The sequence below is a fragment of the Cucurbita pepo genome, chromosome 1 (assembly GCF_057944985.1).
Source record: "Cucurbita pepo subsp. pepo isolate OVF chromosome 1, ASM5794498v1, whole genome shotgun sequence".
NCBI lineage: Eukaryota > Viridiplantae > Streptophyta > Magnoliopsida > Cucurbitales > Cucurbitaceae > Cucurbita > Cucurbita pepo.
The window spans coordinates 16400820-16467711 of record NC_141798.1 but is presented as its reverse complement, the minus strand read 5'-3'; the positions used below and the strand labels follow the sequence as shown (position 1 = coordinate 16467711).

Genomic DNA, 66892 nt, shown 5'->3' with positions numbered 1-66892 from the left:
CGGAAAACCAGATGTTGCTGTGTTTCTCTAGAAATCAACAAAAGACGGCGAGCAATCTCGCCTTCTTGCTCATCAAATGCGTCTAAAAAATGCAAATACATCATCAAAACAACATGGCACAGCATAGGATCAAAGGAATATATCATTCCAAAGAATTGCACCTTCAACATTGACGCCTGCAACTCCAAAGCTAAAGCTACGGGCATTATCATTGTCATAAATTCAACCATAGCAGGCGGAGTAAGAATTTGTGGCGATTCAAGCAAGAACGCTATCGCCCTCCTCAATTCTTTAGAATTCAATCCAGGAGAAACCTCCCTATTCACGCTCGAATCTGGGGCAAGAACAGATGGCGGAACATTGAAAGGAACCAAAGGAACGGACGTGCTGAGAATCGAGACGCTCGATCTTTGAGCAACAATATTACTGATGACGGTTGTGAATAGCAAAATATAGCTCTGGGATGCGTGCGTGCGCTCGCTTTGGCACAAGCTCCATAGATGTCCCACAACAAGTGACAGTAAACAAGGGTAAGCCTTCTCCAATTCCCTCAAGCACTCGGACGCAATTGCGCGGGTCTGTCTATCAATCCCATGATTTGGGCGATTAACAACGGTAAGCAGCAATTCAATCAAGCTCTCCAGCAATCGAACATCGAAATTCCTCAAGGCATCGAGGGAAATGAAAATGGATGTGGTGGAGACCATAATTTGCTCCTTGAGAGAGAAGGTAAAATGAAGGCCATCGGAGTTCGGAGATTGGACAACCACGCGAAGGGTATCAACCAAACGCTCTAATATGGATTCAGATACAGCAGAGTCAGGGGAATCGGACAAGGAAACGAACTCGTCGATGAAATGGAGGAGCTGAAGCTTGAGATTGAGAGGGAAATCCCGCTTGGGGATGGAGGAGAGAACCAAGTCGATAAGAGAAGAAGGTGTGATGGAAAATTGAGAAGTCCATCGGTGAAGACGAGGTCCACCGCTGTGGAAGTCTTCAAAGAAGGATTCCCAATCTTGTAAGGAAAGGGACTTCAATGGCGGCTTGGTATTATCGGAAGTTTGATCGGACATACTCTAATTGGCTGCAGAGTTCAATTTGGTCGATTATCAATTAGAGAAGAAGAGCGAAAGCCTCACCGGAGTAAACATAGGAACTATCCCAAAGGAGAGAAGATGAAACTGCTGCGAAATTCGACGGCGAAGGAAATCTGAGGGGAGAGGAACGGTGCCATTGTTGAAGATGTCAATCCCAAATCGGATTATGCCACTGTTTATTGGACGGACGGCGGGTTTCTACCGCCAGGCTCGCGGTGGCGATTCAGTTAAGAAATGGCGAGGGAGGATAGGAGAATCGTAGGCCTGCCAGTTTCAAGGCCGGCCCAAAGAGGAGGGATTTGGGCCACTTGAGCCCTAAGCCCAAAATAAAATTTTAAATCCCAAAATTTATACTGAATTATTTTACCCTATTTATGTACATTTTATTTTCTAAATTACATTTAATTATTATTTGTATGATAAACATTGTTTTAAAATTTTAATTTTTCACACGAATTTTTTTTAATAATTCGGATATTCTAACCCTTTTATCGCGTGTCTATATGATTTGAATATTTGATTTTGATCGGGTTGATATTTTTAAAAATAAAAAATTCAATTTAATTTGCGAGTTATATTTTTATTTTGTTCGTCTAATCAATAAGACGAATACTTTTTAAAATATTAAGAATATTTTACTTTTTGTAATTAATATTCTCAGTATATTTTATATTTGATATTTGAAATTTATAAGATTTTAATTAATAATATAATATTTATTAAGCATAAGTAGAATTTTCTTAATAATTAAAAAAAAAAAATCAAAGAACAACCAGACAACCCTATTGAACTTTCTCCACGTTTCTTCAATTTAAATTGCCTAACTTTCTGTAACGGTCCAGATCCACCGCTAGCTAGATATTGTCCTCTTTAGACTTTTCCTTTCGGGATTCCCCTCAAGACTTTAGAATGGGTATGAAAAAGGTTTTCATACCCTTATAAATGGTGGTTTGTTCTCCTCCCCAACCAATATGGGACATCACAATTTCAGTTTTGTTTAATTGTAGACAAAACCGAAGTCGACTGCAATATTTCTATTATGTGAATGAAATGTAAATCAAGATTTGAAATTCAAATTCGACACTTAACAGCTCTGACACCCTAGGAACATGTGAATAAGAATAGAATACTCTTAAAAAGAACATGGGTATCGATTTTTTAGGATAGTATTCACTCTTATAAACAACTTAAGACAACTAAGTAGCATTGTCATATCATAGGAGGAATGTCAAGGCCATGAGTCGCGGAATTCAAGGTACAAATCTTGTTCGAATCCTAGAAATAAAACGTCACAAATGATATCAAAGTGAAACTTGTCCTAGTAAAAGAATAAATAAGTTATCTTGACAAATTTTAAAAAAGAAATTAAAACAATAAATTATAATATTTTGATAGTTTTAATCCATAGGATTGATTCTATAATAAGGAACCTCAAATTTAGACCTCAATTACTAATTGTAATTAAGTTATAAAAATAAAAGATTTAATAAATGAAAATAATAATAATAATAATAATGAAAATGGAGCATGCCCAAAGCCCTGGCGCTTTCCCTTGGCCACGTGTAGTAGAGAGTGCTTTTTCTTTATTTATTTATTTATTTATTTATTTATTTATTATTATTATTATTGTTATTATTTGTAGCGGAGAAGCGGCGCCCAATTAGTCGCCAAATTGCGATTAATTAATAAAAATGTGTTGATTCCTTGTAATGGTCCCTTCAACTGCAAACACCCACGGCATTGTGTCACGGGAATTAATATTTCTTATTTTAATATTCCAAAATCACCAATAAACCAACCAATTTTGTTCTTTCTTTCTACCATCCAATTTTTTTAAATCTTTTAAATATGCTTTCAAATTTAAATTGCCTATAAAATTTTTTAAAATATTTAGTTTTGGAGAAATAAAATACTTTTTTAAAAAACTTCAATATATTTTTTTTTTAAATTCAAATATATATTTATTGTTTCATGAATTCAAAAGTAACTTCAAAATATTTATATATATTTTATGATATGATGCGTCAATAAATTGTTTTCATCCGTATATTGTGATGGTAATAATTCTGCTGAACTTTTTATTTTATTTGTTATAAAAACAATAATAGTAACTAGTCAGGTTGGTTGAAGATCATAGAGTGAGTCCCATCTTCCTTAATTTAGCTGAAGATTATGAGTTTATAAAAATACTATATTCATTGGAAGGAGCCCAGAGCAAAGCCATGACAGCTTATGCTCAAAGGGAAAGCCCAAAGCAAAGCCACGAGAGCTTAAGCTCAAAGTCGACAATATCATATCATTGTGGAGAGTCATGATTCCTAATAATAACAAGGTTATTTTTTAACTTTTTAAAATAAATTCAGATATTAATGAAACTCTTAAAATTTAAGAATATTATCGAAACTTTTATAATTTATGGGTATTTTTAAAATAAAATTTTGGGTATTCCTTATGATAATTTAGGTTTTGTGTATTTTAATTTGTAGACTTTTGAATTTATTTTAGGATAAAAATTATTTTATATTCCTAATCTTTCGTATAAATAAAAATTTTAAACTCTTATAAATAAATCAATTTGGACTATATATATATATATATGAGAATGGTTTCTCTCTCAATTCTCTAAGTACGTTGTTTACGAAATCTAGACCGTTCATCCATTTGAAATGGAGGGTGCAAAATGGATGATTATAAATTTGCATAATGTAAATTAACGTTTGAAAACCTAATCCGATCTATGTTTAATAGATAGTTATTTTGGGAATTGAGGGACAATGATTAAATAAACATAGGAGACTGAAATGGCAAGCTCATGTGTGCAAGTACACGTGTCTGCATCCAATTGGTTGTCCATAGCTGAAGCTGCTAAATCAGCTCGGTTTTGGCCACTGGTTTTCTTCACCAGACAAATCTGATTCCATTTCTTACCATTTTCTGTCTCTTTTTGACTTCTTTCTTCTCTTCCTCACCAAGATGCTTCAACTTCCCATTATTTTACTCTCACTAAGATTCTCACTCTAAATTTAAAACTCCTCTCAACTTGCATTTTCTTTTTCGATCTCAAACTTCGCTCGTGGGTCGATGAGTTTCATGTTCGTATGAAGCAATCACATGATGGATTTATACATACAGATACAATAGGTATGTGACATTACTTGGCTACATAGGTGTGTGTACATGTTGTTCGACCAAAAAGTTAATGATGGTGTGTAAGAAGATACTTACGAGATGAGTCGATTTAGTTTAACATAGTCTAGGCAAGGCTCTGTGGTAAGTAGGTGGTGAAGTGATGGCAGTTTGTCTAACCAAAGTGGACATGTTACTCTTCATTTCCCTACAAACTTTCTCCAATTCTATCACTCTCCATTGCATCCTTTGCAGGTTTAGTTTCATGTCTTGGTTGTTGTTGTTGTTGGTGTCTTGGCCTGTGCTGCTGCTACACCCTTCTGACTCAAAGCTGCTACTTGATAAAACCCTTTGACATTCGCTGCTGTAATACTCAGTACTGCTCCGATCATCCTCCTCCCCTGCTGCTGCTACCATTGCCATCGCCGACGCGGTCGCCGTCGTTTCCTCTTTGCTTGAACGACCACCTCCCATTGCCTGACACTTCAGTGCCTCCACTGCTATCCTTGGCGGCACTCTTGGATTCTTTGCCAAGGCCTTGCATGTCTCTAGGCTCAGCTTCTCATGATTTAGACATCTACATAGCCTCGACCTCTCTTCCATTGAAAGATTTGGATGAGACTGGAACACAATACACACAATAAACAATCCTTTTCAGATTAATTGCCACTCATTCTACCTCTGATTTTCAATACAAAAATGGAACGATAAAGAGGTTTATGAGCTTGAATTCTTGTTCTACTCACCTCTAGATAGATGTCAATTGCTCTGTAAACTCCATCGAAGCAATCTCTAGCACAGTCCGGCAAGCTCTCGGCAACTCCCAAGAATTTGGATATTTTGAGGTTTTGATCGGGAGAAATTTCCCCCAAATACTTGTCAACCAGTTTCCCCACTTTTTTCAGCTTGTGCACAGACAAAGCTCCATCGTTGTTCACAAATACTCTGATTAATCTTATCACCAGATTCACATCGTAAGTGCATTTGTGGTGGCCGGAGATCAGCAAATCATCCAGTTTGGCCTGATCCAGCATCCCGCCGATCATCCTCTCCAACCCACTCCGGCAATCTTTGCTCAGACCAAAACCAGACACCACTCTCAACACCCAGAACAGCCCCCGGCAAGAAAACATACTTTTCCCCACCATTACCACCCCGTGCACTGCGGTGTCCGCTAGCCCGCCGTACTCTCCCCTCGGCCGCCCACTCCCATACCTGTTAAACATATGAATCAAACCTTCAATATACTGCAGTTTAATATGTTAACCAGAGACCTTCAATCAATAGTTGCTCATTCCTAAAGAGAAGGCTCAAGTTCATTAGTCCAATCATAAGGATATGTATGTGATCATTGATACCTATTTCTTAAGCTTACGAGTTTAATCTGTTATCGAAACATAAGATTATGTGATTAATATTCATAGTTGAAGCTTTTGGATTCAATGTTAGTGTAACACGTACCCAACAGTGCTCTGAGCAGCGGTTTTGAGGTAATGGAGGAGAAATCTGGTGAGAATCAAACTGTTATTGCTGCTCCCGTAGCTCCCCATCCCCTGTACGACTTTTTCAATGATCCGAGCAGGCAATAACGACATGTCGTCGAACCACCACAATTTGGTAGATAATCTTGAATTACCAGACGCATTATCAGGCGAGGAGGAAGAAGAAGAGGAAGAAGGAGTGACGAGGCTCGCATTGGAATTCTGTGCAATCTTGGCCAATAAAGCACAAACGAGCTTCTGCAAAAGCCCTGACGAATCTGCAAAAGCGAAAAAGGATTCGCAACTCCGAAGGCACAACAATAAATCACTCCACGACCAGTAAAAGATTCCGTCGAGGAAATTCTCAGTCTGGAGGATGAGGTTCCCAGCGGCGACCTCCTCCGTCATTCCAAGGAACACGGCGCAGCAATGGAGTAATGCAACATTAGAGACAGTGATGTCGATTTGAGCGCGGTTGTAGCAGAATCTTGAGATGAGTTCGAATCCATTCACTCCTCCAGGAAAATCATCGATCTCAATAGCGGAATTAGAGAAATCATCGCTGGAACTAGCACCAAAGGCAGTTGTTGTGGTTGTTCGCCTTCTCGCTCGCCTATGCTGCTTGCTAATCCGCCGGAATCTTGAGGAATAAGCCGAAATAACCTTCTGCAAAACAAAATGTAAAGAAAACAAGATGAGAAAAAGGAAGAAATGGAAAAAGAAAACGAAGCCAAAAACACCTCGCTGAGAAAGAAAGTATGCTGGGCGGCGATGTGGACTTGGAGATAGGTGGATTGCGGAGTCATGGCTGTGGAGGAAAGTTGCAGAGCAACAATGGCGGAAGAGAGAGAAAGAGAGAGAGAAAGAGGAGTGAAAGAGGGGGAAGGGAAAGAGAAGCATATTTGTGGGGGCAATGGAGAAGGATTCGTTTGGAGCGATGGCGATGGGCGATGTCGTGTAAGCTTTTATTTTATTAATATTTTTCCACGCTTCCTGTGACCATTATTATTTGCAATTATAATTTTAAAAATTATTTAAAATTCTCGTGAATAATTCAACCAACTTGCCTTCAAATTGTTTAACTTGGGAGCCTCCTAAAAAAATTAATTTAAAACATTATGTTACAATTTTTTAATTATTTAAAAAATTATATTTATCCATGTCATCACTAACATAGTCATCACGAGCATCAGTTACAAATGTCAAATATTCTATCATTAACCTCAATTACAAATGTCAAATATTGTTCATATTGCTGGAGTTGACTTAACATAGTCAACATCGACCAAAATATTTGATTTAAAAAAAATTTAACCGCGTACGCTCTGGTTGAACAAGATTGAACCTTTTTTTCTTCAACCGATGTATGTAAAGGAGTTCCCACGAGGGAATGGGCTTTCTCGGGACCGCCTTGTCTATGTACTCGGGTCCTCTCTTGAAGATGTGCGCGCGATATGAGAAAAAAGAGTAGGTTGGGAGGAACCAATGAAAAGCCAGGGTAGAGCCTCGGAGCCGGCCCAAGCGAAGATCGGCACTCGAAGGCTTGAGGAGTAGCACGCAAAAGGGAAAGTTGCGGAGACAGCAGACTCGCCAGTCAGGCACACCGTGAGGCTGACTACAGCAGACCGGGAGGTTACAATTCCTCTTTTCTCTTTCAATTTCCGGGAGTAAAGACAGAAAGGTGATTTAACCCCTCATAATTACTTAATTCAAATATTTTATAATTAATTTTTTAGTTTTTATTTAAAATTCATTTTTTTTTAAATTTTAGAATTAATTATTACATTAAAAATTACATTTTTTTATTTTTTTTTATTTTTTACAATTATTGGGAGTGTAATGCATGAAGATTTTGCCAAAATTTATATTTGGCTTGCTTGTTCTTTAGAGGAAAAATAAAAAATAAAAAATAAAAAAGACAAAAATGAGAAGAATTGAGCAAAACAAATGGAGAATAAAATTAATTTTTTGTAAATATTTTAAAAAGAAAATATATAAGCTTATGTGTTTTTGTCGATTGGGAAAAAAACATGGGACTCAGAGTTGACACGTGAAGTGCGGGCCCCACCACCCATTTCCTTCCTCCACTCACGGATAAGAACATCTGCCACGTCATCCACTACTCTAGCTTTCCCTATCTGGGCTTATCCATCAGGCCCATTTCTATTGTTGGGCCCATTTCCCCAGCCTCGAAATTCCCGTTTTAAGCGGGGCCGATGTATGATTTTAATTATATATTTTTTAACTTTTAAAAAATAAATACTAACTTAAAAAAATTTAAAATATTTTTACCATAGTAATGTACTTAAAAAATACACATTAAATTTTATAAGTAACATTAATACGCTCTACCTTTATAAAAAAAAATTATTATCATTAATGTATGAACGAAAACTGTCTATCGACACCTCATAAATTATCTCCCAACGTTACTTTTTAGTTCAATTCCTGAAATTGGGCGACTTCAAATCTCGAACCTCTTAGTTAAAGACGTTAACCAATTGAACTACGGCCGATATTAACCGATAAAGTAATGTGATTGGGAGGGTCCATGGGAGTAATATTATTGAGTTTTGTGGTTGGAAATTGCCAAAACTTTCCAATTTGATTTGATGTGTTTATAATTAATAGAACAACACAACATTAGGGGACGATCTTTGCCTTACTTTCCACCACCACTCACGCTCACCTTCCAATCGACTTTTCCTCGAACACCACTTTTTTCGAAATTAACGCTCGTGTGGAACGTATGCTTTAACGGGTTAAAATATATACTTCAAATCAAAAGACTAGAGGTTCGAATTATCCCGCTCTATATGTTGATGAACTAAAAAAAAACATAGCATGATCAGTTCATTCTTCGAATTAAAAAATTAAACTGTGTCTCAAAATTATAATGTAATATATATAAGGATTGGGTTGGGTTGGGTTGGGTTGGGTTGGGTTGTAAGCGGTTGCTCGGGTCATCAACTCAATCCATCTAAAATTTTGAATTAGACGGAAAGATTTTTCAGGTACAACTTTACTAGCGTTCAGCGTCACTGTCACATCTCGACCCTAAACCCGAATTCTATTTATTATAATTATATATCACCTAATTTTAACCCAAAGTTTGGTTCTAACATTTTCTCATTCCAACTTATACTTATTTTAATTATTAATGTGTATTCCACGTCAACTCTTCCATGCTATGACCCTGTTTCATTCAATTTTTAAATACTTTTTAGAAAAAGTCAAACTTACGTGTAATTAACCCAAGTTACAATTAAAATGGATAATTAAATCAATTACAAATATAGTAATCATTCAAACATCAATTTTCACACGTGTATGACTTTATGACTTGTAAGCTTGTCTGTCCTTTTAATCTCTAAGAGGCATCAGTCCCCCTGACAAACGTTCTCTTGTTCTGTGTACTCCTTACTCGTTTATCTCGTTGAGCACTCAACTGGATTTTTGCTTAATTATGTAAAGATTCATACCCATGATTCGAATCCTTGACATCGGATGACTCCGACATTTTTCTGTATCCTTTGTGACATGATCATGTCACATACTCCCCGTTTTTTAAGAGTGAAGACTATCCCCGCAGACCAACACGAGTCATTCTAATATGTTTTGTTCTGACTCACCTGCATCACAAGCAAATCCATACGAGGTCATCCAACATAGAATTGCTCCAAATAAGCACTCTTAACCATGAAGTTCCATAATTAAGTCACATCTAAGTGATTTAAGTCGTAACTTTCATTTTCCGTAAGTCATTTTCAGTCATTCTATTTTCAAGAAAGCTTTCATTCGAATATGATCTTAGTTCATTTATGTATCAATTCTTTATTCAAGGTGACACAAATTATTACAATTATAAATCTTTATGAAAATTACATGTTTAAATCAACATCATCCAATACGTATCAATCTCGAATATTTATATTTAAAATTTAAATGCATAAAGCCATCGAACCATCTTATTCCTATTATTTTTTTAAAAATATTTTAAAACGTGATTACAAACAAGTGGAACATGTTCAACAATACTGAGACGTAATTCAAAACTCGAGAAAATTATAAGAATAATTCAAAAGCTTATTAAATTAAATAAAGAATTGGTCCAAAATATACATATATATAATTTTTTTATATAGTTTGAAAGTTGAGTTTATGTAATACGATGAACCAAAAGCTTATCCATTTATGTTGAATTCATGGGAATAACTTCCCCCTTTTTTGAACAAGTAAAACCCTTTAAAATAATAATAATAATAATATTATTATTTTTTCCTCCAATTTTCTTATTTATTTAACTGCCCATTATCCATTCCACTCGAATAAAATAAATGATTTATTTTAGTCAAATTAGGATTCAATTTCAATTAAAATAAATAAATAAAATGTTTAAGAATTTATATATAAAAATACAAGATATTTAAAACTAAAATAGATAGAAACTAAGTTGAGAAAATAAAAGACAAAAATTATTAAATAAACTTTATTTATTTATTTATTTTAATTTAAAAAAGGTTTAAATTCGTGGAGTGACGTGGCGAGGGAGCGGCATAAGATACAATAACAAGCGTCGTCGTCTTCGGTTTTGACGCCGAACAAACTAAAATAGATATCCATTTCTTATTTGGACTAAGAGATTGCCACGTGGAATTACGCAATTTTTTTATTAAAAAAAAAAGTCATCACATGCCTTCTCCCCTCACGTCACGTGACCTTTGTGGGCCCCGGTCACTCCCCCGTCTCCTCCTCTAACCGTCTCTAAAATTATTTTTTCATTTTTGGTTAATTGTAAAAAATTGTGGTCTCTGTGGGTCCCATTTGACTTCTTCTTCCTTCTTCCTCCCTTTAAAACGTTAAACCCCTTCCCCTCCTTTCTCCTCCATTTTCTTCTTACAACGAATTCCTCTGTTCTAATGGTGGTTGACGTTCATTCCTCTGTTTCTAGACTTCCATTTATGGATGATTCTGATCATTCCAAGCTCTCCGGGAACCTTTCCGTTGCCGATGAGAACCAATCGAAGCTCTCTGATAGTGAATCCCCTTGTTCTGTTTCTTCCTCTGTTTCGTCGTTTGATTCCGAGAAAACAGAGGATCTGATTCACCATGATTCGAAACGTAGTAGTGGCGAACTACGCGTATTGGAGCCTCATTCTCAGCTTCCTAAACCCGAGCCCCCACCTGGGATTGCTATTTCCTCTGCTGGTGAACCGCCGTACAAACTGTCGCAGAGCTTGGCAGAGAATATCTCCGTCGATATGCCGTCGATTGGGAAGTTTATAAGGGAGAGAAGCAGTAGTTTATCGGTAGCGATTTTCAAACGGATTTCGTCACTTAGAGATGAGAACGTCGACACCGACGACGACGGGAAGTCCCAAACCGGCGTTACGGAAATCAAACTCTCCGGCCTGAAAGTCGTCGTGAAGATGAAGAGCGATGAGGATAAAAACAGAGAACTGAAGGGAAGAATCAGCTTCTTCTCGAGGTCAAATTGTAGGGATTGTAAAGCGGTGAGGAGTTTTTTGAATGAAAAGGGATTGAGATTTGTTGAGATAAACGTCGACGTTTTTCCTCAGAGAGAGAAGGAGCTGATGAAGCGGACGGGGAGTTCATCGGTGCCGCAAATTTTCTTCAACGAGAAGCTTTTTGGCGGTCTGGTGGCGCTGAACTCACTGAGAAACAGCGGTGAATTTGACCGGAGAATCAAAGATATGTTAAGCAATAAATGCCCCGACGAAGCACCTGCTACGCCGGTGTACGGTTTCGACGATCCAGAGGAGGAATCGCCGGACGGATTACTGGAGATCGTGAAATTTCTAAGATCGAGATTGCCGATTCAGGACCGTCTGATCAAGATGAAGATCGTGAAGAACTGCTTCTCCGGCGGCGATATGGTGGAGGCGCTTATTCAGCGCCTTGATTGTGGGCGTACTAAGGTATGATTCTATAATATCCTTAGTTAAATCCTCTGTTTTCCTCCATAGTCATTTAAGTTCTCTGCTCTGTTTTCTGGCCGTTGGATGGACGTCTTTTGAACCTTCTTTTGAAATCCTACGGTCTTCTTAACTTACCATCTCATTACATCATGGTCCGCGAAGCACCTGATTGCTTTTCAATTCAAAAAATCCCATCCCATATGGACTCCCTCAAACAATATGGAAATTTAAATAACGTTCTATACTACCATCTTGCTGGAGAGTATATGAATGAAAGGAGCTTATACTCGTTTAAAATTGCTGACATTAGTACAGCGTTAACCGCCTTAGTTCAACTGACACATACGGTGTAATTTGGACCAAAAAGTTACATAGCGTCTTGAGCAAGAATAGTGATATTACGAGAATGCCCTTGAGTGAGTGGAGGGTGGGAAGAGGGACATGGTGAAGGGTGTGTCCGTGTGGGGCGGGGGACATTAATGATGGGGAGCAACTAACAAGCGGGTGAAATGATAGGTGGATAGGGAATCATAAATTGGAAGAGGGTATTGTAAATTGTGCGAGTAATTAGTTAGGTGGACTCGCTTCCCAAAAATGGATCTTATAGTTATGGGAATTGACCAAAAATTTCAATTGGGTCTTAAAAAAGATATGTTTTCGACAAATTTTCTATGTTTATATTGTTCCGTGATGAATTTGAATTTGATATATGTGTAGGCTGTGGAAATTGGAAAGCAGATGGCTCAAAAGCTCTTTATTCATCATGTTTTTGGGTAAATCTTTATCTCGATCGTCATTGCATCTGAGCAATAGTGTTCATTTTTTTGGAAGTTTTAGACACAAAATTTAAAGTTTAGAGAGATTCAATTTTCTGTCTATGTGATCCGCTAATGAGCATAGGTATGTTGTTTTTCTAGGGAGAATGAATTCGAAGATGGGTACCATTTCTATCGTTTCCTCGAGCATGGGTCATGCATATCTCGGTGCTTCAACTTCAGAGGCTCGGTTAACGACAACGAGCCCATGCCTGCTGCCATGGTTGCCCAAAGACTAGCCAAGATCATGTCCGCCATATTAGAATCCTACGCCTCTAACGACCTTCAACATGTCGATTATCTCGCGGTTAGCAACAGTGAAGAATTTCGAAGGTACCCATTTGGTAAAAGTTTTAAAATATTCATGAACGTTTGAAAATAACATTAACTAATACCCTTTGGCAGGTACATAAATCTAACACAAGAGCTCCACCGCGTGAACCTCAAGGCACTGTCCCACAACGAAAAGCTAGCATTCTTCTTAAACATGTACAACGCGATGGTGATCCATGGGTTGATTAGATTTGGACGGGTGGAGGGCGTAATAGACAGAAAATCCTTCTTCTCTGACTTCCAATACTTGGTCGGTGGGCAGCCATACTCGCTCATTGCCATAAAGAATGGGATTCTAAGAGGCAATAGGCGGCCACCCTATTCCTTTGCCAAGCCCTTCAGCAGCGGTGACAAGCGAGCGGAGGTAAATTTATGAGTTTATGATACTTAGTTTAGGTTAGTTTTTGTTGAAAGAGTACTGAATGTAATAAGCCCTTCTTCAGCTTGCGTTTGGGGAAGTGAATCCTTTGATTCACTTTGGACTGTGCAGTGGCACGAAGTCAAGCCCAAGAGTGCGATTCTTTAGCCCTCAAGGCGTCGAAGCTGAGCTAAGATGCGCTGCAAGGGAGTTCTTCCAAGCTGGTGGAGTGGAGGTTGACTTGGATAAAAGAACTGTCCTTCTCACTGGCATTATCAAGTGGTTTGTCATCATTCCTTTCTCATTTCTTTACTAACTCCTACTTTAACGAACAGTCCTACCTTGCTTCAATTGGTTAAGATAGAGGTATGAGTCCGGATGATTTATTTGAGAGGTCTGAGTCCTACTTTACTTCAACGGGTTAAGAAAGAAAGGTCTGAGTCCTACTTTACTTCAACGGGTTAAGAAAGAAAGGTCTGAGTCCTACCTTACTTCAACGGGTTAAGAAAGAAAGGTCTGAGTCCTACCTTACTTCAACGGGTTAAGAAAGAAAGGTCTGAGTCCTACCTTACTTCAACGGGTTAAGAAAGAAAGGTATGAGTCCTACCTGACTTCAACTGGTTAAGATAGAAAGGTCTGAGTCCTACCTGACTTCAACTGGTTAAGATAGAAAGGTATGAGTCCTACCTGACTTCAACTGGTTAAGATAGAAAGGTATGAGTCCTACCGTACTTCAACTGGTTAAGATAGAAAGGTCTGAGTCCTACCTGACTTCAACTGGTTAAGATAGAAAGGTATGAGTCCTACCGTACTTCAAATGGTTAAGACAGAAAGGTCTGAGTCCTACCGTACTTCAACTAGTTAAGATAGAGGTCTGATTCCTGATGATTTATTTGAGAGGTCTGAGTTTTACCTTACTTCAACGAATTAAGATAGAGGTTTGAGTCCAGTTGATTTATTTGAGAGGTCTTAATCCTAACTTGGGTCGTGGTTACTTGGGGGGGGCAAAATTGAAAGTATGTATAAGTATAGGGATATCTGGGATGATTGATATGAGTTTTGAAGTTGAGTCGTAACGTGGATGCTTAGTAAGAAGGAGGTTTTAATGGGTTGCAGGTTCGGGGTGGACTTTGGGAATGAGAAAGAGATATTGAGGTGGATAATGAAGTTCTTGGATGGGAATAAAGCAGGGCTTTTGACACACCTTTTAGGAGATGGAGGTCCAGTCAACATAGCCTATCAGAACTATAATTGGAGCATGAATTCTTGTTGATGATCATCACTTTTCTTTTCCTTCTTTCCTCCATTGCAACGGACAAAAATCCTCAAGGATTTTGTTTGTGTGCTTTTTCATCGAACCCATTATTGTTGTTGTAGATAATCACAATTTAGTTTCTTATACTTTCAATTTTGTGTAATTTAGCCATTCAATTTTGGTGGTTAATCATTTCATTTCAAAATTTTTATACATAATTAATTCACGTCCCCCATATCAATTCAAATAATTGAATTGAGGGACCTTTTTAATTTTTTTTTTTAATATGATAGTTTCAACTTTTATATATTAACTCATATCTTTTTCGGTCATTTCAACTATCATTACAATTCATTTGATAGATAACCTTATTAGTCCTAGAATCGTAGGATTCCATGCTTGGTCAGAAAAGGGCACGATTTAACTACTTTTTTTTCTCCCACTGCCTTTTTTATGATTTTCAAATTTCTTAATCTTTTTATTTCTTAACAAAATTAAAAAAAAAAAAAAAATCCTAAAAATTATTATTATTATTTATTAAGATCAATTGTCTGAAGATATTACAAGACAGTCTAGTATTTAGGGATTCAAAACCTTAATAGGGTATTTATAAAAATCTTAGAAGTACAGGGGTATTTATCTTAAAAACTAAGATAATTTATTTATAAAAAACTAAATTAGTTTTTAAAAATATTCCGGCATCTTTATTCATTTTTTAAAATATCTAAATTATTTAAAAAATATATAGACAATATGTTCGTATAATTATTAAGCTGACCTCTATTAGTGGTGATATTTTATCAATTTAATTTCATTTGTATAAATTGCTATAAATTATATTTTTAAATTACGAATTTGGTTATAATGAGTTGTCATGGATTTATGAAATATGTGGACTGAAATTGGATTAATTTCCTTTCATTTTATTTTATCTTTGTAATTATTTCTCTCTTTTTTACGGTAAGTTTATGGATAATATGAATTATTTATCATATTATATAATATGATATCTAAATGGTTAATTAGTGTTATTCCCTCGCAAAAAAAAAAAAAAAAAAAAAAAAAAAAAAAAAAAAACATCTTATTGTTATTATTGTTAATTAAAAAACTAACTAGAGGAATCAGTTCTTAACTGAATATTTTTTTATTTAATTTTTAATTTTTTTAAATTTGGAATTTATTATCGATAATTCCTAGAGAGGGACCATACGAAATAATAATAATAAAATGAATTATAAACTAAAATTTCGATAAATAAAAATAGCCTTTTTAATGTTTAAAGTTGAGTTTCGAGTTTATTTAATTTTTAATTTTTTTTTCTTTAATTGGTATGTTTTCTATTATAAATTTACCTTTTTCTAATAAAACATTAAGATTTTTAGTTAAATTTCAAAAATGAAAATAAAATTATTTAAAAACTATTTTTTTATTTTTAAAATTTGGGTTGTTATCTCCAACTCTTCAGGGTGGAACCCACTAATTTATTAACTCAAACTCTCCGTTGTGGGCCCCACACCGTGCCTAATCTCACTTCCTGCACGTGTCATCAATTTATTTTTTTAAAAAATAAAGCTAAAAATACTAATAAAAAAACAATCTTTTCATTTTTTTTTAATCTTTTTTATTATTAAATAACTAAAATAAAAAATAAAAAGAATTAAATGGTTAATGTATTAAAATAAAAATATTTATTTTTCAAACTAATAGTATGATAAATTTCTATAAAATTGTGGACTAATTTGAAATAAGACAAAATCTTGTAAATCTTTGCAATCCAAACTTTTTATATGATCGGTCAATCTAATCAATTTGGACTACTAAACTCAAACCATAAAGATTAAATTTTGTTAGATTTTTTTTCGGTTACATTGAATTTTTGAAAAATAAAAAGTTTGTATGATTCACGGGTTGACATTTTTTGGTCAAATGAGCCTGACCAATCTGAAAATAGAGTCACAAACCAATCTATTAGTACCATACTTTTAAGATTATTATAGAAATTAAGAATATTTGACGTTTGTCTTAGTTTTGCATTGTGACATATGAATATTTGATATTTGAGATTATTGAAAAATTTAATTAAAAATAATGTTCGGCTGAGTTGTGGACTCATTAGAGTTGTCAAAGTCACTAATTCAACGAACCCGAAATTTGGAGTTGATACAAATTATTTTGTATAATTAAAAATGCTTCTAGGGAAAGCAGTAAATGGAGAATTACATAATTATTTTCACAATTATAAATTATATTTATATTTATAAAAGAGGGTGAGAAATATTGTGAAAATGGTGAAAAATGAATAATTGGATGAAGGTAAATAATAAAATAAAATAAAATAAAATAAAAATTAAGAGACGAAAATGATGGCGTGAGACAACAGCTACTTAGTTTTATGAGAAATGCCTTCACTGTATATAATCCACCACTCCACTCATAATAATACCCAATTTGTTCATATTTATACTCTTTATAGCAAAATTCATTTCTAACTTTTTTTTTTTTTTTTTTTTATTTAAATTTTTAAAAAAGCAAAGGTGGAGAGTCCACAATAATTGGCATCAAATGCTTATGGGGATTCGCACTGTTCCTGAATTCCAAGATCTGCAGCAACGTATCCATTGTTTATTTGAAATTAAACAAACCCTCTCTTCTTCTCTCTCTTTCTTTTCCTTTTTTTTCTTTCTTTTAAATTTTATAATTTTGTGCTTTTTCTCCGAGTTTTTCATTGGTGGAGCCGTGGGAGGATTGAAATTGAGTGACCCAAATGACCCATTTCAAAATCACTGGGCGTAGGGCTTTGTGGGTTCGGTGGTGGCTCAGTGAGGCCTCCAATTCTTCAGTATTTGAATCTGTTTTTGGAGCTGTGGCTTAGAATTCAAGGGTTCTTCTCTCTCTCTCTCTCTCTCTCTCTCTCTCTCTCTCTCTCTCTCTCTCTCTACATTTATGAATGGATTTCATAAAGGAATATTAAAGCCAATCAGAGCTTCGTCGGAAAGTTGCACCCATAAAGGTTATCCCCACCCCCTTCCCTTAATTTCTCTCTCTCTTTCTCTCTTGTTTTCTCTGCAACTCCTTTTCATTTGGTGCTTTTAGGGCTTCGATCGTTACCCAGATGAATTCAACGTGAGTAATTTCTCTTTCGCTTCCCCCTTTTGGGGTTTTTTTTTTCATCTGGGTTCTTGTAATTTTGCTGTTTCATGGGGTTTATCTCTTGATTTGAGGAGTTTGAAGCTTTAGGAATGCTTTGTGTTGAGTTTGTTGCTTGCTAATTGTGGGGTCTTGTTGATTCAAATTTGCATTTCCTCTGATTCTGTTGCCCGATTGTGTTGGAATTGTGGGATTTTAGTGCGAATTATGGACGTATAATCTTTGATACTGCTCTTATTTCCCTTTTCTTTTCGAGTAATTTGTGCCTTCTTGGGGTTTTATGAATCTGAATTTATAGGTTGGATATGGTTCAGCTGAGATTTCTGTGAGAGTTATTGTAAATAGGAGGATTAGTAACCATGGCAGCAGAATCCAACACGGGGTTTCACCGTGACGAAACGTTGCGTTCCGCTTTGAATCGGCATGCCATATCTTTTCAATCTACAGCAACAACCAGCAGCTCGGAGATGATGACAATGGGGAATTATTTTGGGGTTAACAACACACCCGCCATAATGTTTTCGGGGAATTCGAGTGTTGTCAACAACAACAACAACCACAACCACAACCATCCTGTTATCAGCCAAGCTGCCAATTCATCTGGCTCTCTGCTTCTTGATACTGTTCCAGGGCTCAAGCATGATGCTGGGTTAGCAGTTGAATGGTCTGTGGAAGAACAATTCAAATTGGAGGAAGGTCTTGTCAGGTAAGTTCTTTTTCTTAAAATCTCCTAACTTATGTTCCTGTCGGATTTCCTTCCTCAATTGCTTATAAATGAAAGCTCTTCTCATGGCTAGTCCATTTTTCTTTCTTGTTCTATGAATAAAACCATACAGATATCAATGGCTATACTTTCTTTCTTAACTGTAGATATCAACTTTCCTTTGACAATATACTCTATATTGTTCTTGCTTGCCATTTGATAGGTTTGCTGATGAACCAAGCATTTTGAGGTATATCAAGATCGCTGCCATGATACGCGATAAAACCGTCCGGGATGTTGCTTTAAGGTGTAGGTGGATGACTGTAAGTATGAGTTATTTAGTGTGTGTAAAACACCACTAGGCTTCCTTCTTTAAGTTCTTATAGAAGATTAATAAACTTCATTACAGAGAAAACGAAGGAAGCCTGAAGAACATATTGGAAAGAAAGTGAACAATCGAAAGGTACCTGTATGGAACTTTTATGTATATGTGTTTGCTATCATTTATTTTCCTATTTTGGGGAAGAACAGAAAGGCATACTAGGATGTTCATATGGCTTTAATGTTAGGCTGGATCAGATTCTTGAAAATCTTGTCAAATCCTGTGTTCTTCACATTCAAAGTTTGATTATGAGAGCATGTAAGAGTGACTTGGATTCCATGAATTTGTAAGATCATTGGTTAATCTTCTGGATATTTCCCTGTTTTTGGTTCATGTTGATGCCCAGAGTCTAAAAATTTTCTGAATCAAACATAATCCTATGAGCTTTCTGGGATGCAGTGCCACTTTCCCCCCCCCTTTTTGAATGATAAGACCAAACCTTTCGTTTCAAGAGAGAAAGAATGCAAGGTGCATACAAAATGAAAGCTCACATAGAAAAGAATCAAACTGAAATCGAAAGGCATATAGTTACGAAATATATGTAACAGCCCAAGCTCACTGCTAATAGATATTGTCCTCTTTGGGCCTTCCCTTTTGGGTTTCCCCTCAAAGTTTTTAAAACGTGTCTGCTAGGGAGATGTTTCCGCACCCTTATAAAGAATGTTTCGTTCTCCTCCCCAACTGATGTGGAATCTCACAATTCACCCCCCTTTGGGGCCTAGCATCCTCGCTGGCACTCATTCCCTTCTCCAATTGATGTGGGACCCCATTGTGAGATCCCACATCGGTTGGGAAAGAGAACAAAACATTCTTTATAAGGGTGTAGAAATCTCTCCCTAGCATACACGTTTTAAAAACCTTGAGGGGAAGCCTAAAAGGGAAAGCCAGCCCACATAGGACAATATCTGTTAGCAGTGGGCTTGGGCCGTTACAATTATAGGACACTAAGTTGAACCGAGAATGTTTTTGAAGATATAGTAGTGGTAGTTGTCACATGTTCCCTCTAATATCTTTATGATCTGATATTGGTTTGAAGAACCAATTTCTTATGGATGTTCAGGATAAGCTGGTGGAGTCATCTTTAAAAATAAACACACCTTCAGCCCCTGGACCCAGCATGGCTGCATATTCTCATATGATGCATAATATAAACAGAAACGTAAATTCGCCTTCTGAAGGTTAGCGTCTTGAAATTCTTTTCCTCTATACTTCTTCATAGTAGCACGTACCACCACGAGTTATTCAAGTTTTTATCGACACGTTTCGTTTCATTAGTCTCAGAGATTAGCAGTGCAGCTGCTCATCTTCTGGAACAGAATGCTCAAGCTTTCAGTCAAATTACTGCCAACCTTTCCATGTACAAGGTGAGTATCTAATAGCAAATTATCTTGCCTTAATATTGAAGTATTATGTCACATTTCATCTGTCTAGATTACTTATTTACTGATGAGTATCAAATTCCCATGAGTTTAGTACCAACATCTGATTATTGTGAGATTCACTCTCAAAATTGGATGCTCTTAAAACAGATGAAAGCCCATCTGTTTTTTCTTCTTTTTCCTTATGAAATCACTTGAAGGATCTGTCTAGTAGCTTATAAATGTTGCTTGGAGAATAAGGATGTGGGAATGAAATGATAGAGAGGACTTCTTGGATAATTTTGCAGGGTTCTTAAAACCTCGAATGCATAATGTCAACACTATACTCCTGAAGGAATGCACTTTTCTGTCACTTTCCGAGACACGTAACTAATACCTCGGTATAAACTGAACGTTTCCTAAATGAAGCTTACGAACATCTTATGATAGTTCATTTATGTTGGTTGTGCCTTATCTAAGAGTTCGTTCGTAGTAGACAAATCTATCCTAAAGAGCGTGCCCAAAATAATATTCCAATGCTTTCTTCACACTTGCTTCGTTTTATTTTCATTCGTATCATCCAGCTCGGCTGCTCGTTTTGCTACCATTAGTCATTTTACTGCATTGTGATGTGTATTATCTTTTCAAGCAGTTGCAGGATAACATAGACCTGTTCTGTCGGACAAGGAATAACATTATTGCTATCTTAAATGAGTAAGTGGAGGTTTCATTTTATTATCTTTAAATGGGTTCCTTCCAAACTCAGTTCTTGGGCAGAATGATCATATATTAATGGAGATTTTGAATTGTAACATATGCAGCATGAGAGAAACACCAGGCATACTGAGCAAAATGCTACCACTTCCTGTATCAATAAATGAAGATCTTGCAAATAGAATTTTACCTAGCACAACCTGGTAAGATCTCTAACAAAAACATGCTGGGCAGGTGCGAGGAACACAGAAAAGTTTCTGATTTTTGGATTGTATTCTCTCATTGAGCTCTGTAACATAAAAGATAACCCCAAGTCAAAGTTTTAATGTAAGCTACAAGAACAGAGGAAGGTTTAGCCAAAAAAAAAAAAAAAAGGGAAAAAAGAGAAGAAAATGAAGAATGGGAGTGATTTCTGATGTGTTCTTGTGTTTTGAATTGGTTGGTCAGAATTGGATCTTTGGCCCTTGGTTGTGTTTTATGCCAGCACCAGGGCCATTGCAATGAAATATGAACACGGAGAAGAAGACGATGACGACAATGACGACGATGTAGAGGTGATTGGTCGGGGTAACCGTTGTCTCGCTGCTGCCCAATCAAACGGAATCGAGTTGATGGCTGAGAAAAGAGTGTTTGATATTGATGTATGTCATGTCTGTGAGCTCCTTCAACACAGAGAGTATTAACAGTGAAGTAAGTGTCAGCTGCAGATATATTGGTCGGGAGATTTGAGTAATGGGGGAAGAGAGAGAGCAGGAGAGAGAGAGAGAGAGAGAGAGAGAGAGAGAGGAAAAATAACATTATTGTGGAGAAATATTTGATATGAAAGTATAATTGGAGGAGCTGAAATGATTCTGTTACCAATAATTGGATTCCTGTGGTGTTCTCTGTGTTGGAGGCTACTTTGATCAATTGGGTTGAATGGAAAATAGACCTTCACACTCTTCAATTATTTCATGCTTCGCACACTTATTCACTAACATTTCATATGCTTCTTAACTTTCTATGGCATATAATATTAGCTCAAACTTATTGCTAGCGGATATTCTCCGCTTTGACCCGTTACGTATTGTCGTCAGCCTTATGTTTTTAAAACGCGTCTACTAGGAAGAGGTTTCCACATCCTTCTTATAAGTAATATTTCGTCTCCCTTTCCAATCGATATGGGATCTCATAATCCAACCCTCTTGAGGGCCCAACATCCTTGCTAGAATACCGTCCAGTATCTGGCTCTAATACCATTTGTAATAGCCTAAACTCACTGCACTGCTAACAAATGTCTGGCTTTGATACTATTTATAACACTAACAAATATTGTCCGATTTGTAACAACCTAAGCTTTGATACCATTTGAAGAGAACTTGAGTGCCATTGGGTGTCGGAGTTGCCGTCCGATTCGTTTCGACTGCTTTTTGCTTCTCCTTCTTTATTTTCCGATTTGTAACAGCCTAAGCTTTGATACCATTTGAAGAGAACTCGAGTGCCATTGGGTGTCGGAGTTGCCATCCGATTCGTTTCGACTGCTTTTTGCTTCTCCTTCTTTATTTTCCAATTACTCTTTAAAACAAAATTTTTAGTCATTTAAAACTTAAAATATATATGAAACCTTAAGGATGAGTTGAGTTCATTATTAAATAAAGATTGATTGAATTAAAAAAATTAGTAATACAAACAATTCAATTTGAGTTTAAAAAATGTTCAAACTCAATTCAATCCAACCTAATTTTTCTATATGCTAAATTAAAAGTGATGTCCTACAAGTATATAATTTGAGCGTAACTTTTTTAGTTTAATAAGTTCATTGTTCCTCGGATGGTTGAAAGGGTTTACTTGATTGAATGCATTTAATTTAATAACACAACAAGATAGCAAATCAAATCATCGACCTTTGATCTTTGAATATGCATAGCTAAGTTCATTGTTCTCAGGGATTGTTGTAACAGTTTAATTGATTGAATGCATTATTGTGCTTGATTTCATTCATACGTTTATTTGCCTAGCGTTTTCTATCTAGTCGAGTTGTCCTAGACCGAATGTTAGAGGCTACTAGATCGACTCAAGAGTTTAGCTATGGTTACTACAATCCTCAAGAGAAAGGGTTGATGAAAAGCAAGTAAGCCCACTAGACATAGTAAGTAGTAATTGACCAAGATTATGAACTAACTAAGCCATAAGCCACAGGCACACTGAATGCAAATATTAAGCTTATCATCGTCACTTCTATATATATATATCAAAAGATCAAAGAGAAGGGATGAGGTTTCTATCTTCTGGGTCCTTAAAACACTTCAAATTGTAGTGCCCAAATCCACAAACAGTACACTTTGGAAGGCTATGACAGATGATCTCCACATTTTTAAGATATAAACAACTATGCACAGTTCTTTCTCAACCAGAACATGGTATATATCAATTCAATAGAATATGATATAGCACACAGTGGATGAACACAGGCTCTCCTGTAAGAAACATACAACTTCAACGAAAGAATCGAAGTTAAAATCACCCAAGATCCATCATCATTTCACATCTTCAAAACTAAAAGCTAAAACCCGGTCTCGGGATATCTATTTTGAATTTTGGTTTTCGGTTCTTGAACATACGTTTCTCTACAATAACTCTAGTCATCGTCGCTGTATCCTTTTACCAATGATCACTTTCATTGATCCTATCCAAAACAAAGATTGGATTGCTAATGCAATCTTCTTTTTCAAATCATCAAGACTTGTCCCTGATAATCAATTAAGATAAGTGCATGCAAAGGAGGAGAAGGTGGGAGTGATCATATTAGTGCAAGAAGCATATAATTTGACTTTCATTTCCTCAATCTCACATGTTGTCACACAGATCTCAAGGAAAGACACTAAATCAGACCTAAACTATGAGATTCCACATTGGTTGGGGTGGAGAACGAAGCATCTCTTATAAGGGGTGGAAACCTCTCCCTAGCAGACACATTTTAAAAACCTCGAGGGGAAGCCCAAAAGAGAAAGCCCAAAGAAACAAACTCTGCTAGCGATAGACTTGGGCCGTTACATAAACATTTTAAGTATACTCCTCTCAACTCTTCCATTACAACTATCACTTAAAATTAGGCAGAAAAATCTATGAGAAACTCTACAAATAAGGATGATTAAGTTGGATGTTCTTTCATTTATTCATTTGAAGATCAGACATTCCCTCAAGATATGAACTATTCTTTCCTTTCTCTCTTGCTTTTCATGATGAAGGAAGCAATCATTTCTATACATCCTAAGGAAGTAAAAGAACAATGCAGACAGTCCCTTCGGGGACATTCGATAAAATTGGAACGATATAGAGAAGATTAGCATGACCCATGCGTAAGGATGACATACACAAATCGAGAATGGTCCAAATTTTTAAAAAAGAACAATGCAGACATACAAACTGGCAACATGTTAAACTACTAAGCGCTTTTCTGCATTTATTCAACTAATTTGATAGGTCTAATACAGTATCATCAAACAAAACTGCATATATTAGTGAAGTTTATGCTTAAAGAAAGGAAAAAACCTGTCCTCATTAGATTCAATTTGCTCCTATTTCATCCTGCAATTGAACTACAAGCAGTTGGCAGATAAAACTATGAGTAAGATGAGCTAAATAACAAAAATCAGCATACAAAAAAAAGTATCACCTTATTCGCTTACTCATTTTCTAAGAGCCCTCCTTTAGTTCTCATCTGATCCGAAGATTTTCATCCTTGACAATGGAGTCCGTAGGTACCCATCAACCTCAAATTTCTTTGGTGAGAGCTCCCTGTACTTGCTGAATTGCTGTCTGGCTTCCTCGTTCTTGTCAAGCAAGCTGTAGATCATTCCTTGACAGAAGTATGGCCTAAAGTCGCTAGGATCCTCCTTGATCAATTCTTTGTAACTCGTCAAGGCCCCCTCTACATTCTTCTGCAAGAACTGTATTTGAGCCATTATCAACCTCACATCCCTGGCCTCCTTCGCTTTCTTTTCGTTTTCAGCAATTCTCAAAGCCTGTTCTAAGCGCAAGAGCACTGCCTCCCCTTCCCCACAACGATCCATTAATAATGCGTTTTCAAACAATGCTTCGAATGACAATGGATTCTCAGCCAAAATCTCTTCGAAAACTTCTCGTGCATTTTCCGTTTTGCCCATTTCGCCGAGCAATCTGGCCTTGAGAAATTTCCACTCGGTCACCGACGACTGAGCAGATACCAATTGATTCAAGATTTTCAGCGCTTCTTCATCCTCGCTATTTTCAAGTTTCTGCTGCAGGAGCGATTTAAGAGCCTCAACAGCTTCAGAATTCGATTCGAGAAAATCATTCAACGGTGAGGATTGCTGCCCGTCTTGGTCCGAGTCCTCAACAATCCGCTGTTCTTCCTCCATTCTCGAAGCTTCCTCCTCTACAGCCACCGGCGACTCCGCTCTGGCAGGCAAATGCGAAAATTTCCCAACCATGGTAGCGGCAGCACCAATGAGAATCGCAGCTCTGGCGTAGTTCTTGAAGCATTGAACAACAGGGTGGTTCCTGGAAACGGAAACAGACGAAGCCCTAACCCTAAAACGATGCAAAGAAACAGAAGTGCGAGAAAGGGGAGCGGCAAAGCGGAGATTCGGGGGTGTAACTGGTTTCGATTTAGAAGAAATAAAGATAGATGAAAGAGAAGAAGAAGAGGGTGAAGACATGGAAGCAAATGTGAAGCTCATGGCTATGGCGGCGAACGGAGAAAGAGAGAAAAGGGTTGAAGGGTGGCCGGAGGATTTTGGCGATTCGAGTTTGGTAGACGGCGATTTCGAGGACAAGGGAAACTGCACAGTTTTGGAATGTGATAGAGAGGAACTTTCGGAGCCTGTTTCTGCAAGTTATCCCCACCTACCGCCGCCGCCGTCCCCGTTGGAATTCCGACTACTAAAACTACGTCGTTTAGTTTAGCTACTTAACTTGCCTAAAGAGCGTTCAAGAAAGGATTTTAAATATTCGTTTCTCTTCAGATTTGTGTTATTTGGTTTTTAGTGAATTTTGGAGATTTTTAAAATTTACCAATTTATTACACATAATATTAAAAGTGGTTGACTTTTATTTTAAATAAAATTTTAATTTATATTTAATCTACCTATTAATTAAATTTTAAAATTTATCTAATATTTATTAAACATTTATTTATTTATTTTAGAGATGACCATAAAATTATAATTTAACCTATATATAAATATTAAATATTATTTTAGTCAAGTATTTTGAAATTTATTTTTTTCTCTATATTTTTAAATGTCTATTATTTTATCTCTATTAAATTCTTTATATTTTTTAAAAAATATATTCACATTTATATTTTGTTTGAAAATTATTATTAAATTAAATTCAAATAACTAACTTTTTTGTTTAATAAAAATAAATAAACTAAATTTAGATCATTGAAATTATAATAAATTCAAACTATTAAATTATACTTTAATATAAATAAATACATAAATAATAGAAGGAAAAAAAGGCAATAGTATAAATTTTCACTTTAATTTTTCTTGAACTTTGGGCTCAGTATTAGATTCTAAATCAATTTTTATTTTGAAATTTCATAACGGTCTTTTCAATTCATTGATAAAAATTTAAAATACTTTCAATAAAATTTAAAATAAGTTTTTACTTTTTAAAAGTTAATTTTAAATCAAAATTACTTTAAAATATAATAATTTTTATGCTAAAAAACGTATTTAAAAATTGAATTATAGAGGAATTAATAGCTGTTAACGGGCCAATATTAAGCTCTCTCGACAAGTAAATTTGAATATTTAAAATTAAAAATAAAATTAAAATAGAATGAAATTCCAATAAATTTGATTCTATTTTAAAAGGTAAATAATAGAATTTTGTGTGTATATATATATATATATATATATATTAATTTTTATATCATTCTTTTCTTATTCTTTTTCATTAATCTCTTACATTTATTTTATTATATTATGAATAATAAAATAAATGGATATCATTTATTATTTTTTATTGTTTAATTAATAACTTATCATAATTATATAAAAATGATAAGATAATTTATTTTAAATAATTTATTCTACCACGATATTTAATTTTTGAAATGTAACATGATTTATTCATCAGAAAACTAATTATCTACAATTAAAAGTTTATATTATTTTATTAAAATTGTTTAGAGCATAATTATTAAACTTTAAATGCTAAATAAACTAGCATATTATTCCTAATATACTAAATATATGACTTTCATATGTATCGATATTCCTTTTAATGCGAGCTAGTCTCTTACTTACTAGACGTCTATATATATATATAGGCTTGGATGAAGCTAAGTGGAGGTCCAAACCGATTGATATTAAAGAATCAATGGATAAGTTGTAGTTAAGGATGAAATGTCACTCGAGGAGAAAGGGGGCTCAAGCGGGAAGAGGATTATAACATGAGAGAACCAAGGAGGTCAACCTCTTTCAAATATACATCATGAATTCTAAGAATGCAATGTAGTTGGACTCTCAAGTCGATCCGAATGAATCATCATTTCGACGAAGGTAAATCTTTCATATATATATATATATATATACCATTCTAAAAAATCTAATATGTTATTCATACAATTAAAGCCCAAGAACAATCCTTTTAGTAATTTGATACTATCAACATATAAGAAGAAAATTAAGAAACGAAACGAAACGAAACAGTGCAATATGGCGGGTAAGAGTGATTTTATATTATCTACTTCCAAAAGCATCACATTGTATTGTTTTTATGTATACTTGGGAGATCTAAATTTATGTACAGAGACTGCAGAAAACTTGATATACACACTGACTTGATGAGAACTAAATACAACATTAAGCTCTTTAGGACTAATAATGATATATCATTATACAACACACATCAAATTCCTAACCTCTTCACACCGCATTCTGAGCAGAACTTAGAGCTTTCTCTTAAATATGGAGCTCCACATTCGTCACAGAACTTGGCAGGACTGGATGGCTGCAAATAAATCAGTAAATCAGAAATACACACAAAATGGATACGAATTATCAAAATAGAATTAGAACATCATCAAGTAAAATATTTTATAGCATTCAGATTTCAGGATCCTTCATTGAAAATAAGCAGGGGAATCCGGAGCATTTGAAATGGTGCTGAAAATTAAGATTCTCGAATCACTCTTCTGGCAGAAGAGATTGCCCAAGCATTACATAAAGCATTGTAAGACAGCTTAAAGATTAACTTTCAGACGATAAGAGGACCAGTTGTTCCTATTAACATGTTTTTCAGAATGCTTATTACTATAAAGTTTATCCCACATACTAATTTAAACACAATAATTAAACACAACCACGAAAAATTCGGATGGGGTATTCTTAGTTGTGGGAGGGGGGATTTGGAATTACCAGCCCATGATGCAAGCGCCCACCGACATGAACAACTGAAAGAGGTTGTAAGCAAGCTATGTGTTGTGACATTGTTGGAGAATGATGAGTATGAGAAATGTCCGGTAACTGTGAAGGTTGACCACACTGATGATTATGAGCAAAGTGGGGAGTATGTTGACTTTGGTGCATGGACTGATGAACAGACTGAAATTGAGGCTGATGAGGCATTTGTTGGATATGATGTTTGCAGGGTGTCTGTTGCTGATTTAAAGGTCGTCGACAAGAAAGAAAAGTCAGTTTTTTAGTTTTTAGGATCAAACAAGACATCTGGCATAATATAAATCACTTTGCCATGTTGACACTCCCACCATTTCCTAGAATAAATGTTCTTGAAGCAAAGACTGACTGACTCTAGAGAACTCAAAACTCTAGTTTTTGCCAATCAGTAAGTAATGGTGGATTCTGTTAGAGGGGCATAATGATCAAGATTAAACAGATAGACTAATCACCAAAGAGAAAAGGTGCTGTTCATTCTTACTTCGCTTAGAGAGCGGAATGCTTGACCACTAGTCAGAGTAGACGAATTGTCACCGCTCGAAAATGTCTGAAAATAATACATCAAACATTATTTCTCCAACAATTCTGTAAGGCATGAGTCTAACATCTGTACTTCAGTTCTACAATATAATTATATGCAGGTTTATCGACAATTTATCAATTATTATAACGAACAAAATGAAGGAAAATCGATACAGCGTGGCTGACACCATTTCGATAATACCAAAGCTACAGCCATGATATATTATGGAAAATTACCGGCAAAATACATTCATGGAAAATGTTTCCGGAGATATAAAAATGGATCACATATATTGGAAAATTACTATGCTTACATTCAAACTGGAAATGCTGGACACAGAATTTGCTGCAACTCGCCTATATTTGTGCCTAGGTGAATAGAATTTGTAGTCCTGAGAAGACACAGCCACCTCACTGCGACCTGTTAATCGTCTAAACCTACACAGTGGAGTCATTAATCAGCGATATATTGACCTATATTCGCAACTAAATCTACGAAACTTGAATGAATTTGCAGATCAGATTCAAGTGAAAAAAAAATTATTTGCAAAGTCATAGATTCCTGTCATACGATCTAGAAGTTAAATTTCTTTGCAATGGGCTAAGTCTTCATCATCAGTATCATTCAAATTGAAGAAATAGGGTATCACTAAGATCTTGAGTTACATTCATCCTGAGGATAGAAATGATATAGTACAACAAAAGAAAAAATGTATACAATCTATTGCATCAAACAAATTCAGGGAAAACAAACTGATGGAAATGAAACAATGATATTTGGGAACCTTTACACGAAATGAGAGATTATGTAAAATTATATGTTCTAACTTACCATTCAGCATCTTCAATAGGCATTCCATTGGGTTTTTCAACAATGTCTAAACCGTTAACAACCACAAAACGGACCCGCTTTTCTTCTTGAATTACTAGTTCTGGAAACCTAGTTCTTGTTTCAAGAGAAGTTGCAAGTTCTCTTCTCTTATATGTGCAAGGGCCTGTTAGCGATATGATGTCATTAAGATAGAAGAAGTAACATAATTAAAAGGAAAAAAAAAAAAAAAAAAAAACTTTTGCTAAACAATTTCAAAGTATCAAGAAAATCTAGTTTCATCTGGCTGCCACAAAATAAAAGAAGCCAATTTCTATGTATTGCACTCTTCACAATGAACCATATGATACAAAAAGGAAGGTGCTAGATGGCTTCATTTGTTCAAGAAAAATAGGTTTTAAAAAACAGACATCTAAATACATCTTCGTTCATCTTTTATTCTAACAAATATAATTTTTTTTTTAAGAGTAGTTCCCATACAAACAATATTTTTCCAGAAATACTACCATACTATTTTTCCCAGGAATTTCCACTATAAAACAATCATTGGAGAGAAAAATGGTAACCCTTGGGAGTTAAGAGCGTCATATTGCCCCTTGGAGCACAGCTAAAGAGTAATATTTTGTACCTTTTTTGGGGAATTTCTGAGCCAGCTTCCTGTACAAACCTCCAGCTGCTTCAAGGGCTACCCCAATAGTTTTATCACGGATGCCACTCAAGGAAGAAAGCCTAATATTTGCATCATTAACAAGCGTTTCATACATATTTGCTACATACATCAAGGGTAAGACAAATTTTGGATCCCCTTCATACTGGACCTCCTTTGTCTTCCTCTTTGTCAATTTATCCTGCCCAGACTGAGAGATATAATCATTGTCAGTCTCAGTCACTTCAAGTACATGATCATCAATAAAATGATCCACAACGATCTGGAGAAATCTTGCTCGTGCTGCTTCAATAGGTGAAATATCTGAACCAAAACTCAGTTTATATCAATCGATAAACGATCTAAACAAAAGTCCAAGAAGGCTTAGCAGAGATGGAAGTCCAGAATTCCTTTTAATTGATAAGTTTCAGATATGTGGACATTACCCTCTACTGTTAAAGAATTGTAAGACAACCTGGAAGACCCACTATTATCAAGACTTGAGCGATCTTCTTCCACTCCCACAGAGTGAAGGGGTAGAGGACTTCTGTAGGATTCGTGCATGAAGTCCTATAGAAAAATTGAAGAACACATGAACAGCAGTGAGAAAAGGAGCCGCAACTAAGCAAGAAGCCTTCAGTTATTTAACAGCTGAAAACGCGCAATTCAGCTCTCTAAGTTGAAACAGTGACCTCGGATTATGATTTTTCCATGTTCACTAGGCTAGGAAATGGAAACAAGGACAATCAACCTCATGGCTACAAGTATTCAGTCGTCTAGCAGCAACAATTATCCGACAAATACTGAAGAAAAGGTAAAGAGACACATAAAGGGAAAGAAGAACACTCACAACAGCACTGGAATCTTGGTCGTCGTCCAAACGATCTTCCGTGACGGCATCGCGATCAACGTCGCTGATGGCTTCAATATCAGAAGGGCTTCCATCTACAGTATTGAGATCGTGAAGAGCACTGCCGATGAAGGAATTCGCCGTTCTCAGATCGTAGTGCTGCACTGGAACTCTTGTAGTCATATCTTCCAAGCAAGTAAGAGCATCAACCAAAGAAAACACTGTCTTCTTCTGCGTTCAAACCAAAACCGTAGCGCGTAAAGTTCATTGCCTGTGATAGAGAAGAGATGAAGATGAGAGGAAGACATTGATGGGGAGGGATTGAAGTGAATTTGAAGAAGGGATTTGAAAAATGTGAAGAAAAGGATTTCAACGGCTATGGGGAGAGAAGGAAACGAAAGCGTACCCGAGGCTGACCGTAGCTGAGCTTCAGAGATGAGCAAAGGCAGTTCCGAAACCTAAGTCTGACATCCACACCTCCTCCCAAAGCAAAAGCAAGAGGGTCTTTCTTTGTTTTTAAAAATGGCCCATTTAAGTTTTGAGTTTGGACAATTAGCCTACTTTTAAAAACTTCGTACTTTTAGCCTTAAGCATGAAGTGAATTTACGTTTATGCCCACATGTCACTGAATATATCCGATTTTTTTCACCAAATTAATGTGTTGTTCACCAAGTTTTCTTCACATTTTTTCTCCTTTAATATATATATATATATATATATATATATATATATATATATATATATATTCTTTGCTTAAATCCATTAAGTTTGGTATTATTCAACCTATTGTATAGGATTTGAAACGAGACAACTTATTTTTCGATCACAATTCAGATCGAGATTGGACCGAAAAAGTAGAAGCCCACAAATAGAAGTCACTACTTTCATCGGATAATAAGCCTATGGCTCTTGCTACCGCCCTTTAGACTAGTGTTATTTTTTTATGTTGTACTGGTCTAGGAACTTGAGATTGAGAATAGAGATGTCAATTTTACTCATGGAGACCTGCCTTGAATGGGAGGAGGAGGGAATTTCTTGTTTAGACGGAGAACAGAGAATCGGGAGAGAGTAGGCAACATTTTTTTAAGACTAAAATTAGTTAATTTTAAGATTAACTATGATATTTAAAATAAAAAACTATGTTGCATATTTTTTTAATGGTTAAATACGTTATAATATTAAATTAAGATTATATTGAAAAATAAAAACTTTAAAATAGTTATTATATTTAAAATAATAATAAACAAAAAAAAAAAAAAAAACTCGTTGAAACTAAATTCTCACAAAAATAAATGAAAATTTACGAGAATGAGGAATGAAATAGGTGGCAACAATAAAAACAAAGAAAGTTTTCCGGTTGACATCTAATAAGGTCACTCACTAATTTTTAAGAAAGTGTGGCATGGTTACTACATAGCCTGTGCTAGCTCAGAGTCATACAACAAACAGACGTCTACATGTTACACAATACAATCTTTTGGGTAAGGGTCAGCCAAGTGCCACAATCTCCTCTATCTTTGTTGGGGTACATTCTTTCTTTTGGTGCAACTTCCATTCCTAACGTGGAAGTATGAGTCTTTCCTCCATGATGCCACACTTCACCAACCAAGAAAGGAAGTCGAAATGTTCCGCTCGTCAGTTTTAAGATCAACGCACAACAAATTTCAATCGTTCTTGCTAAGGCTAAAGTGCATATACATGGCTTCAATATACGTCGGGTATAGTAACGACAACAAGTAATTGAGTTTAGTAGTTCTTCATATAAAATTATTGACTCTAGAAATATAGTAGCATGGAGAAGACTCAATTATTTCAAGCACCACAGACCCAAAAACGTCCCTTATTTCAAAGAGAGGAGCGTCCTTATTTCAAAGAGAGGAGAACGGGTTATTCACATTTCATTTGATGGTCAGAGGCAAATTGAAAGCTAAACCGTAGTAATTCTAATGATTTCTGAGAGGAAAATAGAGATGTCTCCTACATTACTTGTAATATGTGAAGTATCAACGTAATTTTATAGAGTCATTCGATTTGAATGCTACATGAATAACATAAGCTAGATGAACGGAAAGACCTAGAATGTAGAAGATCATAACATGAGTGATTCGACAAATTTGAATATGCACCCATAACACAGTCTATGATGGTATTGTACTTACTCTAGTCGTAGTCATTGAAGGAGTGCATTTTATCAATTTTGAACTATGTTCAGTTCGATATGGTTAGTAACACCAGAGTACGCATAACTCAACCGTAAATGGCAAGTACGAGATGAAATGTTTATGAAGATTTTTTAACATAACGAATTCGTACATTACATAACCTCTCACCTTTCTGGGCTCCATTCTGCAAGGCTACAACAAATTATTGTGCAGCTTCCTCCTTCCAAAGCTTTTGAGATTTGAAACTTGCATTTACACATTAGGAGCCAGACAAGTCACAATCATAGCACGCGAAACTCTCAAAGCAGGCGTATGGCAACCCCATAAACATGGGTGGCTTCTATAATTGATGTGCCAAAATAAGCCTCCTCTTGAACCAAGCATCTGAGAATTTCAAACAAACATATCTTAAAATCATTTCATCATGTGGCTTCCAATGGAAAAACAAATATGTAATATATGCCATAAATAAATCCGACAAATTTTCAAACAATCAGAACGACGACACAAACTTCTCTGTGAAACTAAGCTCTGATCTAAGGCATCCGGTCTAAGGTTTGTTGCCTACACTATGACTCCTGAAGATCGATAACGAACAGTTATGGGAACGAGTCATCATTAACTCAAGTTCTACTATGCTAATGTGACACATCTTAGTTGTTGCTTCTGCTCAACTTAAATGAATGGATGTGCCAAAATCAACGTCCAGAAGTGAAGATTGTACTGATAATCAGTTCACTCAGTCAACCCCTGCTAAGTGATAAGCAATGTAGCTTTTCAACATCATCATAATTCTGTAGCAAACTATGTCTAACAATAGAAATAAAAACAACCTCTATGATAGATAATTAAAACACACTACCTAAGAACTTGGATCTTCATTTTTAAAATACTCATATTCTTTCAAAATGTGCAATATTACCCTTCACCTTTTGTAACCGTTTCAAAACTATCATGTCAGTAGAAATGCAATAGAATATTAGACAGAAAACCGACATGGTGGTAGTCTAGAATAACATGACAATAACTAGAACACTTGGATTGAATCAGAAAGACTTTTCTTCCAACATTTTAATTGTTTTTCTATTCTAAGAGTAGTTTGGAATCGTTTATGAAAGGTCAAAGGTAATATAACAATTTTTGAAGGATATAGGTATTTTTTAATCAAAAGACAAAGTTCAACGTAATTTTTATAATTTAAAATAAAAACACCATAGACGTGGCTCCTTATTCACAAAGGAAACTATCTTTGGAGGAGAGAAAAAGGTCACTGAGTTATACTCCAGGAAAGAACATTTTGAAAGGGAGAGAAATATACGACAACTCTCAAGCCCCCAATCAACTTGAAATTACATAAAAGTTGTCCAGTTGCTAGCAATAGTAGTAGTAGAATGGCTATAAAAACGCATTCTAAATGAACTGAAACTCCAATAGAATAAAAGAACATTACTGTAGCCAAAAGGGGGCTGGAATCCCTGTATAAAGAACATGAAAGACCCTCGTATTTTGACCACTTACGTTTCCAGTGAAAAGATACACAATATTCCCAACCACCGGAGAACAAGCCTACAAACCAAAGGGGGGGCACCACAGGCTTTCAGAACTCAGAAAGAGACGGATAGGCATGTCCATGAAAACCAAAACTGATTGAATCAGGTCAGTTTGGTCAATTAGGTACTGGTATTGGTCTATTCTATTCTGTATAGTTTCAAAATTGCAAATACAGATGGGTTTATTGGTTCGTTGACTTGATCTGTTTGGATTTCTTATAAAATCTTGATGTCAGTATGGAATTGTAAGCCAAAAACCAACGCAATTGCACTCATACTCTCAGGCAAACCTACAGGGGCAAAAGAGAGATCGAGAAAACATGCATTTGTAAGCAAACAGACAATGAATGAAAAGATGATTGATGTCCATGGCAATCACCATAAATTTGAGGAGGAAGGTAAGTTAGCATGACTTGGCGTATTCATAGAATTGAGAGAAGGAGATCAGAGGGATGTTCAGAGTTTCATAGGAATTTTGCCACCCAAATCCTCCTGGCAAGATTTGTTGGCCAAATACTATGACCAATCATGGAAAATGAAAATAAGGAGATGCTCATAAACAACTGGAAAGAATCAAGAATTCATTTCAAAGAGTCTCTCTTGGGTTAGGTTGAAAGCTTTGAATAATCTCCATAAGAACCTTCCACTCTTCCTCAATGGAGGAAAGAACAGCAGAAAAAGATTGGTTCCTGTGAGAACCTCCAGTCCCAGGAGAAGAGAGCAGCTTTTCTAACCACTTTATCCATTACAAAAGTGACCATATGCTTACAAAGCTGAATACTGAAATTCAAGTATAAACAAGCATGAAGAATGAGGTTATCACCTTGCTCATTATAAGAAGTGCTGACCTTCAACTTGAATGAATAGGTTTCCATCTGTAATAATAACCGACCAGAATGATTCCATGGGAATCAATATCTCGTGCCACAGGATGAAGGAACCTCTCTGGACCTGCAAACCGACATGCAAAATTAGTTGATAAGCAAGAGGGAAGCATCATGCAAAATTAGTTGATAAGCAAGAGGGAAGCATCATGCAAAATCATTGAAGAAAAAGTTATCACTTATAATCTCATATAAATGCAAAAAATAGCATGCTAGTAACCTATATCTAGATAAAGATCTTCTTTCAGGAAAAAGGAGGAAGAGGATGAGAAAGACTGTCACTCACATTCATAGAAGATTGATGATCAAAGAACGCATAACATGATGGGATTTTTCTGCAAAATGTCATTTAAAAACTAGAAGTATCGAATCGAATCTTATCAGATGGAAAATTTTGCACCAGTACTTCCAAAACCAACATAATCATCAAGCAGGGCCTGCAAATTCTTCCGATAAAACAAGAAACCCATTGAAATGGCGAGTTTCTTCAGTCATCATATAACTCTGAATTCCAACTAAATACCACATGGGCTTGCAATTGAAATACAAACTCTGCTTCCATATACCAAAGACGATTGGATTGGACTCCTCAAGTTTTTAGACTGGGAACTTCATGGCTGCACTTTTCAGTAATTAAACCCCTCCTTTGCATTTCGTTCTTCAATTCGATGGCTTCATCCAAATGTCCAAGCTTGTTATACTCCCTCAATAGACATATGCATAAAATTTCGTCGGGAAGTATGCCCTTCTCAATCATCTCATTAAAGAACTTCCTCGCTTGGTGCAGCTCACCACATTGAGAAAATCCTGAAACCAAGGTCGTATAAGCATGCAAATCAAACTCAATAACTAATTCTGTCATTTTGCTAATCAAATTCAAAGCTTCCTGAAGATTTCCAAGCTTCAAGTTGCCATCAATTAGAGCAGTGAAAGCTGTTTTATCCGGAGTCATACCCCTACATTGCATTTCATCAAACAACTTTTTGGCAGATTCAATGCAATTAATTTTACAAAGACCATCAATGAGGGCCGTATAAACTGCAACATTAGGCTGTACACCAAAATCAGACATTCTACCAAAATAATCAACTGCCACTTCCACCATACCTGTTTTGCACAAGCCATCAATTAATACACAGTAGGTTACAACGGTTGCCTCAACACCTACTTCCTGCATCTCCTGAAGAAGATCCAATGCATCTGAGCCTTTTCCAGCCTTAAAATAAGCATCTATAATTGTTGTATATATAACAGGATTTGCACGGATACCCCGACTTTTCATTTCTTTAATAATAAGCTTAGTTTCTTCAAGTTTGTTTTGATTACAGAGACCCCAAATAATGGTGCCATAGAGTACTAAATCTGGTTTGATGCCACATTCGGTCATTTGCTTCAATATTTCCAAAGCATCTTCCATTTTCTCCGCCTTAATATAGCCATGAACCAAAGCAGTGTAAACCTGCTGGTTGGGAGATATTCCATCTTTCAGCATTGCCCTAAACACTTCTTCTGCTTCCATCATTCTTCCATCCTCACAAAGGCCATCCATTAGAGCTGTATAGGTGACTATGTTTAAATTAACTCCTGCTTGCAACATATCATTGGACAACTTCCATGCTTCGGTTAAGTTACCTGCCTTACAATTGGCATCAATCAGAGAAGTGTATGTGAATTCATTAGGTAAAAGCCCAACTCTTCTCATATCAACAAAAAGTTTAATGGCACCTTGCATCATTCCCTCCTTGCAAAAAGCATCAATCAATGTGCTATAGGTTACAACATTTGGTTTTAACCCATTGTTCTTCATCTCAGAGAGATACTCAAAAGCTTGAGGCATCTTCTCAAACTTGCAGAAACAATTGATCAAAGCATTATAGGTAATTACATCAGGAACACAACCTACATCCTTCATTTCATTAAATAAATACACAGATTCTTTTAATAAACCAACCTTGCCATAGCCATCAATCAAAGAATTATATGTGACAACATCTGGAGAAAAGCCCATCGTCCTCATTTGCACAAACAAACTTCTAGCATTTTCCAAATCCCCTTCTTTGCACAAGTGATCTATCATTACATTGTAGGTAAAAACTGAAGGTGCAATACCAGCCCCAACCATGTCATGGAAAAATTTCCTCACCAACTGTCCATTCCCTGCCTTCGATAATCTATGCAAGAGAAAATTGCAAGAACGTGCTTTGGGAAGAGTCCTAAACTTCCTCATTTTTGAGAAACATTCATTAGCTTCCTCAAGCAGACCCAACTCTACCAAAACACTAAACAAAACGTCAAAGACTCCTGTTCCTGACACACAAAAGTTCCTAGTCGACCATAAAATATCAAATACATTACAAACGGGTAAAATCAAGTCACTACGGCTCTTCAAAACCAATTCTTTCATAATATCATGGGCATTTGTGTACATTCTCGCGCGAAACAGCATGTGAACTATAATGCAGTAAGACTCTGTGGTATGGCGGAAACCAATATGGGTTCCAGCCCATTTGAAGAACTTAAGGGCTAAATTTGGATCTTCTTTCAATTCAACTAAAATCTTAGAAACCCAAATGGGCGCTAGTGATGAATCAAATAAAACAACAATCTTAGGATCATTCCAGAGGTCCTGTTGTATAATTTTACGAAGGGAACCAATGTCTAAAAGTTCAAAAGAATCATTTGTAATCGAGTAACTAACAAAAGGGAGCCGAAATATACAAAGAAAGCTAGTGAACCAGAAAAAGGGGCAAGAAATGTGATAGCCATTTATTGACGTTAGCGATGATGGGCCATTAAATACATCGAAAGAAAGGCAACCCGGATGCGAGGAATTTAAAGATAGAGAGATTACTCGGTAAGAGGCTCTGCGACTAACGTGGAAAAGACTGCGAAAGAAAAGTAACATCGCTGAGAAGAGTGAAGCAAATGCAAGAACTTCAACGGAAAGCTTCATCTTCTTTAAAGCAATGGATGCTCATATTAGAGTAATGGGTGGTAAAATCCTGAGCTGTAAGGTTTTAGGGTTTATGGGCATAGACCAACCGCGCCACTGCGAATCGAACTGCTTGCGGGACTGAAATTCAAAAGCGAAGGGATTCTGAAAATGACCAGACCGAATCGGGACTGAACCTGAAGCAGCACCGAATTGAGAAATGAAAAGAACGAAACCCAATTAGGGTTTAACCCAGATTTGCTTGGCCCATGGCGTCCACCAGTTCGCAAGCTTAGGGCCTATTTGGTTTTGATGAACTTTCGAATTTTCATAAATGCCCCTATAGAAATTTAAATTAACAATAGCACCCCAATCATCTAATTATTTTCTTGGGTACCCCTCACCTTTACTTTCTTATATAAAATTAAAATTTTCTATTTAATTTTTGAAATATTAAATTATGTAATATTTTCATTTTTAATTTTTTTTATTTTAATTAGTTATTATTTACAATATAAATTTGAGAATTCATTATAATTTATTCATGGCCGTATTACATTATGCTGACGTGGAAAATCCCTCAAGGCCTATGTGTCCAGAAACTTCCCACGTGGCACAAATTCAGTGGATGACTTAACCATCGTCGTTACGGAAAAGGTACATACGCATAGCATTCTGATCCTCCTCCCCTGCCTTCGGACTTTTATCTCCGATGGCCATTACCGGCTCTACTGACTGGTCACCGCCTCCTTTGAGCTCTTTCAGGTAATCCTATCATCTCAGCCACTAATCTCGCTCTCTTTTTCTCGATCTTCGATCTCTTCATCTAAATTCCTCCGGTAGCCTTTCCCCGATCCCCGAACAATCCCCCATTGCCCTAACCGAGATCGGTTTGGACTCTTCTTCAAGCTTTTGAACTCCCTGAAGGATTAGATCTACGAGTATTACGTGAAATCGGCATTGAGGCATCTAATCAGGTACTTAGTGCGATTGAAGAAATGGGATTTTATTTTGTTAGTTTCTTGAGATTTTGATGATTATGGTGTTTGCACTGATATTGATACTTGTTCTAGATTGGTTAGTAGTTGAGAGTAAGATTGTGAATTTTACGCCCTTTTCGGCAAAAATTGATGGGATTCTTTGCGAATCATTAGTGAAATTAGGGCGAGTGTTCGAGTCGCTTGAGTTCTTAGAGATACGAGGAAGAAAGGGATTGAAGAGGATTTGATATGCAGTTTTGCAAGCATTTAGGAAGTTCAACTGGCTGAAGATCTTTACAATGAGGCAAAAGCCAAGAAGTTTTTGAGAGATCCTGCAATGTTTCTAAAGCTCATATTGATGTATATTCAACAAGGGTCATTAGAGAAGGCACTTGAGATTGTGGAACTGATGAAGGGCTTTAAAATTGGAGTGTCTGACTGCATTTTCTGTGGAATTGTCAATGGCTTCGCCCTGAGAAGGGGTTAGGGTTTACGAGAAGCTGATCGGGTGGGAGGTCGGACAACTGAAAGCCCAAAGAGAACAATATTTGCTAACGGTGAACTTGTATGGTATAAATGGTAGAGCTAGATACCGAGTGGTATGGCAATGAGGACGTTGGGTTCCCAAGGGGCAAATGGGTGGATTGTGAGATTCCATTTGGTTGAAAAGGAGAACGAAACATTTCTTATAAGGATGTGGAAACATTTTTTAGGAGACATGTTAAAACAAGGGAAACTCAAAAGGGAAAGTCCAGAAGGGACAATATCTGCTAGCGGGGTTTGAGCTATTACAATGAGTATTAAAAGCAGACAACAGGTGGTGTGCCAGAGAGAACGTTGACTACCATGGAAATGGATCGCGGTAGGCTTAGCTGTTACACCTCAGCGATCAACGCCTACTGCCATGTCGGGCTGTACTCGAAAGCAGAAATGGAGAAGAAGGGGTTTGACAAAAGTGTAGTTTGCATACTCTAGCTTGATATCAATGTATGGGAAGACAGGAGGTTAAAACATACAATGAAGCTGAGAGTGTCAAAGAATAGCTCAAGTGAGCCAAAACGAAGCATGAAAGACACCATTATATGAATAACATTACATTAATCCAAATCATAACCAAAGCAAATGAAACAAAGCCCTTACACAACGCAACAATACCCAAAAGATGGCCACTTTTATTCTATAATATCACGCCCATAAAGGTCTCATCAGTGTCCACTTCCAACTGATAGACAACTGATTTGAAACAACAAAGACCACTCAAACGCAGTGCTTTGTGCAGAAGCAGCGGCGGCGGAAGCCTCTGCAATGCCCACCATGGAAGCCCTCTGTTTTGCAGACATGGCCGCAGTTGTTCTTACTGAAGCACAACCCCTTGAAGTGGCGGCTCGGAGACTCGCATGTCCTTGCCTCTGTACCCATTGGCGCCATCCCTGGACCAAATCAACCATTTTAATCATCTAACCGAGCTCAAAGAAGACAACAAAACAAAAAGATCAAAGAACAGAACAACAAACAAACCAGTGCCGAGAAGCAGCAGGAGCAGCAGAATTGCAGCTGAAAAGAACTTCATATTCACAGAGAGAAACAGAGGATTTTGTGTTGAGTGAGTGAATGTGGAAAGCGGTTTATATAAAGATTGGGAGACCACTTTGGCGCTTAAATTGGCATAAGAATGATCCAGAAAAGGAGATTGAAAGTGAAGATTGAGTGAGTCATAGAGCACTAAGTGTTGTGGAAGCTTTAGATCTCCAGTCATCCATGATCCATATGATTTGGGTTTTTTGAGCTGTCTTTCAATTCCCTTAGTCCCCACCATATTCTCATCTACACCCTTTTTCACATACAGGGTGTAATCATTGTTACACAAACAGCCTAAAAAACAAAACTTTAATGCTTTTAAGAAAGTGAAACTTTATTATGTTCATATCTGCTTTAAGCTAAAGGTTTAATCTCAATTACTCTAGTTTGTTTCGATAGAATTAAGAATAAATGAGGATGGTTGAACTTCGATCCGATACGAATGTGTGGAAGCTAAATATAAATATAAGAAGACACGGGTTCATGATAAAACTAGTAACGTTTCCTCGTCGTGAAAAAATTATTTTGAAAGGATGTCTCTAGTTGATGTTAGATATTTATATGTATAACAAAAATGTATCGTAAAATTGAGGGACCTTGAACCTTTTCAAACTAAATATTGCACATAGGTGAGTAGACACCATGAGTTACAATCACAAAAGTGGTGACATAATTCTCATCGACACAAATGAGTTGTAACAACATAAGCCCACCGCTATCAGATATTGTCTGCTTTAGTCTGTTAAGTATTGTCGTCAGTCTCATGATGTTTAAAATGCGTTTGCTAGGAAGAGACCTCACACCCTTATAAGGAATGTTCCGTTCCCCTCTCCAACCGATGTGGGATCTCACAATCCACCCCCTAGGGGCCTAGCGTCCTCACTAGCACATCGCCCCGATGTCTGGCTCTGATACCATTTATAACAGCTCAAGCCTACCGCTACATATGGTTGTCAGCCTTAAGGTTTTTAAACCGCGTTTGTTATGAAGAGATTTTCACACCCTTATAAAGAATGTTTCGTTCCCATCTCCATCTGATGTGTGATCTCACAATCCACCTCCTTGGGGCCTAGCGTTCTCACTGGCACATTGCCCGATGTCTGACTCTGATACCATTTGTAACATCCCAAGCCCACCACTCGCAGATATTATTTTCTTTAGGCTTGCCGTTCAAGGGCTTCTCCTTAAGATTTTTAAAACTCGTTTAACAAGAAGAGGTTTCCACACTCCTCCAACCCATGTGAGATCTCACATATGTGAGTAATTGCCACAAGTTCATACACAAAGCTTCAACGCAATTTCTATGTATACAGGTGAATAATCGTTACAAGTTTATATCACATAGCTCATATCGTTCCATGCAAGCAAAAGATCTCATAAAATGTTGCATGGTTGATCCATATATGTATCTTCATTGACAAGACACAAACACTAGGTCACTCCTCTTATGTTTATGATGATACTATGACGGAGAGTGTCACCAACTACTTCCAGTAGCAAGAAGTCATTTATGGCTAGCTCACGTATGTAACTTGGTTTGACAAGGTTCTAGCCAATTACACACTAATACGTGTCAAGTAACAAGAACCCACAAATTTTTTATGTTATACCCACTCGAACTATTTTTCTTTTTTTAAATGGTGTCTGAGTTTTTATGGCTCAGGACGAGGGCATTTAAAACCGGTAAAACTACTAAAAAAAAAAAAAAAAAAAGTTGTACCTAAATCATATATGACGTTCTAGTAATCTCGTTTTGAATATTTAACGTAAATCTTATGATGGGACTCCAAAATCTTTGATTACTATAATACATGCATGAGTTTAGAAACGTAAAAGGGTTGGATTTCTTGATTTTCATCCTAAAGAGATAGAAATGTTCATAAAATCATGTATCACGTTCAATCAATGGACCTAATTTTCAAAGTGTTGTCTTGTTTTTAATGGAGCAGCCGACATCGCAGGTTGTCCTTTTGGACATCGAAATTACATTTGGAAAGGAAGTGTCTTGTTTTTTTTAAATAATTAACCATGATCAAGTAGCCCACTTGTGTTTGAAATTAATTAAGAATAATCGATGTTTAATTTATCTTAAAGGTAGTAAACCCACTTTTGCCTAACATTTTTAATCATGAATTCTATATTATTATTATTATTTTTAAGTCCTATAGTGTAATACTCCGGTAAAAAAAGAAAGAGATAGGAATGACCGGAGACCGAATCTAAATAAGAGTGTTTTCGAGTATATGAAATTTAACAAAAGTTAAGAGAATTTTACCTTAACATACTAACTACAAGATTAAACCGTAACTTTCTCAAAATTGGACGCACAAAATTATGATTTAATAATCTCAATTATCCAACCCTAATTATAAGGTTGAGTTGGGTTAACCTGACCAACCCGAAAATAGAGTTACAATCCAATCAAACTCTACTTTTTAAAAAAAAGTAACGGTCCAAGTCCACCACTAGTAACATTGTCCGTTTTAGCCCGTTACGTATCGCTGTCAACCTCACAGTTTAAAAACGTGTTAGAATTATAAAACACGTTTAAAATCGTGAGGCTGATGACGATATGTAACGGGCTAAAGCAGACAATATCTATTAGTGATGAGTTTGTATTGTTACAAATAGTATTAGATGCAGGCATCAGACGGTGTGCCAGGGAGGACACTGAGGGTGGATTGTGAGATCCCACATTGATTGAATAGGAGAACGAAACATTCCTTGTAATGAGGTGGAAAATTCTCACTAGTAGACGCGTTTTAAAATCGTGAGGCCGACAACAATACATAATAGTATAAGATAATATTTGTTAGAGGTGGGCTTAAGTTATTACAAAAAAAAATTAAAATATTTATTTATAACTAATGTTAGTGATGAGGTGTGATCGGTGAATGTTTAATATTTGAACAAGATTTTTTAAACAATTAGAAAAAATCCAACTACCCTAAAAATAGAGGGTTAAGCAAGTTATTCTGGTCACCGATTCAACTAATAAAAAATTTTGTATTGGTCAATAGATTTTTTCGGAACCCAACTCAATCTAACTGAATTCATGTGCGAAAACAAGAGGTAATTAAAGTGGGTTTGTGAGTATAAAGGCAAGATTTTAGGTTTAACTTTAAGAATCCCCATGACTCAGTTATTATGATTTAGTCTAAAACCAGTTGCTATCTAATTGATTAAAGAGTGAAATTTGGTGGGAGACAAAGGGATATTGAATCAGACAACTGAGTTAAACCAAACCAAGTGCTCATTATATGCCTTTTGTGTATCATCATCATCATTTTAATACCTCTCTTAACCCTTATATAAACCCTACTTGGGTATCAACTTTCATCCAACATAACTCAAGAACACAACTTGAACATGAAGTTCTTTTCAGCTGCAATCTTCTTGCTGCTCCTCATTTTTGGCACAGGTTTGCTTTCTGTGTTTGTTGAATGAATCTTTGTGCTTGTTTGGAGGCATTGCTTTTTAAGTTTTGGGTCATTGAAAGTGTTTATGGTATGCTGGTTGAAAATTGTCTCCTCACCTTCAAAATCATCATGCTTGCTTTTGACTTTTGTTCAAAGCATTTGTCCAAAGTTGTTCATGAAAATATATGTTTGATTAGAAATATGAGTATTTTTTTTTTTTTTTAAATTTATAAGAATTATGAAAATATGTTTATTGGGCGGGAATGGAAACGGCGAATGTAATCTCCGTCCTTAGTCTCGTTTATCTAATGAAATATCTTTTAGTTCGTCTCTCATCCTTGGTTTGAGGTGGTTTACTGAGTTAAATAAACATCTTTACCTATAACAGGCCCACCGCTCGCAAATATTATCTGTTTTGTGCTTTCCATTTTGGGTTTTCATACAAGATTTTTAAAATGCCTTTCTAGTAAGAGGTTTCTACACCCTTATAAATAATATTTAGTTCCCCTCCCAACTAAAATGTGGGGTCTCACAATCCACCCCTGAGTGGTCGAGCGTTCTTTTCGTTATCCTCTCCAACCAATGTGGTCGAGCGTTCTTTTCGTTATCCTCTCCAACCAATGTGGTCGAGCGTTCTTTTCGTTATCCTCTCCAACCAATGTGGTCGAGCGTTCTTTTCGTTATCCTCTCCAACCAATGTGGTCGAGCGTTCTTTTCGTTATCCTCTCCAACCAATGTGGTCGAGCGTTCTTTTCGTTATCCTCTCCAACCAATGTGGTCGAGCGTTCTTTTCGTTATCCTCTCCAACCAATGTGGTCGAGCTCTTTTCGTTATCCTCTCCAACCAATGTGGTCGAGCTCTTTTCGTTATCCTCTCCAACCAATGTGGTCGAGCTCTTTTCGTTATCCTCTCCAACCAATGTGGTCGAGCATTCTTTTCGTTATCCTCTCCAACCAATGTGGGGTTTTACAATCCACGCCAGTGTCAGTGCTAGTGTCAGTGAAGACACTGACCCCTAAATAGAGGTGGATTGTGAGAACCCACCCACATCGATTGGAGAGGGGAACGAGTATCGGCGAGGACTCTAAGCTCCAAAATGAAGTGGATTGTGAGATCTCATATTAGTTGGAGCACGAAACTAAACATTTTTATAAGGATATCGAAAAAAAATAAGAAATTTTTATAAGGATATCGAAAAAAAATAAGAAAAAGACAATATGTGCTATATTTTAAAATTTAAAACAAGTCATTTGTTTTTTTGGTGGGACAGGGATGGCGCCAATGGTAGCAGAGGCGAGGGCTCTTGGTGGGACAGGGATGGGGCCAATAGTAGCAGAGGCGAGGGTATGCGAATCCCAGAGCCAAAATTTCAATGGTCTATGCTTCAGTGACACCAATTGTGGCAGTGTCTGCAAGACAGAGGGGTTTGACGGCGGCCATTGCAGGGGCTTCCGCCGTCGGTGCTTCTGCACAAAGCACTGTGCTTGAAACTTTTAATTTTGAATAATATCCTCATCTTATTGTCTATCTCTCAAACTAGACGCTCAAAACTAATTTTGAATAAAGAATAAAGTGGCCATCTTTGCCCTGTCTGTTTATGTAATTCAAGACGTTATTTACAATATATTATTATGAGCCTCGTTTATTAGCTTACTAAATGAGGATCGTTAATATCGTCAACTAATTCTTAGCCTCTTATTGTTTTGGTTGAATCATGTGGTCATTTCTCTTGTAATTATGCAATGACAAATATTAAATCATCTTTAATAGTAAACCTCTAGTGATCCAATCTAAATATTGGAAATGAACATAAGATTTCAAATCCGACTTTGATTTTGTTTAGAATTAAACAAAACTAAAGATTAAGCGAACTAAAATTGAAGAAAATATGGTATTTAGTGTACTTTTACCTTATGTAATGACATAAAATGAACGAAGATATGTATTACATCACTGATGCATGTCATTTTAAACGATGAGGACCTCAAGCATATTGTATTGTTCACGTGAATTAGGATGCTTCCCCATTATGATCATACATATGCATACACTACGATGATATGATACGATATTATGTACAACTATGCGCGATCCCTTCCCATAAGTGCACGCTAGCTGAAGACCAGGTCTAGGGATACATATATAGGGTCACTTGGGGGTTCATGCGGGTGCGTGGGCCATCTGAAGAGAACAAGGTCTAATGCACATTTGACTTAACCCAAGAGTCTTTATTTGTATGAACTTGGATAGAATCTTTGCCAAATATTGTCAAATATTAATTGGCCAATATAGAATAATATGTTTGAATATCTAATACATGTATATTATTTATTTAAATTATATTTAAATATCTCAATATAAATTCAACCCATTTAAGTTTTATATAAATTTCGAATATATTTTTATTTAATATATAGATTATAGTTAGTTATTTTAATATTTAATATATCAAATATAAAAATATATTTTTCTCTTATATATTTAATATATCTAAAAACCCTAAAAAATAGTATAGAGCTAGGGTCCAAATCCATGTTTAACCCAACGGTGAGAAAAGCTCATATGAGCTAGGATCTACAAACCCAAATGATGAGTTAAGCTTAGAAGGGTTAGACGATATGAAAATTCAATGATGAGCTCTAACACGTTAGCTAACCTCAATGTTCCAACATTCACACAAACATGTTTGTTGGATTATTTGCACCCTCTATCTTCTTCAAACATCTTTGTGAAATGATATCACTTTCTGTGTCTTGTCTTTGAACGATAGATCGGGTTCCTCACCAACTGTATGACACCCTGACAATCTGTATAAAGAATTCTCTCTAGTCTTGTACAATCTATCCGAAAGTGACATTTTCCCCCACACTTTCAATACGTTATGTTTGGTCTATTTGGAGGTTTTTCTCGGCTCTTTGATTTTGAGTGCCTTTTGTTTGAGCCCTTACTTCTTCGCCATTGGTCAATACTAAGAGTACTACCTTACTTCTTCCCCATTGGTCAATACTAAGAGTACTACCTTACTTCTTCCCCATTGGTCAATACTAAGAGTTATACTTTACTTCTTCCCCATTGGTCAATCTAAGAGTACTACCATATATAAATTTTCAATTTCTCGTTTGCGAATACTTTCACTGAGAACTACATTTCGAATTTCATCAAACTTCAGTTTATTAGATCCTCGAGAACTGTTGATTGCGGCAACAACAGTATCCCACGACTCAGGTAAAGATGATATCAAAATCAATGCTTTAATTTCATCTTCGAAATTAATTTCCAACCAACTCAGTTGACTTACAATCATATTGAATTCGTTTATATGATCAGCAACAGATCCACTTTCAGACATTTGTAGATTGAACAACTTCCACATCAAATACACCTTGTCCATAGCCGATGGTTTTTCGTACATATTCAACAATGCCTTCAATAGGTCTGACGCCATCTTCTCTTTGATGATGTTGGACGCCACGTTTCTAGATAACGTCAATCGGATCAACCCTAAGGCCTGACAATCCTTGAGCTTCCACTGCTTCATGGTCATGGTATCCGGCTTCACCCCCAACATGGGTTCGTGAAGATCTTTTTGGTATAGATAATCTTCAATTTGCATCTTCCAGAAACCGAAATCGGATCCATCAAACTTCTCAATTTCAATCTTTGTAATTTCCATCTTCACAGTTCGTAGTGAATCTCGTCTAGCTATGATACTAGTTCTTAGGATATCGTACAACAACGCGCACACTCGATCAAAAGTAGGAATGAAAAAATTCAATAAAGAATATTGGCTAAAGATTTTATTGATCACCTCATATATATATATACACATACCAACAGAAAATACATAATTCAGTTTGCTAAATATAATTTTAACATATTTAACCAAGCATTAAATATAATTTACCATATATATCTCTACATCTTTACAAATATCTACCCTACATATCTCTCTCAGATTCCTTATGAAATATCTACCTATATATATCTCGATTTTTACCAAATATCTCACAGATCTTTTACTATTTACTCTCTTCGGGAACCCAATTAGTTAAAATTGGATCTCTTCCAATGTTTAGAACATTAAGTATATTTTACATAAAGGATTACTTTCCAAACATGCATGATTTTGAATAAAATTATTGAGGTTATTTGGTTTCTTAGTATAATCATCTCCATCAATAATAATTTATTAGTTGATTCTCTTTCTACATGCAAAGTTCATCGTTGTCTATTTAATTTATGACGTCAACAACAAACTACAAGAAAAGTTAATATTATAAAATGATGTTTACTTGTGTTTGGGTACATTAGAAAGATAGGAATGAATCTATTAAAAGATGGTATGGATCAAGGAATGAAGAGAAAAAACCTACTTGAGCGTAGAATCGTTGCATGAACGAGAAAAGAATCTACATATTTAGTTGGAAAAACAAAGGAGTCACACCAAAAGCACAAATCTTTCCAAATTCGTAAAATCATGTATGAATATTGAGAGGTCAAGAAAGTTAGTGATCATTTGATGATTAGGGAGCCGACGACCGAACTCCTGGTGAACGGCGAGATAAACTATAAGGGTTTTAAGATAGCGAAATTTTGACCCATATGAAAGACATAATGATCTTGACATTGTCTCAAGAAAAACTCAACGAAATAGACATGTCATGAAGATACAGACTGCTTGTAGCTTTGAGCCTTCCCTACACAGCCAATTAGTTTTTTTTTTTTCTTCTTACAAGTGGATCACATTTCAAATATCAAACACAGTAGTATTGAAAAATCGCTATCGGAGATTTTCTTTAGTATTTTTAAATGGTGTCGGCGGATGTTATCGTTTTTTAAATTTAATGAAAATCTTCTATAAAGTTGCACTTTTTTAAAAGCATTAAAGTTTTATTTTTTAGGCTGATTTTGTTACAATGTTTACACTCTGTATGTGAAGAAGAGTGTAGATGAGAATGTGGTAGGGACAAAGGGAATTGAAAGACAGCTCAAAAAACCCAAACCATATGGATCATGGAGGAATGGAGATCTAAAGCTTCCACAACACTTAGTGCTCTATGACTCACTCAATCTTCACTTTCAATCTCCTTTTCTGGATCATTCTTATGCTAATTTAACCCTCAAAGTGGTCTCCCAATCTTTATATAAACCGCTTTCCATTTTCACTCACTCAACACAAAATCCTCTGTTTCTCTCTGTGAATATGAAGTTCTTTTCAGCTGCAATTCTGCTGCTCCTGCTGCTTCTCGGCACTGGTTTGTTTGTTGTTCTGTTCTTTGATCTTTTTGTTTTGTTGTGTTCTTTGAGCTCGGTTAGATGATTAAAATGGTTGATTTGGTCCAGGGATGGCGCCAATGGCTACAGAGGCAAGGACATGCGAGTCTCCGAGCCACCACTTCAGGGGGTTGTGCTTCAGTAAGAACAACTGCGGCCATGTCTGCAAGACAGAGGGCTTCCATGGTGGGCATTGCAGAGGCTTCCGCCGCCGCTGCTTCTGCACAAAGCACTGCGTTTGAGTGGTCTTTGTTGTTTCAAATCAGTTGTCTATCAGTGGAAGTAGACACTGATGAGAGCTTTATGGGAGTGGTAATATACAATAAAAGTTGCCATTGTTGTTTTGTGTAAGCGCTTTGTTTCATTTGTTTTGGTGTATTTGATGTAAGGCTTTTAACAAAGAGGTTCACTAAAGCATTTGGCCCATGGGGTTTAAGCATCCAACTCCATCCACTCCTTAATATTAACTCCCTCCGTCTACGTTTTAACCAAAGATATCTCGTCCTGTTGGGACATGTCCTGAATGGAGAGGGGATTCCTCTCGACGAGAAATTAAAAAGTGTTTGGGAACCATTTTTCAAATGGGGTTAAGGATGAGATTATATTCTCAGACTCCACCCGCTTAATATAAATCTTAGGTAGCCTGTGTTCTTCAGGCTTACATTTTATAGAAAATGCCACAAAATGAGTACTTAGATACTATCTTTAACGCCCACAAAATGAGTAATGAGAAATGCAAAGTTGATGCTCAATATGTATCACTCTGAGTTCGATAGAATTCATCAATTCTTTGCTTGGAGAATTGTAGTGACAAAAATTAGACACTAGAACAGTAAGGACTAAGAGAACCAAATATAAACAGAAAATCGAGAATGTAGAACTGGGTTTTTTGACAACTTAATGGTTGAAGCATTATCACACATAAGTTTGGTTCCTTCTGTCTCTAAAAAAAAACCGATCTCCTTGAGTATTCTTCTCATCCAAACAATTTGACATGCACATGCAGCAGTAACAACAAGTTCTGCCTCTGTGATTGATAAAGTGACTATAGGCGACTTCATAGATGACCAAGCTGCTTCATAGATGACCAAGCCACTGCTCCTTCACTCATCATAAACACATAGCTTGAAGTGTTTTTGCAGTCTTCTATGTTGCCGGCATAGTCACTATTAGTAAAACCGACCAGCTCACTCACTCCTCCCCTTTTGTAGAATACACCATAGTTACCTGTACCTTTCAAGTACTTCAAAGCTCTTTTTGCTACTGCAAAATGTTGTTGTGTTGGACAAGCCATAAAACGACTAATTAGACTGATAACAAACATAAGATCAGAACGAGTGGCAGTGAGATACATCAAGCTTCCTACTATCTGTTTGAAAATGTCATTTTCATCTTTACCAATTTTTTGTCCTCGAACAATGGGATTACAGACATAGTTGTAATTTTCTATCTCAAATCGCTTCAAAACCCTAGCTGTATACTTCCTTTGACATAAAAATGTCACTTGATCGTTGTATTACTTCAATCCCTAGAAGGAACCTCATTTGTCCTAAATCAGTCTCAAACTCCTTTTTCATAGAACACTTAAATTCTTCTAGTAATATTTCGTCATTGTTAGTAAACAAAAGATCATCAACATATAAGCTTACAATCATAATGTTACCTTTCTTCCTTTTAACGAAGAGTGTATGCTCACTAGAACTGCTTTCAAAACCTTCTTTGATGAAGTAGGATTCGATTCGGCTGGACCATGCTCTAGGTGCCTGTTTTAACCCGTAGAGTGCTTTGTTGAGCTTATGCACCATATGTTCACTTCCCGTTTTTTCATAGCCTCTTGGTTGTTTTACAAAGATATCTTCTTTCAACTCTCCATGCAAAAAAGCTGATTTTACATCTAACTGATGAAGTTTCCAGCCTTTCTGAGCTGCAAAAGATATGATCATCCTCACAGTATCCATTCTAGCTACCGGCGCAAAAACTTTAGTGTTATCAATTCCATGCTCTTGTGTGTATCCTTTTACCACCAATTTTGCCTTGTATTTGTCAACCTCTCCAAGCTCATTTAGCTTAGTTTTATAAATCCATTTTACCCTAATTTTCTTAACACCGGTGGGTAGAGCTACTAAGTGCCATCAATGGATTTAATTTCCTCGTCCATGGCAATCCTCCACTTTGAGTTTTTTGACTGCTTCCTCATACTTTAAAAGATCTAAATTTGTAAAAAATGTCATGTTAACATCATCTTCTTCGAACAAACCTTCACCGAAAACATAATCTGTTGACCATATAGGTGGATGTCGACTTCTACCCTCCCTTATAGCCAAACTTGGTTCGATTTCAGCAACAGGTTCAGTCGCAGGTGCAACAACAAGTTCAATTTCACTATCTGAGTTAATCGATGAAGTTGAACCTGTGTATTGTTCTGCGTCTTCTTTCGTTGCGGTTGAAATTTCAATGCTTTCTCCCCAATCTAAATCAGTTTCATTTTCAGGATTTTTCCAATCTCATTCACAATCCTCATAAAAAATTACATCGCGGCTAACTATGATTTTGTTTGCTACAGGATCAAACATTTTGTACCCTTTGAATTCACCACTGATTCCAAATGAAACACAACTTACACTTTTATCTTCAAGCTTTTTCCTCTTAGCATCTGAAATATGAACATATCTCACACATTTGAAAACTCGAAAATAGTTAACTGATGGTTTTACTCCACTCCAAGCCTCTTCTGGTGTTACATCTTTCATTGCAAGAGTTGGTGATCGATTTAAGACATGATTCATCCACATAACAGCTTCAGGCCAGAATCTCTTTGGTACTTTCTTTTCTATTAACACAGCTCTTACCAGGTTCATCACTGTACGATTTTTGCGTTCAGCTACTCCATTTTGTTGTGGAGTATAAGTTGTGGTCAGTTGTCTCTTCACCCCTGCGGCTTGCAAAAGTCATTAAATTTTGCCGAATTGAATTCTCTTCTTCTATCAGTCATTTTATGGGCATTCCAACTTCTTTTTCCACCAACATTTTAAAACATTTAAAATGGTAAAATGTTTCTTATTTTTCTAGGAGAAAGTACATCCATGCCTTCCTAGAAAAATCATCTGTAAAACATAGCACATACCTTTTTCCGCTGCTTAAAGACAAAGTAATCGGACCACCCAAATCAGCATGAACAAGTCCTAATTTTTCAGTTGCTCTCCACTGACTATGTTTTGGAATCGGAGTCCGATGTTGTTTGCCCTTTATACATGCTTCGCAAGTGATGCTTGGATCAACAATTTGTGACAAACCTTCCACCATGTTTTTATGTTTCAAAATACGAAGGTCTTTGTAGCTGAGATGACTATAACGATAGTGCCAAAGTGTTGATTGATCTGTATTAGAGACTTGGAGGCAACTCCCTTCAATTGTTGTGATTGATGACTTTGTAAGCAAAATGAACATTCGGTTTGCACTCATAATTGATTCTGCTATTTTTCCTTTCTGTGGATGATAAATACTGCATATTCCATTTTTTAATCGTACATCTACTCCCTTTTCTTGAAGTTGTCCAACGCTCAAAAGATTGTTTTTGAGTTCAGGTGTCCAATATACTTCTCCAATGATATAACGATTTTCTTGCAAAAAAAAAAAACAATTTTACTATGCCTTTAGAGATACTTTCATTATGGTATTATTTCCAAGTTTGACACGGTGAGTAAAAGTTTTATTTAAGCTTGAAAACATGTTTTCATTACCACACATGTGATTTGAGCAACCCTAGTCTAAGAACCAGGCGTCACTTCTCTTTGATCCATGGAGTTCTACATAGGCTATCAGCAGCATCTCATCTTCTTCATCAAGCTCAGCATAATTTGCTTCATTCTTCCACTTTGAACATTCAACAGTTGTTTTGTTGAAATTTATTCTCCCTCTTCCACGCCTTCTTCCTTTGTACGTTCCTCTCCCTCTGTTGTTTGTACTAGATCGACCTACAACATTCAGCACCTGTTCTTCATCATTGTTGCTGGGACGTCGAAATTTTTGTTCATGCACCATTAACGAACTTTTTAACTCATCAATGGACATAGTATCAGTATCTTTTGATTCTTCAATTGATAATACAACGTATGTAAATTTGTCAAGTAGGGTGCGTAGGATTTTTTTCTACAATTTTCTTTTCTGACATTTCTTCTCCATTGCTTCTCATCTTATTAGCACTTGCATCACTCTTGCAAAATACTCAGTGATGGTTTCATCATTTTTCATCTCTAGAACCTCAAACTCTCTTCTTAATGCATTAAGGAGTGATTTCTTCACTCTTTGGTTTCCACCAAACTTTCTCTTCATTGAGTCCCAAACAATCTTAGATGTGTTTCTTCACTCTTTGGTTTCCACCAAACTTTCTCTTCATTGAGTCCCAAACAATCTTAGATGTGCGACGGTCCAAGATTTGTTCAAAGACAGTTCGATCAATTGCCTGGTACAGGTAATGCTTTACCTGATGATCCTTGACTCTAACATCATCAAGATGTTCTTGTTGTGCAACAGTCAATTTTGTCCCTTCTACTGGTTTCGAAAAACCATTCTCCACCAAGCTCCATAAGCCTTTTGCTTTAAGCAAGTTCTCCGTCAATTCACTCCAATGATCATAGTGACCATCAAAGTGAGGAATTTTCGTTAATGTTTTGTCATCACTCATTCTCTCCGTGTTTGATCACTCACTTGAAGATTGCAACTCCTTTCCAACTAGCTCTGATACCAATTGATAAGTTCAGCCGCAGAGTGTTACAGCACTCCTTTCCAACTAGCTCTGATACCAATTGATAAGTTCAGCCACAGAGTGTTACAGCAGAGAATATAAACAATTGGATCTTAAATTCTGTTTTATTAATTCTAACCATGTCATTATATAGCCTTTACAGCAACAGTTGAACCTAAAAATATCATAAGAAGAAAAAAAAAAAAAAAAAAAAAACTTAAAAAGTCACAAAGAATAGACTAATAAATCCTAAAGAATAGGACTCCCTAAACCAGAAGTATGTTTAACCAGAAGTATATTTAAAACAAAAGAGTAGACTAGTAACTCCTAATACTAGAAATGTTACCAATCCTGCAGTACTGAGGAACTCTCCAAACTGAAATTGATGATCCCTTAACATATGGTGGCATAGACATGTATCGTTTCCAATCCTCAAGCATAATTCTAAGATCATGAAGCTTACTTTTCAGTCCAACACAGCAGTTTGCATGCATGGTTAATACACGGTTCAAATCTTTGCTGGGTTCACAGAACCCACCAAAATAAGCAGTATCCAAGAATCTAATCTTCAGCCCAATGTCATTGATGAAAGGTTCGTATTTGATTTTATTAAGAACATCCTGATCATGGTATTTCGGATAAGTTTCCCGCGATGAGTACCAGTACTTGTAAAACTCAATCGAACGGTTATTGGATTTCACATAGTTGAACCCTCCATTCGGTCTGTTGCCTAAATATTCAGGGATGCCTAGGTATTGATCACAAGCAATCTGGAAATCTGCATTCATATCAAAGAATGGGAATGGATCTCTGAACCACATAACATCAGCATCCTGAAGGAAGTAACAAGAGTAGCGGAATTAGAAGAAATACAGAAATAAAAACTAAAAATATTATATCTTGATCTAAGTATCCTTGCCATCCTTCAGCATACATGGAAGCAAAAACTGATACATCCTAAAGTAATTGGTAAACAGCCAAGAGTTGTGAAAGTATAAGAGATGTTGATCAGCTAAGTAGCAGATTTCAAACCACAAAAATTTAAGAAAGGCACGTCTTGCTACCGTAAGCAGAAATTTGATACTGAAATGAAAGGCCAGGGAGAACATGGTGAGGCTTCAATGTTTTGTAATATGGGAGTTACTGTTCATAGTGGAGGCGGACGACAACCAAGTGGGCAATGGATTGACCCTAATTCCTCAATCAACCTGGGGAGGAGAGGTGACATTTGATTGATAAAGGAATTTCCCCTATCCAAAAAAGATATTTCCCTGCATGTTCAAGAATTTTAGCCTGATTCCCTTTCGAAGCTCGTGTTGTCGCACTATCACGGTGAATGAGGAAGACATCAAAGTGGTCACTGGAGTGACCTTGAATTCCTAATTTAGAATGAGCTTGTGGAGCAGAGGTGAGATATAATCAATAAAGGAATCTTTCCTTGCCTGGAAGCCTCTCCCTGAACTCCCATAGAGAATAGGTCCATCCATTGGAACATGGACTTCTTAATCAGAAAAATTAAAAAGATACATTGTCATCCAGTTTGATACCTATTCAATATTTGTCATGTCATATAGTTATGAAGCACAAACACTAGGTTTCGATATTGTGTATGTCGTCAAACACTTTAGACTCGATACAACCAGGTAAATGTTGGATACCCAAATAAGACAGAAGACACCCTGATACATGTTGTCCATATCGGTCATGAAGGTCAACGTCCATATGCAGTTGCCTTGTAGTAAATGATTTACCTCAACACGATAATACTTATCCCAACCTTTAAAAGGAAATCGAAAAACGAATAATTGATGTTAATAAAAACTAAGGAAGCAACAATCTCAAGGTGAAAGGAGAGAGTATGGTACCGTAAAAACGAAATTGTACCCTATCTCAAGAACAGTTCGCAGAAAATCAATCCTTCTCCACATCATCTTCAAATAGTCAGGTGTCATAAAATGTGCCTCTGAATGAAAATCAACTCCTTCGGTGACAAGAGCAAAGCAATGAATATGGATATCCAAACAGCGAACAAATGCCTTTTTATCCAATGCAATAATAACCAAGTGGTTTAACAGTTGGTGAGTTTGATTTCCAATTCTAAAGCTTTCGAGAAAGAGATCAATGACTGAATTAGGAGATGCCCATGCTTGATTTAAAGTGGTTAAAATAACAGTTCTGTCTTCTGTCGCAGCATCCCTCAAGACATTGTCCAGTCCAAACTCATCAGCGTCCTATAATCAGACAAAAGGGGTACTAAAAGTATAAATTTAAGCATGAAAGAAAACCCCAATCCATAACAGTTCAATACTCAGAGCATAATAGTTTACAAGCAACAAGAAGAGTATATTGTTAGGAATCACGACTCTCCACAATAGTATGATATTGTCCACTTTGAGCATAAGCTCTCATGGCTTTGCTTTGGGCTTCCCCAAAAGCCTCGTACCAATAGAGATGTATTCCTTACTTATAAACCCTAGATTATTCCCTAAATTAGCCAACGTGGGGACTCTCTCCCAACAATCCTCAACATATACAAGTAGAGAAAGTCTGTCTACATTCCTATACATTATTCATATCAGCCACACTGTGCTACTATATGCGTGTTCTTCTGGCAGGGAAATTCATCTTCCAAAACAACATTAAGCTTCTTATTCTTCAGAGATTCACAACATAACATCATTTCCTTGGTTTCATGAAAAATCACGCAACTCTTATGTAAAATAAGGAAGAAAATGGACAAGAAGTAGATTATTTCAAACCAAAATGCTAGAATTTTAACTAGGAAAACAAAGAAAGCTTCGAAGATAGCAATATTAGACAACCTAAATAGCATTAGCACATTCCCTAACAGACCCAGAGAAAAGCAAAATTAGCAGAATGTAGCAAGGATTTGAAGGTTCAAATTCAAAGAAGAAAACAAAATCAACTCTGCTTTCATGCTTGAAAGACAGAGAGGATGAGGAATAGATGAACACACAGAGTGCAGACATGCAAGCCGTATAAAAGATAATCAAAACTTCAGCTGGACAGGTATGTCACAATCGTTTCTATATTTTCGGGCATCATCAACGAGGAACAATTATTTCCATATTCGTGTTCATTACACCCCATCCCTCAACATCAAGGATTATTCATTGTAATCCACTTTCACATCAATGAAATTAAAACTCGCGATTCGAAACGAACGAGAAGCAAAAAACACGATTAAGCAAACTGGAATGATAGCCACAAACCAAAATAACAAAAAAAACACAAAAACTAACGAATTAATAAACCAAAGCACGAACGGAAGGTAAAAATAAGGAAACCGAGTTAACTCACCGCAAAAGGCTCGTTGTCGTCATCATGGAGGGAAGGGAGGAATAACGAAGCAGGAGAAGAATCAGAGAAAGTAGTCAAGGAGAAGAGAGGGAAGTCGCGAAGGGAGTCGAGTTCTCTTAGAACAACAACGCACGAGAGAGAAATGGCAGCGAAGAGGAGAAAAATCTGAAGTGTACGGCGGAAGGAGAAGGAAGAGGAGTAGCTAAGCATGGCGGAAACGATCATAGACAATACAAGTACCGATCATAGACATTACATGCACCGATCATAGACATTACAAAGAAAAGAGCAGAAAAATTAGCAGCATCAACCGTTCATACGCGTTCTAGAGAGAGAGAGATGCCAAATACAGAGAACTGTAAAGCTTGTGGGAGCCACAGCCACAGCCGCCATTAATGGAGGAGGATTTTGTACTGAAACTTCAGCAAATTGTTAGCATTACTACCATAAACGAACGCACTTATCTTCTCCATTTTCCTTCTCTGTCCGTTAATCAGAATGGAACAGATTACTGTTTCAAATTTGCAACCCACTTCATCTGTCACCTACTAAATCTAAGTTGGACCCACCTTTTGCAATAAATTTTAATTTTCTTCCCACTATAAATACTAATTTTGTAAATTTAATTAATAGGCTAAATTAATTTTTTTAAAAATTGAATTTTTTAACGTTATTAATTCTTTTTTCAAGAGTGTTTAAAAAATATTACTTTTAATTCAAAAAAAAAAAATACTCTTAAATTTTTTTGTAATAAAAGTTTCTAACATTTAAAAAATAGTAATACCTATAAACTTTTTTTTTAATGTTTATTTTATAAACTTTTTTTTAAATATTTATTTTAAAAAGCAAAACATTATCAATTAAGGGTCTTTTTTTAATTAAGAATGTTGTTGAAATTTATATGTATTTTTTAAATAAAATAAAAAATTTATGAATATTTTTATTAATTTAATCTAATTAATATTTAAAATGGCTTCTTTCTATAGAGGTCTCATTCGGTCCAACAATGAGGAGTTGGTGCAGCAGGTTCGAGCCTTGAGGAAGCACTCTGCGGGGAAGGTCCAGGGGAACGCGGAAGGCGGAAAGAGGGGACTGCGCCCTTTTCCTTTTCTCCCTATCTTCTTGGTGGGAAATATCTACGTTGATATCTATAAATGGACTAAAATGGTATTCTAATTTAATACACATGTTTTCTATATTAATCATTAGTTAAAAAAGAAACATAGAATTAGTTCAAATTTCATCGTTAATATACACCATTGTAATAGTTCAATCCCACTTTTAATAAATCTTGTCCATAATTTTATTTATGACTAATTATTTTATGATTCCTAAATTTTGACTCGACTGTATGAGATAAAGAATTTTTGGTGAAAAATCGAAAACGGCAAAAGTCGATTTTTTATTAAAAAAAGAATCATAGTTTAAAAAAACTAAATAGAATTATGAGATAAAAGTATCCATTAAACATAGTTAAAAAAAAATCTTTTTATAGTTAGAATAGGTTGGACGTGCCTATCAAAAAAAAAAAAAAATTGAATATGAATGACTCCCTATTAACTCGTTTCTAGGTCATAATCATTTTGTAGGAGAGATGGCCGAGTGGTCGGAGGCGTAGCAGATCTCACAATCCACCCCCTTCGAGACCCATCGTCCTCGCCAACACACCACCCGATATCTAGCTCTAACACCATTTGTAAACAATCAAAGTCTACCAGTAGAAGATATTATCCGAGCTATTACATAGCGCTATCAATCTCAGTAAAAACATCGTTCAAGAAAAATTCACAAACACAGAGCTTAAAACAATAAGAACAAACTAAAACCACTTGTAAATTAACAAACCACCAAAGACGGTTGATGATCCGAACTTAACATCGAATTGAAGTAAAAACAATGAATTTAGGACAGAAAAGAAGACATGGGGGCTGCTTATAATCTATATATATATATATACATACAGAGAGCGATATGGTTAAGAAGAAGCCTTCTTTGGGCGGTAGCGTTTGGCGCAGACAATGTAAACCAGCAAATTCAAGAAGCTCATTCCAGCCAACATCCAGAAGAAGAAATCCAAATGCCCCTCGTTCAAGTTATCAGGTATCCACCCAGCCTGCCCATTTCTTGTTGTCAAGTAAGTTACAATGGTTAGAATGAATGAGCTGAGGTAGTTCCCCAACGCGTTGGTTAACAGAGACAACGCGCTGCACAGACTCCTCATCGCATCGGGCGATTGATCGTAGAAAAACTCGAGCTGCCCGATGAATGTGAACACTTCTGCTGCACCAAGCAAGAAATATTGTGGTATTTGCCACAGAATGCTCAGTGGTACAGCCTCTGGTTTATGCACCAAATCGAGTTCTCTTGCAAGACTCAGTCTTTTGATCTCTACCACGGCTGCAGCTGACATACAAAAAACTGATATGCACAGGCCGATGCCCATCCGCTGTATTTCGGTGAATCCTCGCTCTTTTCCTGTGAGTTTCCTTGCGATTGGGACTATGAATCTATCGTACACAGGAACCCAGAAAATGACGCTTACGACATCGAAGGTCGAGAGAGAGGCTGGAGGAATTTGGAAAGAACCAATGGTCTTGTCCAGCATTGTCCCTTGCTCCACGAATAATGTCGACATTTGGGCGTATACGGCTGCAAAGACAATTCCAGTTGCCCATATGGGGAACATGCGGATAAGAATCTTGAACTCCTCGATCTGTGTTACCGTGCAAAGCCTCCATGGATCCGAGAAGTCGCCACTTTTCAACTCAGCATCGGAGATGACAGCCGCTTTGTCAAGGCATCTGCAGGAAATAACAGTTCAGTTTTTATACATGTATAGCCACTAAGTCGTTTTCTTGTAATTCAATCATAACCAAGTTGTCTGAGCACGTGTCTAGACAAAATGATGTTGTTTCTTACAAAGAATGTCTATACATAAAGTAATGATGTAATAATGCAAGTCCACCGCTAGCAGATATTGGCTGCTTTAGCCTATCACGTATCACAGTCAATCTTATGGTTTTAAAACGCGTCTACTAGGGAGAGGTTTCCAAACCCTAATAAGTAATGCTTCGTTCCCTTCTACAACCGATATGGGATCTCACAATCCACCCCTCTTGGGAGCCAGCGCACCACCCGATGTCTGGCTCTAATACCATTTGTAACATCCCAAGCCCACCACTAGCAGATATTATCCGCTTTAACCCGTTACATATCACTGTCAGCCTCACGGTTTTAAAACACGTCTACTAGGGAGAAGTTTTCACACCATTATAAGGAATGCTACGTTCCCTTCTCCAATCGATGTGGGATCTCACAATCCACTCCCTTGAAGGCCCAGCATCCTCGCTAGCACACTGCCTGGTGTCTGGCTCTAATACCATTTGTAATAACCCAAGCCCACTGCTGGCAGAGATATCGTTCGCTTTGGCCCGTTATGTATCACCGTCAGCCTCACTGTTTTAAAACGTGTCTCATAGGGAGAGGTTTTCACACTCTTATAAGGAACGTTTCGTTCCCCTCTCCAACCAATGTAGGATCTCACAAATGAACATAATTTCTGAGGTCAACGTGCAATAGTAAAGTTGCTAATTGTCCAACCAGACATCAACCGATTAGAACAGGTCGAGATATGCATAGAAAAGCTATCAGAACACTGTCAAATGTATATGTCTCAGCAGGAAATACTACAATATAAGAAGCTAAGGCTAATTACTGTTATAGCAATCATCATTTGAGAGATCCCAATAACACGATATCAGAAGTTGCTTGGGAAACGGGACAAGGAAGATCGGGTCGACTATACATATGCATAAATGTTGAAAGGAAGACAGTTCGTCAATCATTAGAAATCGAATCTCGACGTGAATTCTAGATATTTCGGAAAGCAGCTATGAGATTATATCTCAGGTAGTGAAGAAAGTTACCTCAGTTCATTACTATGTTCGAGCTTACGACTTCCTTCAATGGCAGAACTTTTATCTTGCACCTCATACAGAAGATTACTGTCACCAGGAACCTTTAGATTTCGTTTACGAAAGGACGCAACCAAAACCTGGCACATTCTCGTAATTGGGCTTCCCCCCGGCTTCTGAAATCTGTAGAGCTTTGTGCCAGAAAAGAAACTTATTATAGCAAGTCCCATAAACAATGCAGGGATGCCAAATCCTAGACCCCACCCAGCATTGTCTTGTATCCAAACTAGCAAACTACTTGATATAAGAGCACCAATATTGATAGAAAAGTAAAACCAGTTGAAAAACGAGCCCTTTTTAACCCTTTCAGCAGGATCAGAATCATCAAACTGATCAGCTCCAAAGGATGAAACACATGGCTTGATTCCACCTGTCCCAAGCGCAATCAGATAGAGTCCAAGGAAAAATACAATATACTGAGCAGCAGAAGCCGGGGGGCACATGAACCCGACGCATTCAGCAGGCTTTAGAGCAGGAACCGATGCTGAGAGAGTTAACGTACACATTCCCTGTAAAGAAAAACCTGCATCTTTAGTTGCACGCTAAAAAAGAAAATATTGACGCTGACACACAAGTCGAGTATTCTAATCTACATCAGATGAAACATACAATGAAGTAAATTGTTGAAAAGGCAGCAATTGTCCAATATCTTCCCCAGTAAGCATCGGCCAAGATAGCTCCAATGAGGGGTGTAAGATAACAAGTTCCTTGCCAAGTAGTGACATTTCTAGCAGCTGCAACATTTCCTTGATGTAATTTATTAGTAAGATAAGTGACAAGGTTCGTCGAAATCCCATAGTAGGCCAATCGTTCACAGCCTTCGTTCCCTGTATTACAAATAAGTGGCTCGAAATGTCAAGTAAAGAATAGAAAAGGAAGAAAAAAGAACTCCAAATGGGAAGAACACAAAAATACCTTTCGAGGAAGAATCATGGTAGATTTCATAGATTTGAATTGTCAAGTCTAAGTTAAGGTACTAAAATTAATGTAATTTTACCAAAGCACAGAGAGAAAAAGGATCACCTAGAATGAATGGGCATGCTTTCCAGTTTCCAGTATTTTGTTTGAGAACAGGATTCCCATGGAAGTCAACTGAGCCATCGCCTGTATAGAGTCCATTGCTTTCATTCTACAGAAGGGAACAAAACTTTAAGCATTTGTCGGAGTTAACCTCGGAGTGTTGGATGGATAACATGAGTACCCTCAAACGTTTCTTGAGTACGAAAAATATTAACATGACGTATGCAATATGACATGTTAAGAGAAAAATGTAACTAAAATACTTTTATAATACATATGAAACTATGATGTCTATGTATTATATACGCCAATCATGTGGTGGACTACAAACTGGTTAGCATATTCGTTTCATCAGTTCTGGAATTAGTAATCCAAATGTAATAGCCCACTGCTAGCATATATTGTCCTCTTTGGACCTTCCCTTTCGGATTTCCCCTCAAGATTTTTAAAATATGTTTGCTAGGGAGAGGTTTCACACCCTTATAAAGAATGCTTCGATGTGGGATCTCACAATCCACCCCCTTCGGTGCCCGGCGTCCTTACTGGCACTCGTTCCCCTCTCCATTCGACGTGGGACCTCCAATCCGCTCCCCTTTGGGGCCTAGCCTCCTCGATGGCACACCACACCGCCTGGTGTCCACCCCCCTTTGGGGCTCAGCCTCCTCACCTCCCGGTTCTGCCTCTAATACCATTTGTAAGCTCAAGCCCACCTCTAACAGATATTGTCCTCTTTTTTAGTTTTCCCTTTCAAGCTTCCCCTCAAGGTTTTTAAAACGGAAAGGTTTCCATGTCCTTATAAAGAATGTTCATTCTCCTCTCCAACCGAGGTGGAATCGCACAGAAAAAATAGTCGATGATTGTGCCAACAACTAAGGAAGTTGACATGTGTTGTATCTTATCGAGTTTCACATTCCTTATCCCAAAATCTGAACATCAATATCTTCTTATCCCAATCCATTTAACCTTTTAACCTATCAATGGCCAATCCACCACATACCTAGGGGAAAATCCTCCTACTTAACCAAGAACATCACGTTTAAACACACAACATCCAGCCTGCTTCAAAGGTACAGACACAAGATAAAACTCAAAAAACTGTCAGTTAGAGACTCAAGTTACAATTAACTCAAGTAAAGGATATACGTACACTTGCACAATTCGCATCTAATGTGTTCAAATGGATCAAACCATTGAGCAACCACCCAGATTATCAACTGTATATCACTTTTAGGGAAAGAACAATCCTCCCATAATCAAGCTAAATTAGAAAAGCCTTCAAAATGGTCATGAAACGCTTCAATATTATCAAGACTTGGATGTACATAACGAATCATTCACAGTTGATTATTAATCTTTTTCCTCGTAAACATCGGTCATGAAATCCTAAAATGGGTTAATTACACAAACAATTAATTCGCAAAAACGTCATCCATGTTCTTTTCCATATAGCATGAAGATATTCCTCTACAAATTCAAACGAAAACAGGAAAAAAGTATATGAAATCACGGATGCAGAGTATTTATGAGTACGAGATTCAAGTGATTTACACCCTTTGACCATTCCACAACCAGAAACAGCTAAATTCAGAAAACTCGGAAGATCCAAACAGAAAGAAGGAGAGAGAGAGGGAGAGATTAAACCTGCAAAAGACCCTCTTCCAAGATTGCTCGGTCGTCCTCATGAGAACCCATTTCTCTATTTCTCCGATCAGAAGGTTTCCAATAAAAAGGTGGATAACTTGGAGAAGCAACGTGACTCTCGTATAAATATCAGCACATGGGCGATGCCCAATGGATCATATCAGAATTGGGATTCTTTTTTTCAAAGCTATAATTTATTTTTTTAAAAATATGAACAGAATTTCAAAAGTTTTAATAGTAATTTTTAGATTTTTGTAGCTGGGAAACGAAATAAAAAAATTTGGTGATTGTGACCGCACCCCTAAACGATATGGCTCACATATCTAGAGTGCCTCCTCGACAAATGGGCAATTAGAATTCTTATAATATTTTAATTTTTATAAAGTTTTTAAAAAACACCCATAAAACAGAAAACGAGTGTTTATTCGTTTAATTTTCAAGAACACTACGACAATATCTATCGGAAAAAAGTGTGAATAGATAGAAAAATATAAGTTAAGAATGAAGAATAGAATTGTGATAGATGAAAATATTATTACTCAATAAGTTAAGAATGAAAAATAGAATTGGGACGTTCATATAAACTAACTAAATCTTAAAAATTAAATTAAAATATAGTATTAATCAAATAAAAATATTAATTGATTACGAATATCATATTTCATAAGTAATATATTTTCCAAATATTAATCGAATATCTTTAGTAATTCAAACTAGCAATAAATTGCACTAAATTCTAACCCATTAAACTAAAATTAAAACAATTTTCAAACTAAATATTAACCCGTTATGATATTAATTTCAAGTTCAGAGTTCAAATTAATGAATTTAACTGTTTGTTTGCTTATATTTTCAATTGCAAAAATGATATTCTATGTTGTGACATGAATGAACTGAAACCACATACGAATGAAAGCGGAGGATAGTATGACTAAGAAAGCATTAAAAGAAAATGAAAGTTGCTACCTATACTAATAAGGTGCACTTTCCGTCTTGGTGGCTCAATTATAAAAATTTCATAGTTACGCGTGTTTTGCTTAAAGCATTTTTGGTGGGTGACCTCCCGAAAACTTCCAAGGATGCATGTGAGCGAGAACAAAACATGTTAGAAAGACTCGTGTTGGTCTGTGGAGAAAGTCTTCACTCTTAGAATCGAGGAGTAAGTAACGTGACCACGTCGCACGGGATACAGGAGAATGTCGGAGGTGCTGAATCCGAATTTTGAATCCTGAATATATGGGTCGTTATAATTTATTTCTTGAATCGGGATATGTTTTTCACGAGAAAACATCTTTATTGCTAAAAGTATATCTTTCCAACCTTAGTAGAGAAGAAAACATTTAAAATTAAGATATAAAATGAAGATTATGATGCATATCCAATTTGATACTTAGATTTTGCTCCAAGAGTATAAACTTAAGAAATGTGGCAAATATAACATCTTTGCACGCTAAAATGACACTACACCTTGGTATTGCTTACCAACAAATCCTCGAGTTCATTGGTGCTACTAAATCGAGGTTATAACTTCATCTACTAAATTTAAGAATCAACCAATTAATGTAACAACGATTAAACTAATCTCAATTTTATAGGTCGAGAATAAGTTGATTCTTGCTGGGTCGGGATTTGGTGGACCAATTGGTCGAAGCATGGGAAGGTACAAGCCTTGTCTACGAAGCAAGTTCCAGCTCACTCAAGAATGGGATGACAATAGTATGATTCTTTCTCTACTACTTCATGACAAATGATTGATAGGCACGGATGGTCTGGTCTTCTCTACATTCGGTCAACTCATACCTCTTAGCATGTTAAGTCAACAACACTTTCAAATGTCATTGGTTCCGTCGCATTCGTCAGACAACCTGCCTTTTTAAGAGTATGGGTAGATAGCTTGACACCTGGAGATATAGACGTAGATGATCTTCAGATTCCATGATGGTAAGTTCGATACTAATTAAGAAACTTAGGCTCTTTATTAATTTTAATGATTAGAAAAAACGATGAAGTTCAAGTGTTTAATGAGTTCTCGGGATAAATTTTTTCTATGTCATCTTAGCTTATGAAATAATTGCATGTTTAATTAATTAATTTGTTTACCTAATGTAACGACCCAAGTTTAGGATTCGAATCACGATTCAAAATCTAAATTTGGCATGGGTCTAAAGCGTGTTTACCATGCAACTAGGAGGACCACATTGCTCTAAACTGTATAGCTAGGGGAATTGAGAACCGAGTTAATCCACCGAGACCACCAGATGGAATTGACAAACCTATGTGGACTCCTTTTCAAGCAAGGGCATACGCGTCCACCAGTAGGGACGCCGAAAATCTGACACAGTGGTGACAGGTACACTATTAGTCCTGGGATCGTATGCTTTAACATTATTTGATTCAGGCTCTACGCGTTCCTTTATATCTGTTT

The 66892-nt window shown here is 36.5% G+C and overlaps 12 protein-coding genes, 2 long non-coding RNA genes and 1 other non-coding gene across 27 annotated transcripts in view; 6 read left to right on the top strand and 9 right to left on the bottom strand.

Moving 5' to 3' along the window:
* LOC111799104 (AP-5 complex subunit beta-like protein) overlaps positions 1-1342 on the bottom strand; it is a 5012-nt gene extending 3670 nt beyond the window's left edge. Inside the window, exon 1 of the mRNA XM_023682510.2 lies at positions 1-1342. This exon is cut by the window's left edge and continues 412 nt beyond it. Coding sequence (XP_023538278.2) covers positions 1-1073 — 1073 coding nt within the window. The 5' untranslated portion in view covers positions 1074-1342.
* Positions 1343-4196: 2854 nt separating this feature from the next.
* Positions 4197-6653, bottom strand: LOC111791567 (BTB/POZ domain-containing protein At1g50280). Its single transcript, XM_087122586.1, has 4 exons — positions 6445-6653; positions 5685-6370; positions 4970-5438; positions 4197-4844 (listed from the first exon to the last, which is right to left on the bottom strand). The coding sequence occupies exons 1-4, from the start codon at positions 6508-6510 to the stop codon at positions 4341-4343; spliced, it is 1725 nt and encodes a 574-aa protein (XP_086978712.1). The 5' UTR covers positions 6511-6653; the 3' UTR covers positions 4197-4340.
* A 3764-nt stretch (positions 6654-10417) lies between these two features.
* Positions 10418-14626, top strand: LOC111791551 (uncharacterized). Its single transcript, XM_023672940.2, has 6 exons — positions 10418-11643; positions 12361-12416; positions 12561-12791; positions 12864-13155; positions 13235-13431; positions 14266-14626. The coding sequence occupies exons 1-6, from the start codon at positions 10624-10626 to the stop codon at positions 14420-14422; spliced, it is 1953 nt and encodes a 650-aa protein (XP_023528708.2). The 5' UTR covers positions 10418-10623; the 3' UTR covers positions 14423-14626.
* A 2424-nt stretch (positions 14627-17050) lies between these two features.
* Positions 17051-17471, bottom strand: LOC147794898 (uncharacterized). Its single transcript, XR_015411469.1, has 2 exons — positions 17344-17471; positions 17051-17307 (listed from the first exon to the last, which is right to left on the bottom strand). It is a non-coding gene; the product is annotated as an uncharacterized LOC147794898 (long non-coding RNA).
* On the top strand, positions 17286-21657 carry LOC111791511 (uncharacterized). 7 transcript variants are annotated; one of them, XM_023672916.2, is made up of 9 exons: positions 17315-17527; positions 17850-18257; positions 18478-18577; positions 18664-18717; positions 19673-19814; positions 19912-20000; positions 20647-20708; positions 20816-20911; positions 21156-21657. In XM_023672916.2, coding segments are annotated over exons 2-9 (891 nt in total). In that variant the 5' UTR covers positions 17315-17527; positions 17850-17910; the 3' UTR covers positions 21157-21657. The 7 variants fall into 7 exon arrangements, with proteins under 7 accessions (XP_023528667.2, XP_023528689.2, XP_023528684.2 ...); XM_023672908.2 differs by having other exon boundaries at positions 17330-17414; positions 17498-17527; positions 20816-21657; XM_023672899.2 differs by having other exon boundaries at positions 17286-17414; positions 20816-21657.
* Positions 21658-23985: 2328 nt separating this feature from the next.
* LOC111782912 (U6 spliceosomal RNA) lies at positions 23986-24087 on the top strand. The gene has a single exon (XR_002813228.2). It is a non-coding gene; the product is annotated as a U6 spliceosomal RNA (small nuclear RNA).
* Positions 24088-24122: 35 nt separating this feature from the next.
* LOC111776898 (Protein prenylyltransferase superfamily protein) lies at positions 24123-25628 on the bottom strand. 2 transcript variants are annotated; one of them, XM_023656313.2, is made up of 2 exons: positions 24364-25628; positions 24123-24286 (listed from the first exon to the last, which is right to left on the bottom strand). In XM_023656313.2, exon 1 carries the CDS (start codon positions 25406-25408, stop codon positions 24398-24400), a length of 1011 nt encoding a protein of 336 aa, XP_023512081.2. In that variant the 5' UTR covers positions 25409-25628; the 3' UTR covers positions 24123-24286; positions 24364-24397. The 2 variants fall into 2 exon arrangements, with proteins under 2 accessions (XP_023512081.2, XP_023512073.2); XM_023656305.2 differs by having other exon boundaries at positions 24377-25628.
* Positions 25629-27401: 1773 nt separating this feature from the next.
* LOC111796472 (PPR containing protein) lies at positions 27402-31524 on the bottom strand. 2 transcript variants are annotated; one of them, XM_023679101.2, is made up of 9 exons: positions 31395-31524; positions 30989-31259; positions 30585-30708; positions 30121-30462; positions 29496-29658; positions 28978-29101; positions 28623-28688; positions 28103-28345; positions 27402-27695 (listed from the first exon to the last, which is right to left on the bottom strand). In XM_023679101.2, the coding sequence occupies exons 2-9, from the start codon at positions 31169-31171 to the stop codon at positions 27594-27596; spliced, it is 1347 nt and encodes a 448-aa protein (XP_023534869.2). In that variant the 5' UTR covers positions 31172-31259; positions 31395-31524; the 3' UTR covers positions 27402-27593. The 2 variants fall into 2 exon arrangements, with proteins under 2 accessions (XP_023534869.2, XP_023534887.2); XM_023679119.2 differs by having other exon boundaries at positions 28103-28339.
* Positions 31525-33155: 1631 nt separating this feature from the next.
* Positions 33156-38819, bottom strand: LOC111796449 (uncharacterized). Of its 5 annotated transcripts, none has more exons than XM_023679091.2 (4): positions 36692-38819; positions 35871-36391; positions 35524-35651; positions 33156-33534 (listed from the first exon to the last, which is right to left on the bottom strand). In XM_023679091.2, exons 1-2 carry the CDS (start codon positions 38535-38537, stop codon positions 36174-36176), a joined length of 2064 nt encoding a protein of 687 aa, XP_023534859.2. In that variant the 5' UTR covers positions 38538-38819; the 3' UTR covers positions 33156-33534; positions 35524-35651; positions 35871-36173. The 5 variants fall into 5 exon arrangements, with proteins under 5 accessions (XP_023534859.2, XP_023534842.2, XP_023534850.2 ...); XM_023679074.2 differs by having other exon boundaries at positions 35871-37216; positions 37310-38818; XM_023679082.2 differs by having other exon boundaries at positions 35871-37430; positions 37536-38818.
* Positions 38820-39085: 266 nt separating this feature from the next.
* LOC111781316 (uncharacterized) lies at positions 39086-41420 on the top strand. The gene is made up of 2 exons (XR_002812968.2): positions 39086-39493; positions 39671-41420. It is a non-coding gene; the product is annotated as an uncharacterized LOC111781316 (long non-coding RNA).
* On the bottom strand, positions 40558-41150 carry LOC111781311 (defensin J1-2). The gene is made up of 2 exons (XM_023661829.2): positions 41015-41150; positions 40558-40926 (listed from the first exon to the last, which is right to left on the bottom strand). The coding sequence occupies exons 1-2, from the start codon at positions 41064-41066 to the stop codon at positions 40754-40756; spliced, it is 225 nt and encodes a 74-aa protein (XP_023517597.2). The 5' UTR covers positions 41067-41150; the 3' UTR covers positions 40558-40753.
* A 2784-nt stretch (positions 41421-44204) lies between the features above and the next one.
* LOC111810786 (defensin Ec-AMP-D2-like) lies at positions 44205-46096 on the top strand. The gene is made up of 2 exons (XM_023697573.2): positions 44205-44495; positions 45764-46096. Exons 1-2 carry the CDS (start codon positions 44444-44446, stop codon positions 45979-45981), a joined length of 270 nt encoding a protein of 89 aa, XP_023553341.2. The 5' UTR covers positions 44205-44443; the 3' UTR covers positions 45982-46096.
* Positions 46097-49588: 3492 nt separating this feature from the next.
* Positions 49589-50118, top strand: LOC111806639 (defensin J1-2). Its single transcript, XM_023692019.2, has 2 exons — positions 49589-49748; positions 49837-50118. Exons 1-2 carry the CDS (start codon positions 49697-49699, stop codon positions 50007-50009), a joined length of 225 nt encoding a protein of 74 aa, XP_023547787.1. The 5' UTR covers positions 49589-49696; the 3' UTR covers positions 50010-50118.
* Positions 50119-54789: 4671 nt separating this feature from the next.
* LOC111781293 (uncharacterized protein At4g15970) lies at positions 54790-58305 on the bottom strand. Its single transcript, XM_023661807.2, has 3 exons — positions 57833-58305; positions 56377-56742; positions 54790-55344 (listed from the first exon to the last, which is right to left on the bottom strand). Exons 1-3 carry the CDS (start codon positions 58055-58057, stop codon positions 54829-54831), a joined length of 1107 nt encoding a protein of 368 aa, XP_023517575.2. The 5' UTR covers positions 58058-58305; the 3' UTR covers positions 54790-54828.
* A 1336-nt stretch (positions 58306-59641) lies between these two features.
* Positions 59642-64629, bottom strand: LOC111803472 (protein NRT1/ PTR FAMILY 8.3). Its single transcript, XM_023687890.2, has 5 exons — positions 64468-64629; positions 62830-62935; positions 62416-62633; positions 61759-62315; positions 59642-60633 (listed from the first exon to the last, which is right to left on the bottom strand). The coding sequence occupies exons 1-5, from the start codon at positions 64516-64518 to the stop codon at positions 59808-59810; spliced, it is 1758 nt and encodes a 585-aa protein (XP_023543658.1). The 5' UTR covers positions 64519-64629; the 3' UTR covers positions 59642-59807.
* Positions 64630-66892: the final 2263 nt, after the last annotated feature.

What these genes read in the sequence shown, in the direction of transcription:
- LOC111791567 (XM_087122586.1), bottom strand. Translation starts at nt 6,510, where the DNA reads ATGACTCCGCAATCCACCTATCTCCAAGTCCACATCGCCGCCCAGCAT. An exon ending in ATACTTTCTTTCTCAGCGAG is followed by an intron (nt 6,371 to 6,444) that starts GTGTTTTTGGCT and finishes TTTGTTTTGCAG; the next exon opens with AAGGTTATTTCGGCTTATTC. An exon ending in GCTGCTCAGAGCACTGTTGG is followed by an intron (nt 5,439 to 5,684) that starts GTACGTGTTACA and finishes TATGTTTAACAG; the next exon opens with GTATGGGAGTGGGCGGCCGA.
- LOC111791551 (XM_023672940.2), top strand. Translation starts at nt 10,624, where the DNA reads ATGGTGGTTGACGTTCATTCCTCTGTTTCTAGACTTCCATTTATGGAT. An exon ending in AACAGTGAAGAATTTCGAAG is followed by an intron (nt 12,792 to 12,863) that starts GTACCCATTTGG and finishes ACCCTTTGGCAG; the next exon opens with GTACATAAATCTAACACAAG. An exon ending in GCGGTGACAAGCGAGCGGAG is followed by an intron (nt 13,156 to 13,234) that starts GTAAATTTATGA and finishes GCCCTTCTTCAG; the next exon opens with CTTGCGTTTGGGGAAGTGAA.
- LOC111791511 (XM_023672899.2), top strand. Translation starts at nt 17,911, where the DNA reads ATGGCAGCAGAATCCAACACGGGGTTTCACCGTGACGAAACGTTGCGT. An exon ending in TTGGAGGAAGGTCTTGTCAG is followed by an intron (nt 18,258 to 18,477) that starts GTAAGTTCTTTT and finishes GCCATTTGATAG; the next exon opens with GTTTGCTGATGAACCAAGCA. An exon ending in AGAAAGTGAACAATCGAAAG is followed by an intron (nt 18,718 to 19,672) that starts GTACCTGTATGG and finishes ATTGGTTTGAAG; the next exon opens with AACCAATTTCTTATGGATGT.
- LOC111776898 (XM_023656313.2), bottom strand. Translation starts at nt 25,408, where the DNA reads ATGAGCTTCACATTTGCTTCCATGTCTTCACCCTCTTCTTCTTCTCTT.
- LOC111796472 (XM_023679101.2), bottom strand. Translation starts at nt 31,171, where the DNA reads ATGACTACAAGAGTTCCAGTGCAGCACTACGATCTGAGAACGGCGAAT. An exon ending in CCAGCATTTCCAGTTTGAAT is followed by an intron (nt 28,689 to 28,977) that starts GTAAGCATAGTA and finishes TATTATTTTCAG; the next exon opens with ACATTTTCGAGCGGTGACAA. An exon ending in CATTCCGCTCTCTAAGCGAA is followed by an intron (nt 28,346 to 28,622) that starts GTAAGAATGAAC and finishes CCTTTAAATCAG; the next exon opens with CAACAGACACCCTGCAAACA.
- LOC111796449 (XM_023679056.2), bottom strand. Translation starts at nt 38,537, where the DNA reads ATGAAGCTTTCCGTTGAAGTTCTTGCATTTGCTTCACTCTTCTCAGCG.
- LOC111781311 (XM_023661829.2), bottom strand. Translation starts at nt 41,066, where the DNA reads ATGAAGTTCTTTTCAGCTGCAATTCTGCTGCTCCTGCTGCTTCTCGGC. An exon ending in CCTGCTGCTTCTCGGCACTG is followed by an intron (nt 40,927 to 41,014) that starts GTTTGTTTGTTG and finishes GATTTGGTCCAG; the next exon opens with GGATGGCGCCAATGGGTACA.
- LOC111810786 (XM_023697573.2), top strand. Translation starts at nt 44,444, where the DNA reads ATGAAGTTCTTTTCAGCTGCAATCTTCTTGCTGCTCCTCATTTTTGGC. An exon ending in GCTCCTCATTTTTGGCACAG is followed by an intron (nt 44,496 to 45,763) that starts GTTTGCTTTCTG and finishes TTGGTGGGACAG; the next exon opens with GGATGGCGCCAATGGTAGCA.
- LOC111806639 (XM_023692019.2), top strand. Translation starts at nt 49,697, where the DNA reads ATGAAGTTCTTTTCAGCTGCAATTCTGCTGCTCCTGCTGCTTCTCGGC. An exon ending in CCTGCTGCTTCTCGGCACTG is followed by an intron (nt 49,749 to 49,836) that starts GTTTGTTTGTTG and finishes GATTTGGTCCAG; the next exon opens with GGATGGCGCCAATGGCTACA.
- LOC111781293 (XM_023661807.2), bottom strand. Translation starts at nt 58,057, where the DNA reads ATGATCGTTTCCGCCATGCTTAGCTACTCCTCTTCCTTCTCCTTCCGC. An exon ending in ACGACAACGAGCCTTTTGCG is followed by an intron (nt 56,743 to 57,832) that starts GTGAGTTAACTC and finishes GTCTGATTATAG; the next exon opens with GACGCTGATGAGTTTGGACT. An exon ending in GGTACAATTTCGTTTTTACG is followed by an intron (nt 55,345 to 56,376) that starts GTACCATACTCT and finishes TACTTCCTTCAG; the next exon opens with GATGCTGATGTTATGTGGTT.
- LOC111803472 (XM_023687890.2), bottom strand. Translation starts at nt 64,518, where the DNA reads ATGGGTTCTCATGAGGACGACCGAGCAATCTTGGAAGAGGGTCTTTTG. An exon ending in TGGAAGAGGGTCTTTTGCAG is followed by an intron (nt 62,936 to 64,467) that starts GTTTAATCTCTC and finishes TCCCTTCTGTAG; the next exon opens with AATGAAAGCAATGGACTCTA. An exon ending in GAACATAGTAATGAACTGAG is followed by an intron (nt 60,634 to 61,758) that starts GTAACTTTCTTC and finishes TATTTCCTGCAG; the next exon opens with ATGCCTTGACAAAGCGGCTG.